Genomic DNA, 56,121 nt, shown 5'->3' with positions numbered 1-56,121 from the left:
TGAAATAATTTCACACAAATGGGCGTTTTGTGACCTTCTATAGACACTGTTAAAAATATTTTTTTTTTGTTATAAACATGGCTGCCGGGGGTAGTACTTTTTTCATATTTGTAATATTGGAAACTTTAAAAATTTTCTGGTCAGTAACAGCACATTCTCGCATAGCAGAGGTCTACCGTAGTTCCCCGGATGAACCCGCGATTTTGACAAACCTCTGATGGATGAGAATGGAAACAGCAAGGCTAATTTTCAAACAATTGTACACACATTTTCCTAGGTGTATTTTACTTGTGATATATAAATGTTTAACGGTCTACCATAAATTTTCAACTTATATCTTCCGGTTCAAAAATGGCCATGCCATGTGTGTCATAACTTAATTGATCTTGTGTTCAATTAATATTAACTAGAAATAGTATATTCCAAATGGCGATTTTTTTTTTCATTAAATAAAATTGTTGTCTTGATTTCAGATATTCCCGCCACAGTAACAAACCTATATTATCAACATATATAAATGCATATTTCAGATTGGTACTTGAAAGTCAATGGTTGATTGATCATGATGATCACCATTTATTTAATGGAAAAAAGAAATCAATATTTTTAACTGGACAGGCTTCCACCACAGTTAAATGATTCAGATAAGGCTGGCCATTTTTACACATCTATATGAACATGGTGAACGGTTCTTTATACCAGTATTTGTAATTTATACTATATAAGTTATAAATCTCATAGACAAACCACTAGACCGTTAATATTTATTTATGTTGTTGGCTTTAACGTCGCACAAATACAGTTGAAGATCATATGGCGACTTTCCAGCTTTTATAGTGGGGGAGGACCCCAGGTGCCCCTCCGTGCATTATTTCAACACGAGCGTGCACCTGGATAGAACCACCGACCTGCCATAAGCCAGCTGGATGGCTTTCTCACACGTAGAATTTAACGCCCCGAGTGAGGCTCGAACCCATGTTGATGACAGGCAACTGATTTGAAGTCAGCGACCTTAACCACTCGGCCACAGGGGCCTCAAGACTTATAATAAAGAATTTGTCAAAAAATTTCAAACTTTGTCATTTTTCTTACTTTGATGTAATAGTGTCAGATGCCAGTCTAATTTAGTGATTTTTTATCACAGGATGTAGACTAGCTATATTCACGTTTAGAAATAAAGATTTAAAAAATATATGTCATAATCTAGGAGCTAGTCTACATATATCACTGTGTTTATGGGCAAACATGCCATTAATGCATCATACAGACATAATATTGTAGAGTCAGTATTACAGACATTTTGAAAGGTAAAGTGTGACAGTAGAATTTGGAAAAACCTTTGCCCATATTCATCAAAGTTCTTGGCCTTTAAAATCATTCTTATGTTAAGATTAAGAAAGTAAAATACTAAAACTTTGTAAAGCAGTTAAAGTATTTTCTTAATATTTTGTACGTATACAGCCCTAGTTGACAAAAATATTTTTGATATTGCTAAATTTCTCTTGTATTGAAATCTGGAGAACTTTTATGAATATTGAAACCTTTGTCTTTGAGTACTTACCAAGATTGTAGGTAATGTGTCTGTAGAAACTGAGTCCATTATTTGCTTTTATAATATGCTGTTGCTGTTTCTTTCCGCTATAGATTTTTCTCGTAAATGTAATCTAAAAATAAACTTCCAGTTAAGACAATGAAATAGAAGAACTTCATGCTTACACTTGCATCAGTGGAAGAACTTCATATTGGATAGCGAACCTTGCAAGGTCAGTGATATTTGTAATGTTTTATATTAATATTTTGTTTTATCCTTTTTAGCTCATCTTAATGGAGCTGTGAGCTGTATAGGTAGGTAATCCAGCATACACAATGTTTAGCTCGACTACTAACCCTGGCGTAAGCATTGGTTAATTTTTCTTTCTTAAGTTAAATATCGTTTAACTATCAAAGATATTCAACTGAAACTCAGAATACTTGCATATAGTGACAGTATGCATATGTTTGACAAGGGACATTACACTGTCAGCAATATTTTTACACCTTATTATTTAGAAATTTGATTAACATTATCCATACTGATAAGTATCTCTGCAATGCATTGCAGTAAAGGCCAATAGACAAAGCTGGACTTTTGATAGACTAGCTTCTGTTTTATCATAATAAGCTACTATAAAGCTACTGTGCAGTACATAGATTGCATGTCATAGTTTTCATCTTTATAGCAAACCAGTTCTCAACTTTATAATACGTTTCGAAAGCCTGATTAAACTAGGGCCGAATATACAGTGATAAGATACAACAGTATTTTCATTTTATGATAAATCACCTTTATTACACTGATATTTAATTAAAATGCAATTAACGCTTCATTAATTTCTAATAAAATCCAGCAGTGATACTTTTTTCTGGTTTTATTTTGTTACTTAGATAAATCATAATAATTGAATAAAAATACTAGCCACTTCTCTTATTCTGTTTTAAATTCATTTTATTTTTTTTATTAGATAAAGGTAAGGTTTTTCTATAAGGATGAGAATTGCATTGCTGTAAGAGTTAAATTTTAATTGGTCAGGACATTACTCAACATGACTGAGAATAATAATAAGTATATCATCAACTAAAAAATGTGTATATTCTGAGAAAAAAGCTGTATTTCAATCAATAAAATGCAAAACATAGGAAATAACCAATTACATGTACATATCACTAAAATTTATGGTCCTCTGACATGGACTACATGTCAAGTCCAAGGTGTTTATGGACCCTTATTAAATTGGACCGGACAGGATCCTGGTTTTCTGGGATTATAAATATATAGAACGTATAGGAAATACGATTTACGCTAGTTGACCTTTTTTAGTTTGTTTGCGGTTTAACGCCGTTTTTTAACAATAGTTCAGTCATGTAACGGCGGACAGATAACATAACTAGTGTTCCTGGATTCTGCACCAGTACAAACCTGTTCTCCGCAAGTAACTGCCAAGTTCCCCACATGAATTATCAGAGGTGGAGGACGAATGATTTAAGACACAATGTATTTTATCAAATCGTCACGGAGAACATACGCCCCACCCGGGGATCGAACTCGCGACCCCGCGATCCGTAGACCAACGCTCTCCCTACTGAGCTAAGCGGGCGGACACGCTAGTTGAGCTAAATGGTGTGTTAAGTAAATATGTTCCAATGGATGTTTTTCTTTTTTATTTATTATATACTTGTCCAGGAGTCACTTTTAATATTTTCTAATATATATATATGTTTTATATACAAAGAATCGAATTTATCCGGACATTATAATATTTCATTCAATTTTCTAAAACTGATATGCGTTCCTGTTTGAATGTTTATATTACAGCGGCACTTGTCTCCTCATTTAAAAACCTTTGAAACCTATGGTGAAAATAGGAACGAACTTCTTGCACACCCTTTATAAGAAAATGTAGGCTCAATTTGTCCCGATATTGATAAAAATGAGCTAGTTTGATCAGATTTTGGTAGAAAATGAGCATTTGTTTAAGACCTAGTCATCAAACCTACCGAAAACCAAGTTAGGTAACTATCAGTTGAAATTATCTTGAATTATGGTCCTTTTTGACAAGATTGAGCACAATAACTAACATTATCATGAGTTATATCATGAGTTATATCAAAATTATCTCCTTTTTCATACTAATTTTTTCTTCGGTTTAAAACAAGGCTTGAGGCACTAATCACATTCTGGGATAGTTCAAGTTACATTTCAGCCATTCATCCTTCTGTATTTTTGTCAGTCAGAAATAGCTGAAAATGTCCTTTCTTTTGTTAAAGATCTATATAATTGATAAATATGCAGACCATTATTATGGTTTTATTTATTTATTATTTTTTTTTTATTATTATTTTTTTTTTTTTTTGCTATATTAAAATGTTGAATGTCATAGCAGTAAAAACCCCAAGCAGTGGAGTTTTATTTCTCTACATTTGATATTGCAATTTAGTGACATCATTATAAAATATCTTTCTAACTATTCTAGGTCAGACATAAGCTTTTGAAGTTGTTTTCTTGGCACATCACGCTGTCCATTGGAGTTCATACCATCTGCCAGGCCTTTATACGTCGTGAAAGAAGATCAATTTGTCAGTCAATGATGCCTAGTCAATTACATATAATCGATAACAAATACATGTGTAATAAGCATATTTAGTTTTTCTCGTTTATGGTAGAATGAGCCACCCCACATTTTTTACGGACTGTTGTAAAATTTTCACAGATACTTCCGTGTTCTTTTCTCAATTTCTTTGCTGTATATCGTCAGAAATAATGTATTTATTTATGATCCTGATATTTTCAAACAAGACCACTAACGTCATCTTTTCAAGACTGCGCAAAATATCATGCCTGATTTAAATTAATTCAAATTTAGTTGTTTTCTATTGCTGAATGTAATGAAATGATAAAAAGAATTAAGGTTTAGCAGTATATCACAAAACAACAGATTTTTTTAGTAAATGAACAGCATCTTGACAAACAACTTATCTGTCCAATACATGTTTTACTGTTCTGTCCCACAGAGTTTAATACTTAAAATATTCTTAATGAGTTGTCCCCCTTTAAATAAGAATGCCATTTGTAAAGAAATAAATGTAAACATTTGTCAAAAACGATGTTTTACCAGTTATTTATTGCATGACTGCGGCATTTTCCTTTGAAGTTTTCTGTTTTCTAAATTCTGGTATCGCCACGGTTAGCCGTGCTCTAAATTCCGTTGCACACGGGTATCGCTCACAGTTTTCTCTGTCTGGGATGTAGAACAATACACAAATTAGCAAGCGTTGCTGTGATAAGGTATTGGAAATGATAAGCTATTTAAAATAATTGATTACTGTATGTCTGTAGTTTAGTTCTCTACATCTTGATTTAAAACTTGATTTTTTAAGTAACATAAAAAATATAACTGCAAAAATGATTATGATATTCTATTCACTTTAAAAATATGCTCTAGGTGTTAATTCCATTGATACATTAAAACCTTCTGCTCATCAGGTTTGTTGATAAAATTAGCCACGTGGGAATTGTTTGCAAACTTTATTTCACAACTTTTTGTTTAAAAAAATAATTACAACAATCAATAAAGAATGTTTCAATGTGTATTTCACTCTTTTATAACTTTTTTTTCAGTAATTTATTTAAAATTTTGAAAAAGGGATCTCTGATGTGAAGCATGCATAATTTATATATAAACCTGCCCAGCGCCATCTTCTGGCTTTTATAAGTCAGTTGGAGGTTTATCATGAAATGTTTCTAAGGGAGGCTCAAGAGGGGAAATATTTTTAAATATTTTAAATGTGTTAAGTTTACTCTTTTTAATCATGCAATAAATCAGTTAGACAATGCATACTCGTGTGTTACCGGCGAGTATCATCATGCTTGGGAGAATCTCAGGGAACGTAATTTGATAGCAAACTCGCCTCTATGAGGCTCGTTTGATACCCAAATTACGTTCCCTGAGATTCCCCCGCGCATGATGATAGTAGCCGGTAACACACTTTTATCTATTATCTAACTTATACGTAAAGTTTAAACACTCGCACGATGTTGCAAATGCATCAAAACGAAGACATGTAACAGCTTTTAAAAATGGTGAGTTTTTGAAGCCGCTGAACTGCCCAGAAGCGTGGCCCCTTCATGCAGTCCCTTTCCGGAATTCAATACATATATCAGTAAATTGACAATGGTTTTGTAGAATAATATAAATGTTTTATACGCTGTTAAATTTTCTGTAAAACAATGCTTTCTTTCTATGATTTGATGACATTCGAACTTTTTTCTCCGAAACATGGACCTATACCTTAAGTTGCTATTCCATAGCATTCTTTCATTATACAGATGTTTCCGATATAGGCTCTCCTATACGTGTCATACGCACAATTGCAGTATATGCGCGTGCGCACTGTCCAACACAAATACAGGAGGCCGTCGTGGCCGAGTGATTAAGGTCACTGACTTCGAATCACTTTCCATACACAGATGTAGGTTCGAGCCTCACTCAGAGCGGTTAGTTCTTTATGTTAGCAAGCTTAACATCTTTATCCTTTATCTAGACTGGGTGTGTTCTAAACCGTAATTAGTGTACTTTATATTGTTAAAGGGGCCTTAATTCAAAACCCGGGTGTTAGTTTTAGAACATGTCTGCTTATTGGTTGTGGTATAATTGATTTGTTTTTGCAATGTTTTAAGTGTTGGTATCCGATCAAATTCTGTTTGACAACACTGCTTAATCTATATTTTTTAAATGCTGCCGTTTTTTAGTAATTAAAGATTTATCTGTTCTGTTTTTGATATCTTCTGAAAGTCTGAATTTTGTGCCCGTAGTATTTCACATTTATTAATGATAAAAACGAAATAGCTATTTACGAACACGCCGTATGAAATATTACAGGTAATTTTATATTAAAAAAATCGGTTGTTTCTATATATTGTTGCATAACATTCTGCTATTAGCATATCAAAATTCCTATAGAATTCGAGATATGTTAATTTTCTAGCGGTGCTGAAAGTTTCAGGTTGTAATATTAGATGATGAATACACTACTGTTTTTGTGAACGTAATGGCTAAATTTCGCGGTGTTTTGATTATCTATTTCGTTGTATTTTATTTACCTCCTTCCTGCCATCATCTGGTCTTGTTATGTACATCATTACTACTGGACTTTTTTACGGTAGCCTCTTTTATATACCTGCTGTCCTGGACATAGCGCTATAGGTCACTAACACATGCATCAAAAATGCTGGCCTAACTTTAAAAATTTATTTTGTAACGTTCTTGAATGTGTCCTTTATAAAATTATTTTGAGGCTTGATTTTTACCAAACTGGCACACAACTTGTATCACCATAAGACCTTGGTTCCTTTATTGAACTGGCCAGATTCCAATATGGGTTCCAGAGTTATGGCCCCTGAAAGGGCCAGAATTAGCTATTTTGACCTTGTCTGCACAATAGCAGCTTCATTTATGATTTGAATTTAATCAAACTTGCACAAAAAATTGTGTCACTATAAGATCTCGGTTCCTTTTTTAAACCGGCCAGATTCCTTAATGGGTTCCAGAGTTATGGCCCCTGAAAGTGCCAAAATTAGCTATTTTGACCTTGTCTGCACAATAGCAGCTTCATTTATGATTTGATTTTAACCAAACTTGCATACAACTTGTATTACTACAAGATCTTGTTTCCTTTCTTGAACTGGCCAGATTCCATCATGGGTTCCAGAGTTATGGTCCCTTAAAGGTCCAAAATTGGCTATTTTGGCTTTTGCAGCCATATAGATACTTCATTTATGGTTTTATTTGATACAAACTTCCAAAATATCTTCAACAAAAATAAATCTTGGTTTTCATGAAAAATCAGATCCAATCGTAGGTTCCAGAGTTATTTTATATCTGATTACCTCCCCTTATTGTAATCAAAATGGATTTATATCAGTAAGTACTTATAAGACTTATCTGAAATTTCATTATTGTCATTAGTTGGACTGAGCCAATCAGGGTAGATAACTATGGACTGATTTTATGTCAAATTACCTCCCTTTATTTCAAATTAAAACGGGTATATCTCCGTAACTAATGAAGATACTGATCTGAAATTTCATTTATGTCAACAGATTTATTTGGCAGATCCTTCTTTTGTTTACTTACAATAATTTTTAGCTCGACTTTTCGAAGAATAGTCTAGCTATTCTACTCACACTGGCGTCGGCGTCACACCTCATACAGCTATCATTTACAGGCATATAGCTTTTAAACTTATTTTTTCTTTTTCTAGATCAATTACCAACCTCACTGGGTCAAGTTCCATAACTCTAACATGTATTTTGAGCAAATTATGCCCCTTTTTGGAATTCTAGTTAAAGTTTTACATGCAAGTTACTATCTCCAAAACTAATGCAGATATTGAATTGAAACTTCACATGTGTCTTCGGGGTTATAAAACTAGTTGAAAGCACCAAGTCCCAAAACTCTGACCTTCATTTTGGCCAAATTATGCCCCCTTTTGGACTTAGAAAATTCTGGTTAAAGTTTTGCGTGCAAGTACATACATCTATTACTAAAAGGCATATAGATTTGAAACTTATTTTTTTCTTTTTCTAGATCGATTACCTACCTCACTGAGTCAAGTTTCATAACTCTGACATGTATTTTGGCCAAATTATGCCCCCTTTTGGACTTAGAAAATTCTGGTTAAAGTTTTGCGTGTAAGTACATACAGCTATTACTAAAAGGCATATAGATTTGAAACTTATTTTTTCTTTTTCTAGATCAATTACCTACCTCACTGGGTCAAGTCCCATAACTCTGACATGTATTTTGGGCAAATTATGCCCCCTTTTGGACTTCCTGGTTAAAATTTTACATGCAAGTAACTATCTCCAAAACTACTACAGATATTAAAATGAAACTTCACATGTGTCTTCGGGGTTATAAAACTAGTTGATAGCACCAAGTCCCATAACTCTGATGTATTTTGGGCAAATTATGACCCCTTTTGGATTTACAAAATCCTGGTTAAAGTTTTGCGTGCAAGTACATACAGCTATTACCAAAAGGCATATAGCTTTGAAACTTATTTATTCTTTTTCTAGGTCAATTACCAACCTCACTGGGTCATGTTTCATAACTCTTAACATGTATTTTGAGCAAATTATGCCCCCTTTTGGACTTAAAAAATTCTGGTTAAAGTTTTACATGCAAGTTACTATCCCCAAAACTAATGCAGATATTGAATTGAAACTTAACATGTTTCTTCGGGGTTATAAAACTAGTTGATAACATCAAGTCCCATAACTCTGATATGTATTTTGGTCAAATTATGTCCCCTTTCGAACTTAAAACTCTTTTGATATTTAACATTTTGGGTAATAATTTCCTGCTTCTGTGACAATATTTCAGATAGTCGAGCTTGGCTGTCTTACGGACAGCTCTTGTTTTTTAATTACTTCCCTTTTACGTTACTATAAATAGCTTATTTTTAGTAACTTTTTTTATTATTGGCCGTAGGGAAAAACCGAGACCACTTTTCTGTGGTACAACATGGATGGTACCTCCAATTTTTTGGTGTATTTTGACATATCTGTACCTTGTAAGAATTTTTTTTTCTTTTTGGTTAAGTTTCTTCCCTTTGTTGTTCCTGTCCTTTGGACTTAGATATTTTTTCTGAGGACGTTCTTGTCCTCAAGTGCAATGATAACAGGTGAGCGATATAGGGCCATCATGGCCCTCTTGTTTCTTTTTCTAGGTCAGTTAACAATCTCACAGGGTCAAGTTCCATAACTCTGACATGTATTTTGAGCAAAGTATGCCCCCTTTTGGACTTAGAAAATTCTGGTTAAGTTTTACATGCAAGTTACTATCTCCAAAACTAATGCAGAATTGAAACTGCACATGTGTCTTCGGGGTTATAAAACTAGTTGATAGCACAAAGTCCCATAACTCTGACCTGCATTTTAGCCAAATTATGCCCCCTTTTGGACTTAGAAACCCTGGTTAAAGTTTTGCGTGCAAGTACATACAGCTATTACTTTAAGGCATATAGACTTATTTTTTCTTTTTCTAGATCAATTACCAACCTCACTGGGTCAAGTCTTATAACTCTGACTAGTATTTTTGGCAAATTATGTCCCCTTTTGAACTTAAAACACTTTTGATATTTAACATTTTGGGTAATATTTTCCTGCTTCTGGACAGTATTTCGAATAGTCGAGCTTGGCTGTTTTAAATAAAATTATAAATGAGTAAACTTCTGATTGTGGTTATGTTAAATTTTTAGAGGCACTTCCACCAGATTCCCTGAGATTATAAAAAGACAAAGAAGGAAAAATGGTTTAAAGCTTGTAGAATTTTCTTAAGCTATGCAAAATTGTAGAGAATATCTCATCAAACAAATTCATGCAAAAAATTGGGAGTCTGCATGCTTAATTTTGAGCTCCTTAATGTGGTAATTTAGTTATGTACATGTACATTTTAATATATATATAGATAATTTTTAATTTTTATTAAGGGATATAATTATATTCAGAACAGTTGACTTTCCCATACGTGAGATCCGATATATATAGTAGAGAGAATTTATACGAACTAAATCACCACCTCAATAATTTATATGAACTAAATCACCATCTCAATATACCAGACCAATTACGGCAAAGTGCCTAGCAGTACAAACGAATACGCACATGCCACAGCAAGTCCACTAGCCCAAATAACATTAGTTTCGGTGCTGCTTTATATACGAGCCAGAATTGTACTACACATTAATACTGGTTCAACATTTGCATATATATACTCAAATCTCTGTTTTCATGTCTCATAAATCAGCAGTGACATTTAAGTCTTTTTAACTGATTGGGACCAGAGAAGCTATATTTTCTCTCTCTGAAAGTTAACTGGATCTCAAGGATACATTGAATATATATATATACATAGATATATAGATAGATAGATAATTTGCATTAAGGGATATAATTATATTCAGAACAGTTGACTTTCCCATACGTGAGATCCGCTTGGTTACAAGTTCGCATTATAAATAATAATATAGTAGAGAGAATTTCAATGGGCATTAAATCTTTCATTGGATAAAAAAAATCTCTACATTAGTGGCCACTTTCCCTACTGAACTTGGACTAATTGTTTATATATATAGCGGATGTGCCCTAAAAGGCATATACGTGATCTTTAAATCCACCATATATCTGCACCCCAGAGGATGCTCCCTTGAATGCCTGGACCGTAAAATGTCACGCGATTTTCATGGGAATTGTTAAGTTTGTAGCGGTTTACCTTTGTCCAAAAAAGCGTTGGGATCAATCACGTACTTACATTTATTTCTTTTATTGTACTTTTGTACTGTTTTGTTATACTTTATTTTACTTTTATTATTGTTATACCTTGTAAATAAATGAATAATTGATTGAATGAAATAAATAAATGAATTGTTTAAATTGAAATCTGTTTGTAATTCTTGCTATGGTTGTTCTGATAGTTCTCGTTCCATCTTGGATGTCCTATGGCAATTGTTGTAGTTCAAATGGTGATAGAAAAGGCAAAGATGGTGCCAAAAGTTAGCATGTGGCAAAAATACTTTTTGCTGGAAAGGCAAAGATAATTGATAAATGCTATTATGTGGTAACTGTAAATGATGATGGAAATAAATGTATTTAAGGCAGTGGTAGTGGTCAAGACAAGGATGAAGCAAAATTGTGACCTATCACTGGTTTCACAATGCATGTTCTGAATTTCAACTGACCCAAATAGTGGCCTGTATATGCTTCTATTCAGTTAGGTGGAAGAAATAAATATATCAAACCTAGGCCTTTAAAGCCCTGCTCCCGTCTTACCTTTTAATCTTGTCACTGAAAAAGCATGAAAATCCTGACTATGAACAGTGACGCCTGTCAAAATAGAATCTATTTTATATAGAAATCTATATGAAATACCTGTGGTTTTGCGTGCTAAAGTGTGGCACGTGACCGTTAACTGTTACCTATTGTAATCATGGGTTGCATACACACAAAAGAATTTGAATAACAGCGCAGCAGGGCTTAAAGTGTGCTTTGAACTTTTCCACAATTAACTGTAGTGACTTTACGGTAGGACCTACAAACGACATGCTTGAAGTATGGTTGATGTGACACACGGCAGTATGTAGTAGATACCGTATCAAGATAGGCGAAACAGAACCAAATAATAAGTATAAAAAGGCAATCAATGGGCATTAAATCTTTCATTGGATAAAAAATCTCTACATTAGTGGCCACTTTCCCTACTGAACCCGGACTAATTGTTTAAGGGCTATATTCATAGTCGTTACTCAAACACACTTGATTCAAACTTGGATAAGTATCACTCAAGTGGACCTTGAGTAGACCTTGCGGGAGTGTGAGTGCAGTTCGAAAGTCATATTCATAAATTCCACTCAATCTTAACTTTCGGAAGGACAACTCAGGTAATGGTTTCATTCTACACAATGGAGTTAGAAGATTATAACGGTTTATATGACAATAACATCAATGATATGCAAAAGTGCTGATCATTATTTTTGTAGTTGGAAGTTGTCATCTAATTTTCATCTGTATGTTCATCCGTCAGTCCGTTCGTCTATTTGTTTTATAATACGTCCTTCCGTCCGTTCGTCCGTCCATCAGCCAGTCTATTTATCTGCATTAGTAGAATTTAATTTTTTACTTAGAAATATAGAGTTTATTTTTCGCTAAAATTGAAATTAATTTAAATAACTGAATTTTAACTCTGCCATTAATTGTTGGTGTTTCCCGAATGCCAGACCATGTATACTTTTTTTTAATTTCAATTACTAAAAACATAATTGAGCCGCATCATGAGAAAACCAGCATAGTGCGTTTGCGACCAGCATGGATCCAGACCAACCTGCGTATCGGCACAGTCTGGTCATGTTCCATACTCCTCGCTTAAATGTTTCTCTAATTGCAATAGGCTTTGAAAGCGAACAGCATGGACATTGACCAGACTGCAAATATGTTGGCTTTCCCATGGCTCGGCTCATATCTTTTTATAAAATAAATATTTCCGTTGTCATTTATACAATGAGATTTAATAATGATAGGTTCTTCATGACATTTAATTTGATGTATTATTTATCAGTATGAATTAACCGATATCTAGGCTTGTGAAATGTAAATATTTGTTGCTACGACGTGTGTTTCTGGGAGTGACTGATGAGTCCCGTTAGGCTAGGTTTTGTAGATGTATAATTAAACGGTCTTTTAATTGTTGGGTCTTTTTGCGTTTTCGTCGTCCTCAAAAACATATCTTAAAAGAGAACATTCCTAATATATTTTTTTTCCAAAATACCTTGCACAAATATGAACTTCAGCTTTAACATAACACTGTTATCTTACCTTCAAATTAAATAAATATTATAAATTTATCATCTAAACTTACATTATGAGACCTTGAGAAACACTCAAGAGTCCCCAGTACCTTCCTCAACAGTCACTCACTCTTGGGAGTTGACTCGACTGTCACTCACCTTTACAAATGGAATCTTTCCTGAGTAAAGACGTGACCGTTAGGCAATTTATTTGAGAATACTCAATGAGTGATGTTGGAGTATTGTCTATGAATATAGCCCTACATCAGATCTACGTAAACCCGGTTTTAAATCCGAATCTATAACGGTTTAGGCTAAGCTTCCGTTAACTCTCAGTGCACCAATATGGTCTGGCTTACGTAAATTGAAGAACATTATAATTGAACCTCGGATTAGTAATTATGATCCGGTATATATTATCCAACAGTATTTACCCGGCACTCATAATCCTTCGTTAGGCATTTCTCACGATTTCCGACTTACGGTAAATATTTTAATCATTCTTCGCTGTTTAAAGAATTTACCGTTAGTCAGAAATTTTACGGGTACGAACGGAATATTGATGAGTGCCAGGTAAATACTGTATCACAAAACCAATTGACGACTTGTTGGACTATGGTTAATTGTTGTAATACAGCAACATTTGATAAAAATTATTTTAGATAGCCACTGAATACACAATTTATTATATTTAATACAGTACTGCTTTAATTAATATAATCAAAAATGAAAATGAGGACGAAGCCGACGAACTTTTCTTCTTTAGAAAGAGAAAAGTATCGATTACTACATGTAGCAGTTGAAAAAAAGAAACCTTATAAATATAATAAAAGTAAAAACAATAATTTGTCATTGTATTACATATGTATATTTCTATAATCACTGCGAAAAAAGGGTCAATATACGGGAGTGTACGGTCCCGTATATTTCGAAAATACGGGAGTATACGGGATGTATATTACAAATATACGGACCTAATATACGATCCCGTATTCGGAACATCTAGTATACGGGAAGTCCGTATATTTGTCATGCATATACGGGATCCCGTATACGTCGAATATACATAAATGTATATTTCCCGTATATATGCAATATACGAACTTTTAAAAAAAAATCCCTAGAAATGGTGTTTATTCGTGTCCTGCTTTAACATAATTTTCATTTTCATGTATTCGAAGGGTCTTGAGACTTTTTTCCCGTATACTTTCCGTATTTTAGAATATACGGAACACGTATACGAGCCTGTATATTCCGAATATACGTAGTATACGGATCCCGTATTTTTGTCATATACGGACTGTGATTGCATCTAATATACGGGGCATATACGGACTTGTATTTTCTAATATACGGGCTTCGGATTTTGTCCGTATACGCATGATATACGTAGTATACGGATCCCGTATTTTTGTCATATACGGACTGTGATTGCATCTAATATACGGGGCATATACGGACTTGTATTTTCTAATATACGGGCTTCGGATTTTTTCCGTATACGCATGATATACTAAGTATACGGATCCCGTACTTTTGTCATATACGGGGCATATACGAAACTGTACTTTTTGATATACGGGCTACGGACTAGTCCCGTATATGCATGGTATACGCAATATACGGATCCCGTACTTGTGTCATATACGGGGAATATACGAAACTGTACTTTTTACTATATGGGCTACGGACTAGTCCCGTATATGCATGGTATACGCAATATACGGATCCCGTACTTATACGGAATGTATTTGCATCTGATATACGGGGATATACGAACCTGTAGTTTTTGATATACGGGCCAGGTTTTTCCCCGTTTATGCAAGATATGCAGAGTATACAGATGCCATATGTGTGTCACATTTAGACTGAATTTGGTTTTCGTATTCGGGGATTTCACGGACAAGTATTTTTAAAAGATACATTTACCAGACTTTACCCGTATATGCACTATGTGTAGTATACAAATCCCGTATTTTTATTTTATGTGAAGTAATTTCGTATATGGGCACACACTGAAAGATGACAAAATGAATGTCAGTGATACCTACAGCAGAATACGGTATGTTAGAAAAAAGCAAGACAAAGACAGGGTATGAGAAAAAATTCATACTGTTATTAATTGGAGACATGTCTGATTAAACTAACATTTTATTCGACTTGAATATTTTTTTAAATCAGTTTTTCAAACGATTATGAATCATTTTCATTTCTTGTCCAAATGAAATAAGCAGAATTAAAATGTGAGTAATCAATAACATCAAGCACTTCTTAATATTATTATGTTCATTTCTAATTGAAAAACTAGCAATTCGCACATTTAATTCTGCGCGGTTGACTCAACAAATCAGTTGAGTATCACTTCTTTTACTATTGTCTGTACATGTTTTCGTTATTCCCATGAATGTTGATTACCGCTATAGGCTTTTCGATTTGCCGTCTTCTAAGAAGAGCAGTACACCCCTCCTAATGTCCGAAGATGTATTCAAAACGAGCGCTTTAAAAAGACGCATGTTGCTTCTGTGCTGGAACACGATATGTAAGCAGGTCACAAATGATAAACCACATAGAAATATTCAGTTTCCTGATCTCAATAAGTATAAGCTTTTATCTGTTGTTACGAATGTCACTGAGAACGAATGGCTCATCCGGGCTGTCTGTCTGCATCTGTTGATCAAACTAGTAGAAATTTCACACATAAGCATATTCTATATCGTGAAAATAAATAGTCGTCCCGTTTTCTGATTCCAGTAAACAACTCTTGTGTCAGCCTGAAATAAAAAAAATGCACGCATTAAAAGTTATAAAAAATGGACTCTTGCAATTCATAGATACCGATAACTATATCTATTAAATGTTGTGGACATTATGACGAATAAAATGACATGTGGGCAGGGATGACGACATCATTAAGTGTCAGAACGCACCATACTCATTTCGTCGCGAAAAGAAATTAGATATCATTAAATGTGCCTGTTGATATTTAATACAAGTTATCTACAGTGTTTTATTTGCATTTTATGGTTATATTACGTTAAAATCTATCTCCCAAATTATATTTAATATAAAATGCATGGTGTTCACACGTTGTCCGGTCAATCCTCACCTCATTTTGATGGATTGTCTTCAAACTGGCATACAGTAATAACATAAGTACGGCAGAGACTTTTTTCAAGAGAGATTTTACCTGTCACAAAACTTCAAAAGCACATAAAGTGCGGTAATGGGATCTAGATAACACTTCCCCATTTTATTCCTACCAAAATGTCAAAACTACAGCCACGGTATAATTTAGACCAACGCTAGCGTTAACGTAAACTATGCTAAATTAGTGTTCCTTAACCTGTCTGCCATTACGCAATCCTCCGTGTTAGAACTTATTCAAAATGCACAATAAATCTTTTGTAAAGTTTGGATAAAATATATCAGAGTGACATAACAGAATTCTCGCATACCAGAGGTCTACCGTTGTTCCCCGGGATTTTGACGAACATCTGATGGATGAGAATGCATAGCAGTCGCGTTGTTAAGCTTTTTTTTAATTTAATGTTTCAAACATCTCTTTAACTTTGTGACTGAACAAGTTCGGAACGATATATTTGCCTCTAAACGTTTTAATATTTGGTTAAACAATGTGAAGAGTTTCCAGAATATCCAGTCTCGCGGTCAGTATAATATTCTTAGACAAGTAAAATATTCATCATAAACGTCTCATCTCTTTATGTTCAAATAAATATAATGCATCTGTAAATCTGGATTTAAAATTATCCAAATCTCATAGATTAACCTAACTAAAATATAATAAATAATATCAGGGTATCAATATAACTTACATTATTTCATATTAGAGTGCCGAATATTCGATAATAATTATGTAACAGTGTATACATGTCTAATCTGTGGTAAAATGAAAGAAATGGTACTAGTTTGATTGAATGTTTGAAGATTGAATTTACAGGCATACTCGATTTCATTCCTAACAAATGACCACTTTGTTTTCAGAATGATTGGTTTTGCACGAGCGCATGTCTATTCGTGCACGTGAACAGGCCTGACTAGCGTAACAGAAAAACGGTAGACATGCAGAGATAGACCTTCCCGCGAGATGTTTATTGTTCTCACAGTTTTTGTTGTTGTTTTTTTTCGAAACATATAGACCCTAGGCAAACAGGCTTTAATATTCTTTAATCAATATTCCTTAAATGCACAGGATATGCTTGACGATAAAATTCTACAAAAGACATCTACGGAGTAAAATATTGAAAGGAGGTTCGATTAAAAAGCAGAATTATCAGTTCATCAAGGATACCTTTTAAGCTGAAGTTGTCACATTATGAAACTTAAAATAGGAATTTTCGTTTCTATAAACTATTAAAAAATGTCGTATATAGAAAAAAAGATGGTCGCGCCGGGAAACGAACCCTGACCGCAGCGGCAATAAAGAAGTTTTCCACTGTCGTTACCAATAACGCATGGGAGGGTTTAGTGTTTGATGCGCGTTAAATATACAATTTTTATCGTAAAAATTAGTTAAAACATCTAATTCTTATGTGTTTCCGCAACATTATAGTCTGTCAGTATACGTAGCATGATTATAAATCATTAATTTCCATATATCTAAAAAAATATAATGCCGTGCCATGAGAAAAACCAACATAGTAGGTTTACGACCAGCCTGGATCGAGACCAGCCTGCACATCCGTGCAGTCTGGTCAGGATCCATGCTGTTCGCTTTCAAAGCCTATTGGAATTAGAAAAACTGTTAGCGAACAGCATGGATCCTGAGCAGACTGCGCGGATGCGCAGGTTGGTCTCGATCCATGCTGGTCGAAAACCCTTACTATGTTGGTTTTCTCATGGCACGGCTCAATTATATAAAAAAAAATCTGTTCTTGTCGGACGATCTGGAGGCCAGTGCCTTTTTTAGTATTCGTTTAAAAAATGCTTTATTTCTGTAATTTATTTTAACCCCAAGATTGCATACAGTTAAATTAAAAATAAAATAATTTAAATGTGTCAAATGTTTAATCACCCTTTAAATTTCATTGTGTATTACAATATTGCCTGGGGATAAGAAATATCCGGTCAGTGTTGTTTCAAGCTGGGACATAAAAATATGTTAACCCACTTACTACAAGTGATAGGTACTTTTCATGGTTTTATGCTTTTTGCGTTGTAATATACATATCACTTTCCTTCTTCAGTCTTTATATCGTCTTTTTTCTTTCTCTCGGGGATTTAGCTTTCATGATTTTTGCACTCATGTCATAAATCTTATGTCAGACGGAGGAATCACTACAAACTATTACCCAGCCTTAGAATTAACAGTAATAAGTTATAGTAATGGACATGTTAATAGAGTTGCATATACTGAGTGAATATTGAACAGTAAAGATCCTGGCCCAAATTTCACGAAAACACTTAAGGTATCATTATTTTTACTGGGGTAGGGGAAGCGCAATGGTAAATAGATCGAGTTCTTAAATGGTGACCACCCCCATCATTTTTCTCCTTTTTTATTTTTGGAATCGATAGTGAATGAAATCATGTACCCTTTTTCAAAATTGTTAAGAAAACAATCGGGCAGTTTCAATAAATACGGGCGTCTTTACGCAAAATTTTGGGTGAAACTCGACGTCAGTGTTTTGCGTTCAAAATCGTTTGCCTCCAATACGACGTCTAATTAAATTAACAAATTATATATCATCGGCGAGATAATTTTAACACAACCAATTTTTGCCGTAATTTTTGTTGTATATAGAAACGCTACTTAGAAAACCTGTTAAGTACATTATTTTGCGCCCTGCTGAAAAAAAAAGACGTTTGTGGTCATATCTGAAGATTTACAGCTGTAAAATGGAGTAAAACAGAGAACTGAAAAAGTACCAGTCAAACGGAAATATCGTCAACTTTAATTTGTTAAAATGTCAAAATGGGCCGTTGAAAATCGATTTAAAATAACAGACTAAGCTGAGCAATTACTTATTGTTTGTACATGTCTGGTCCGGAAAGTAAATGTTTGTTTTAGATGTATAATATGTAACGATTTTAAATATGTTAGATACCATATTCATATTACTAAATATTACTTTTATTTGACAATAAATAAAGTATTATATACATATTCGACTTGTTCCGCATTTCACTTTAATATTAATTTAAACTTCATTCAAGTACATCGTTAGTAAACCGTTTGCCTGTAAATGCATAAGATAAAAAATTATAATGACCAAAGCTTTTAGTTATCGATTCACCCCACCCCCACCCCCGTGTTACTACAACAACAACACTTAGTACGGAAATCGAAAAATTGGATTATTTGTTCTTAGGTAAAGCTCTCCCGCTTTATCGGTTTTAACCCTTAGCCTGCTAAATTTCTAAAATGGACTGGTCCATCTTTCAATTTGGACAATACCATTAACAGTAAAAAGGGGTGTTTACCAAAAAGATACTGACTGAATGGCGAACAGTGTAGACCATGATCAGACTGCACGGATGTGCAGGCTGATCTTGGTCTGCACTGGTCGCAAATGCAGAATCACTTGCCGCCAGCAGGCTAAGGGTTAATGTTACTAAAAGTTGGTAATGCAAAAGATCTATAGTATGTATGTATTTTAGGTCACTATAAAATTCTTAAAACTTTCAGATTAATAATCAAATTCTACATAATATAATTTTTATTATTACCAACCTTTTTTATATAATACTTTGAAAAAATAATACGCATCACAACCGTTTACATAGACTTACAAAGTCTGTAGAGATAAAATAATCTGTAATAGTATTAATTTCTTCATACTGACACTGATATTTTCGCAGAAAAATAAACCTTTTCTCTCTAGACAGAGGCAAGAGATGTTGTAATTTTTTGCAAAAGTGCCATCTAGAAAAGAAAAACGTTATTTTGTCAGATTACCGGTACCCATTTTCTAAAAATAAAAGATTGTAATTATTAACTTCATTAATGCTTTTCCGAGATTCTAGTTTTGATCGAATGAATGAATGTGCGTGCCGCCTTATTCATTCTTAAAGCTAGCCTCGGCTACCTAGCTTCTACGAAATAAAACTTCTATCAGGAGTTGTTTTTGTCCTTTCAACTTTAATCTCGTTTAACCCCAATGGTATTCATCAAATGATTTTTGCACGATATTTTTTTTTATTTCAAACACTTGCAACATCAACTTTTGGTGACTGACATCCTTGTAGACTATTGGATGAAAGAATGAATGAAATAATAGTTAAATGATGAGTTGTGAAGAAATGATCAATCGAATGAATGAATGAATGAATGAATGAATGAATGAATGAACTATTTAACGGCTATTCTGAATTTATTTTTTATATTAAGATTAACGGCATCTCATTTCTGCAGATATTTGATTAATGTATTAAACGATGGCACAACATCGTAAAAATTAACAAATTACGCTACCACAACAAAATTAAACTGACCTTTTTGACGCTTCTGAATTTGTTAAAGCAATAAAAAGCAACCCGTGTTTCCGATTAACTGAAATATAATTCATGGTCTGGTTTGTCACAAAAAAATCAGTTTATTAAAAATTAAAACATATTAAATCAAATAAGTACTTACTCGTGACTTCCTTTCCCTCTGAAATATGCAATATACAGACGTGTGCGGTCACTTGAGCCAGATGTTATCGCTTTGGGATATGAACGCGCGAAGCGCGACGCCCAATGATTGGATACCTAATATCAATGCATTAAAGATCCAACATAATTTGCGCTAATTTGTGTTAATTGGCATTTATCGAGTTTCTGATATTGTCAATTTGCAGGTAGAAAAATGTTAGAAATTGTCAGACTGGATTACCAGGTTTAGGGTACCTGGGCTATCTATCTCATTTAGTAAATATGCATACAATTATTATCAATTAATGTTGCAGTAAAACTGTTCGGCAGAAATTATATGTACTGTTTATTTTCGTGGAGATGGGTAAATCAGTGTAAATGCTTATATAATCTGATTTAATGAAAGGCACTCATTAGTCTTTGCCAATAGTTTTCGAGCGTTTTCGTTAATTTTAAGCAATATTTGTATTTTATACAGTTAATCAGTGTCACGCCATCCACGTTACCACGGTTATCATTTCTTTAAAGTAAAGTAATGTGATGTTATCGCTACCTGTTTTATCTTTACAAATTTTTTTCTCTTAAAGTATTTATTTTCTAGTACGCTTGTGACAGGTAATGTGACTTTTTGTCTAGAATATTTTAAATAATTGACTTTTTTTACAACGGGTGAATATGATAACTTTTAATAAATGGACCATAAATATCACGGTGCGTTTGACAAATAAGTGGAAAGTTTGCAAATAAAATTTAGGGGAAAGGTATGGCCAAAACTCGAACCCACTACCCTGATATTGGCAGCTAAACGCTTTGCCGCTCAGCTACCTGCACATGCGACAGTATAATATCAACTAATATTAAAGATGTAATATTTGTATCGCTATTTATGTTTGGACATTGAAAATGAATTTACGGAAATATACGAAATATTCACATGTGCTAGGTCAATACTAAAGGACCCTTCATCCACGAGAAATAAAAGAGTCTGCCGCAGTGTATACTACGGTGGTATAGAGGGGACATAGGAAACATTTTATTTATCACGTGCACACGTGTTAGCACCACATTCGCACATGTTAGATTAACACGTGCGCACGTAATAACTATCTTAGCTAACACGTTCGCATGTGATAGCTATCACGTTCGCAGTTGTTAGCTGACACGTGCGAACGTGAAAAATTACCAACGGAACTAATCGAGATAACAGCCTATTTTTCAAAAACAAGAAACACTTACTTCGTAAATACCACATACGCACGTGGTAGCTAACACGTGCGCACAGAAAAAATATAATATTTCCTATGTCCTCGCTATGCCACCGTACTATACGTAGAACATCTGCAGAATTACTTCGAAACAAAAGTCAACGGATATGAAAATATTTTCCGCTCTATGATTTATAATCAAGTAACAGCTGAAAGTGAACATTGAACAAAAAGGTATAAAATACATATTTTATAGCTGTTTGAATTATATTAAACTGAATGACTTTGATAGATTATGTGCTTTCTTTATTACCAAAATGCTATGTTATCTACATGTTGGTTTAAAGGTTCGACCTACCCGGAGTGGGTCTCCGTGGTCGAGTGGTTTAGATCGATGACTTCAAACCAGTTGCCCATCACCGGTGCGGGTTCAAGCCTCACTCAGAGTGTTAAAATTCTCCATGTGAGGAAGACATTAAGCAGGTGCTCGCTCGTCACGATGAAATAATGCACGTTAGGGCACCTGGGGTATTCCTCCACCAAGAAAACAGGAAAGTCGCTAAAGGACCTATAAGTGTGTCAGCGCAACGTTCATCCCAACAAAAACGATACTGCATTAAATCGAACGAAAGGCGTTTGTTCAAATCTTTGGACGCAGACACATTATATCGATTACTTTGCGTCTGTAAAAATATTAGAATTGATTTCATAAGTAAAATATCAATACATGTCTTATATACTTTTTCAGTACAAAATATAAATGGATTAGTTCCTCTTTTTTTCTATAAATATTTGCATTGTATGCACAAGCGTTGGAAATGTGCAGAAAAAGAGTTAATTTATGCTTGCATTAGATTTTTACAATGGCGATGATCCACGGATGTATTTATCACTACAAATAAATAGGGATTAATTGATTAATCTTTTTCTTTTCTCAATCGGCTATTTAGATTAAATGTTAAAATAAATCGGGAACGCGCTAGATGAAATGATGGATTCATTCATGTTTGATTTTAAATTTATACCTGTTTTTGGTCCGTGAATGCTTTTTTCAGTTCATGTCATATTTGTATAAAACATTTCTTTCTTTCAATATTGGCATTCATTCTATATACACGTACAAGTTCGAAAACATGCAAAACGTTTGACCTTTGAAATGGCCGGAGAAAATAATTTTCACTACACATATTGATTGCATCCCGTATTTTTGAAATATATAAATTATTTAAACCCCGTATTTCCGGCATATACGGGAAATATACGGAGTTGTATACCAAGCATATACGGACATATACGTCCCGTATTTACGAAATATACAAACTATACATACCCCGTATATTCAGAATATACGGGAAATATACGGAGTTGTATACAAAGAATATACGGGAAATATAAGTCCCGTATTTTCAAAATATACAAATTATTTAAATCCCGTATTTCTGGCATATACGGGAAATATACGGAGCTGTACACCAAGCATATACGGGACACATACGTCCCGTATTTTCGAAATATACAAATTATTTAAATCCCGTATTTCCGACATATACGTGAAATATACGGAGTTGTATACGAAGAATATACGGGAAATTTAATCCCTGTATTTTCGAAATATACAAACTATACATATCCCGTATATCCAGAATATACGGGAAATATACGGGGTTGTATATGAAACATATACGGGACATATACGTCCCGTATTTTTGAAATATACAAATTATTTAAATCCCGTATTTCCGGCATATACGGGAAATATACGGAGTTGTATACAAAGAATATACGGGAAATTTAATCCCTGTATTTTCGAAATATACAAACTATACATATCCCGTATATCCAGAATATACGGGAAATATACGGGGTTGTATATAAAACATATACGGGAAATATACATCCCGTATTTTCGTAATATACGGATTTATGTATTCCCGTGCACCAGACATATACGGGAATATACGGTGTTGTATACGATCAGAATAACCCTTTTTAGAATGTCCCGTATTTCAATAATATACGGGGTATCGTATACTAAGAATTCCGTATTTCATATTATACGGAAACCCGTATTTTATTAGTATACGGACTTTTAAATATACAAGCCCCGTACACGCCCGTATTTTAGTTTTCCCGTATTTCTTCCCGTATACGGGTAATATACGGAATCCCGTACACTCCCGTATATTAACTCTTTTTTCGCAGTGAATACTATCTACATACTGTTAGGCTCCAATCCAGAATGAATAAACTTTAAAATGTTTCAACTTTTTTAGAGAGTGATTAATGTTAACAAGAAGCAGGTAGCATGGGGTTGTGGCAGATGATCGGCCATCCCCCGGCCCCCCTCACTTTATGAAAAGATACGAGCTAAATTTAAAATTTTACATTGTCGCATACATGTGTTTTATCTAATGTGTTCGTCGTACCGCATTTGTTTTGCGCGGATTATTTATTTTGCTGATATATAAGAAACAAACTTAAGGGACATCTTTATTATTTCTCGATTCTTGATTAAAATGTATGTGGAAAATACATTTCGCTGCATGTCCAGTAGTTAAACGCTACTAAAACGCCCGTAGTTATGGCTACGTAATGCTCTATGCGCTCTACGCATTCTAGAGGAGTGCGTATCATATTCATTCGAATTTTTACACAATCCAATATTTGTAAATAAATAGCGTATTTTTTTTTATTTATTTTTTTTGCTGGATGCAAACTACCAGATACAATATTAGTCGACACGTGTTTCGAATGACAGATTTCCTTTAATATATTTAAATAATATATATGTGCGCGAGTTACGTATAACTCTGATTCGGCATTAAGATGCAGTCTGGTGTTGTAGAACTGGCCTGTCGTAAATACTACCGGTATTTTGATGTTTGAAAGTATCTTCACCTTTTCAAAAATATATACGCAAATCCAAGAATTCCTCATCAATGTAGAAAATTAAAGGATTGTTTTGATCCCTAATTAGTTCTTTTCGATGTCTTGTAATTGTTCTGTAATTATAACAACGGTATATATCGCAGATAAATATTTTAAACCATCCCATACCCTGGTCTAAATTAAATTGCACGTAATGGTATTGTAAGCTCGATCTACGTAAGTTTTTGTCAATGGGAAAGTGAAGGTGGAATTAAGCCCGCATTCTGACGGGATAAAAAGGTAATGTCAGTATTTTTCAAAATCCGCCTTCAGGAAAGTCCGATATAAACCCGATGTCCTTATTTGTTTAATGCTAAAAATAATATCATTTATTAATTTTAGATCTAACTTTCATTCAAACAATGTCGTCCATATTTTCTTGCTAGATGGTAAAAATAAAAAAAAAAAAACAACTGAAATACAGCAGAGAAGTTATTTTAAGACTTGAAAACCCTGAAGGCCATATTTTGTATCTTGGAACTAGTTGGTAGCATTTCACTGAAACTTTGTCATCATGAACATATTAGAAATTAAAATGTTTCACTGGAGGGATTCATGATATTGCATAAATTCGGAGAGATAACCGGTTTCTTAGTTAACATTAAAGTCTATGGAAAATATTTAACTTCTAAGATTGTGAGAAAAGTATGGGCGTATTTGAGAAAATACATGGTAGAATGCTGCAGTTTGTGCTTTTGTATCTAATTCCATGCAAGAACAACATTTTACCGCAGGAAAATTGAGAAAATTTTAAGCGGAGATAATTCATGAAAAAAAAACTCAAGGGGAGGTGATCTTCAAGCCTTTGTTCACTAAATATGTTATCAATTTGTTACCCCAGTTTCCACTGCATGGCACTTTTAGGCTTAAATGGTGAACTTTTGTGTATACACTTTGCTAGAATTTGTGGCCTTCGGGGTTTTTATAGTATGGTGAATCGTCAGTGGATAAAAAGTGAAAAGTGACTTGAATCACTTAAAAACCGGTAGAAATGTTAGATTGATTTCGAGATACAAGAAATATGCAGGCATAATTTATTTTGCTAGCATAGATGACCTAGCGTCACCAGTCTGTATATTGTCTATATTCCTTTATGTCAGGTAGTGTATACAAAGAATTTTGGTCATTATAGATCAACATTTTTTGAATGCACCAATCCTTTGTAACCAGGGTACTCCTTAGCCTTCATTATCCGACTCAGAATTATTGTTACTGTCTTTTATTTTAATATTAGTCTTGAAACCGACCAATGCATTCTTTACTCAACCTTATAAGTATATAGAATACCGTAGAAACCGATTTTGGGCATGATAAAACTAAAGTCATTTTTACGAAATATGGAAAAGGAATATCCAAATTCGTTTCGGCATATAAGTAGTTTATATGTGCTACATAGCCAAAATATCATTTTGTAAAGATATTGGCCGTTGTGGCGAAACAAAGACGTCATATATCCTCATCCACCCTATGACACCCTTAGCTTAGCCTCGCACAGGACCTGTGTTTTTTTTTTTTTTTAGAAACACTGTCGTTTTTTTCAAGTTGCCACTGATCTGCACTCTGCATTTCTTGGACAATACAGAGTCATTGTTTGTTAAGTCTGATGGCCTTGATCGGACCTATGTATTTTTTTTATAACATCATAGTTGGGGACTTACGACATGGATTTTACCTTTCAATAGTTTTCGGCTTTACCAGAGGTTTAAAAGATCTCCGCCATTCCCAAGGCCACAGTGTGCGGTTACACACGGGGTAAGTCATCCTTGCACCGATCAGTGATTCGGTTTAATCAGTCGTAGAGTTTTCATTCGATAGTGCATTTTGTTTGGTACCTTATATTTGTTCTTAGATATCGCCTTTACACTTCCGTGTTTTGAGAAATATATGTCAATGTATTGAACTTAAAAATTTCGAAGTATCAGTGTCAATGAATGATGCATTTAAAACTACACTGGAAAGTCGCCATATGACCTATCATGTCTCGGTGCGACGTTAAATCAAAAATCAAAAAAACAAAACAAAGATAAATAAACATGTAGGTAAAGTTGAACAATGTACAAAATGTTCTTAATTTTGGCTTGTTTTTAACATTTATAAGAAAACCTTTAGCTTTGGAGGAAACGTTAGTTAGCATACTTACAGAATGACATTTTCTCTATCCCGATCCTTCATTTCACGCTTGGAACTTTGCTTTCCACAGAGCTGCATAGAATTTAAAGGGACTAGTAAAATGAAAAAGTGTCCCCGAACCAATCAGTCCTTAAAATATTTTTCACCGGGTACCAATCAGTTCAATTTCTTTCCCCGGATATCAAATTTTAATCAGTACAGTAATTCTTTTGTGCTAGTTTCAAAGCTTTCTATCGGTATAATTTACTGAAATTAGCATACATTTGGTCCATATTATTATACACTTTCACAGCCCGCCCGCTTAGCTCAGTAGGTAAGAGCGTTGGTCTACGGATCGCGGGGTCGCGAGTTCGATCCTCGGGCGGGGCGTATGTTCTCCGTGACTATTTGATAAACGACATTGTGTCTGAAATCATTAGTCCTCCACCTCTGATAATTCATGTGGGGAAGTTGGCAGTTACTTGCGGAGAACAGGTTTGTACTGGTACAGAACCCAGGAACACTGGTTAGGTTAACTGCCCGCCGTTACATGACTGAAATACTGTTGAAAAACGGCGTTAAACCCAAAACAAACAAACAAATACACTTTCACAATCATATTATACACTTTCACAATCATATACGTCCAGTAAGCGTGTTTCCTGGTATCGAATGGTAGTATATGCTGTCCTGAACATTTCCCGAGGGGATTTCCCTTTTCACTTTCCTAATCGAGAAATATTGATTGAAAAATTTCCCGATCGGGAAAAAAAACACCCACATTTATTTACCTTTCCGCATGGGCTCCGGGATGAACAAAACACGTTGGATTTACATACTATTTGCTTGAATCCATTCTTAAAACATTTATCTAAAATTCTACCGAGGGCAAAGTTTTAAAACATTATTGTTTCTGACATATTCAAGCTCAAAGTTAACGCTTTCAGCACTTTCCCTATTTGGATAAAAAGTTTCCCGAAACAGGAAAGAACTGGCAATTTCTATTTCCTTATCAGGGAAGTTTTGAAATGCAATCTTCACTCTGACATTTTAGCACCTACAACTTGTACTTAAAATTAGTTTTCAAATTATACACAAATAATCACGGTATCGTTCCAAAAAGTTCAAGAACAATGTATTTGATAGCCATACAACTTGATTACCAACCTTTAACATGGAAAGGTAATTTTCATTGATAAATGTTGTTTACTTTGTCTATTTGGTCTGTTTTGGTATTATTTTGAATAACGAGAGCAAAGTTTTAAAACGTTATTGCTATTGAGATATTCAATAAAATCTGGAAATTAGATCCCTCGGAAGCATCGAGAACAAGAAGAACAGTGAAAATTGCAGACTCGGTTTTTGAGTCTGTTCATGGGCAGTAATAGAAAATGCAACACTGCCCACGCCCCCTAGCACCAGCAGTATTCAATCTTCAAATCTAAACGAGTTGAAATCAATGATCCCGAAGGACCAAAAAATATAACAACACTGAGATGAAGTCGGAGCTCACAGTTAAAGCTTTCAGCACTTTCCCGTTTTGGATAAAAAGATTCCTAAACAGGAAACAATTGGCAATTTCTTTAATTTCCCGGTTGACATAAAACTTTCCTGATTTGGAAAATAATATACTGAACAGGAAAGCTTTGATTTCAATCTGAATAGCTGTCAGTGATATATTCTGTAACACATTCACAGTTTTAGAAGTCTAGGTAAGTTTCTGTCATATTTATGATTTACCATTAGGAGAATTTCACCAACGAATCATAGTCCACAGTGCTGTAGTTAATTTTTAGGCCTGCCAGTAAATACTGGTAGATCGAAAAAATCACTGCAAATATACAGGCTGTCAAAATTTCTTGCCAGTAAAATGTAATATGAATCACACTTTTTTCCATCTCCAATTAGAATTACTACTTTAATAACACTAATAATTTTTGTAACATAAAAATTACATTTATTAGGTCTCTGAAAGTCAAACATTGTCCTAAAGAGATAAAACGTTTTAAAATAATACCAAAACAGACCAAATAGACAAAGTAAACAACATTTATCAATGAAAATTACCTTTCCATGTTAAAGGTTGGTAATCAAGTTGTATGGCTATCAAATACATTGTTCTTGAACTTTTTGGAACGATACCGTGATAATAAAGCGCGGAGAGTAGTTTCCCTTACAAAAATGGCGAAAATTGTAAACAAACTTGCATCTGCAGACAAGAGAACATAATTCTGTCAACTATTTTGCCTGAGTTATGGCCCTTTCTGTACTTTGAAATTGGTTAAGTTTTTCATAATCATTGCCATTTAGTGCAAGACTTAATCAAAATCCACAAATACAGGATCATTGTTTGTTTAATCTATTTTTTTTTCTTTAGTCTGAATATTTGTGGTAATATTTTGACCCCGTTCTTCAGTTAATTCTTCGAATAGTCGAGCCTGCTGTCATCCGACAGCTCTTGTAAATTACCCCAGGTCTGCTCACCCAGGGGGTTGAACTCTGCATGTTATTTAGCCATTCACATGGCTTATAAATGGAAGGTCCATGGTTCTACCAAGGTGCCTGCTTGTGATGAACTAATGCACGGAGGGGCACCTTGGGTCTTCCTCCACCATCAAAGCTTGAAAGTTTTCATATATGACCTTACTGGTGTTGGCGCAACGTTAAACAATATGTGTGCAAGGCTGTAGCAAATTTCATGTGTTTGTTACATCAGTAGTTAACAGGTGTGGGACATTATTTTATGCTGTGAACTGAAATTTTTAGCTATGTTTAATTTGTAATGGAAAACGGCATACTTGTCATATATGTTCTACAGAGAATTCTCACAAAGGTCATTGTTTTCTGATGTTTCTTATGTCTCTTTATATCCATTCCAAAATGAATGTTTTCTATAGTGCCTATAATGTGTGTGCAAGGTTGCAGTAACTTTCATGTGTGTATAATATCAGTAGTGGCTAACAGGTGTGTGACATTATTTTATGCTGTGAACTGAAATGTTTATCTATGTTTAATTTGTAATGGAAAATGGCACACTCGTCAAATATGTTCTACTGTGAATTCTCACAAAGGTCCCTGTTTTCAGATGTTTCTTATATCTGCTTATAGCCATTCAAAAATGAATGTTTTCTGTAGTGCCTATACTGTGTGCAAGGTTGTAGTAACTTTCATGTGTGTATTATATCAGTAGTGGTTAACAGGTGTGTGACATTATTTTATGCTGTGAACTGAAATTTTAAGCTAAGTTTAATTTGTAATGGAAAATGACACACTCGTCATATATGTTCTACTGTGAATTCTCACAAAGGTCATTGTTTTCTAATGTTTCTAATATATGTTTATATCCATTCAAAAATGAATGTTTAATGTAGTGCCTATAATGTGTGTGCAAGTCTGTAGTAACTCTCATGTGTGTGTTACATCATTCTGTAGTGGTTAACAGGTGTGTGACATTATTTCATGCTGGAATTTTTAGTAATTTTTAATTTGTGACGGAAAATGGTAAACGTCATATCATGTTGTACTGTGAATTCTGATAAACATGACAAAGGTCATTGTTTTTATAATGATTCTGATGTCATTTTATATCCATTTTGGAATGAACTTTTAGAGAGGTTTATTTTGGCTGGATGTTTTTGTTTTGAATAGTTCTGTCGAGTGCAGGTATTTTAGGGGATTTGAAGTGCATGCAAAATTGTGCCTATAGAACATTTCACTAAAAATAACTGTGGTCTTAGGCCTTTATGGACAGATAGCTCGAGGTCAATTATCTATTTTTGTTATATTTCATTCTACATGGATGTTATTTGAACAGTGAATGGCTTGTAAACAGTGAAATCTGGAAAACATTTGGTTTATTCATGACATTTGTTGAAATTGCTTCAGTCTCGGTAAAATGTATGTAGCCACTTGAAAAATGTTGAAAATTCTACTTATTTTCAGTTTACATATTTCTGGAAAGTTTCTAAATTTGCAGGTTTTTATTCATGAAATGCATTTTTATCAGTTTTATGTTTGAAACCGGTAGGCAGAGAAAAAAATGGTGCAGTATGATATTTTTTTAATATTTTTTTAGAAATTTAAGTTGCACCGAAGAACTCTGACCTTAGAGTCAGATATGTGTATTTTTTTTTCTTGTTTACATGAAATTACTCTCTTTATTACTTGAATTTACAAGTACTCACAGTCTGAACAGAGGAATATATATTATCATAATTTGTGCAAAATAAAAAAGTTCAAGGATTTGAAAACTGAACAGATTGGGCCTTAAATTGATATATTTTTTATTGATTTTGAAGGAAAACAGGCAGATGGTCAAACACTATTCTTGAATTTCGACTGCCTTATAAAATAATTGAGTATAATCATCATATCTGAGGTCCTGAATTGTACAATTACTTATTCTGTTGAATTTCTTACATTTGTAGTAACAAAAAGCCTGAAATGAGAGCGCTTAAGAACAATGAGAAGTTTGATGCATAGATGGGAATTGGCCACTTTTGTATATATAAGTCTACATCGTCCCAGATTCGACCAAAGACATTTATTTGCTGCTATGAATGGTAAATAATGCTTTGTAGATGTTTTAAATAATAACTAGGTACTATTCTGTGATATTGTAAAACTTAATATATATGTTAAATTGCAATTGCAAGCAAAAAAAGCTAGGAAGTAGAATTATAGTAGAATAACATTATTTCAGCTATTTTTGCCATAATGACTACCTGAAGAAAGTGTGGATTGTGTGTGTGTGTGTTCAGGTTTAACAATTTTTCAGTCATATAAATGGCGGTGTCTACTTGAAGCAGTGAGCACTTAGTAATAGTACACTAAGCTGTATTGACCCGTGAGAAGATTCAGTTCAGATTGTAGTTAATTTTACCTGAAAACAGTAAACATTTCTTGAGATCTAGAAGCCAGTAAGGCAAGGAATAATGAAAAGGCTGCTTCGTGATTGATAGTTTTAGTATTTAAACTGTTTGTTATGGCAGAGTCTTACATATACTTGGTTTTGAGGTTTTAAATTACATTATAATAGTTTCAGTGAGGGGAAAGAAGATTTTGATATAAATGTTCAGAGAAAAATTGTTGTGAGTGGCACTTTTTTACAATTTCACATTTTCTTTGCAGTCAGATTGAGACATATATTTTGCTCATACATGCAATTGAATTTTAAACTGTTAAAGTATTTAATCTGAGATATTATGACAAGTTTGAATCAATTTTTCAGACGTTCAGCTGCAGGCCTTTAAGTCTCACACAAGATGCTGGTTCAGTCGCACGAATGGTCACTGGAATTCACAAGAGTCACTGGAAAAATTAGGAGAACCAGTTGAAGTTGCTCAGGTTGATATATTTACAGACATTTATCCAGTTTGGAACATTCAGCAGACAGTGATGTACATTTAAATCATTATAAATATTAGAGAGGGGCTGTTTTTGCCAGAGAGCTTGGCTGTGATACACAACTTAAGATTTTGTACAGTGTAAATTGTAAGGGTGTTCAAGATGCATGTACAGTGTGCACTGAATGTCATTAAACTGTAAGATTTGAGTTATAAGCTTTTTATTAAGCTCACATAATTATAGACTTCTCAGAGCTGGCTTATTTTTACCTACGGTAGCTATATATGAGTGATCACTGAAAAGTACATGACACATTTAAGTACAAAAGTTATTATCCCCCGACGGAGGAATATAGTCTTGGCGTTGTCCGTCCTTCAGTCCGTCTTTCCGTCCGTCCGTCCGGAGCCATATCTAGAAAATGGTTGGGAATATTTATTTAAAACTTCATATACATGTTAACCATTATGCGTTCTTGCGGCCCATTAAGTTTCAGTCAGATTGCCCTAGTAACATCAGAGTTATGGCTCTTAGAAATTTCTAGTGTTAACTATATAGAGTACTATAAATATGGCAATTTCTGCATCATAACTTTTGATATATTTGACCTATAACTATGAAACTTAAACAGAATTTAGATCACCATAATGTGGTTGTGTACACACAGTTTAGTTTGGATGTATGTGTAAATTAAGAGTTATTGCCCTTTAATTGTATAAAAATCCATATATTTGTACATAACAAACTTACCATTTGGTAGAATTTCATTAAATTTCTTTCATTCTTTTCCATGAACATATATTGTAAACATGTGAAGTTGTGTACCCGCACCTGGTCACCCCCTTACCTTGATCACACCCTTCCCCTCCCGATCCCCCGGCACGCCCCCGCCCCCCCCCCCCCCCACCCCCCCAAAAAAATCATTCCTTATTTTAGATATTTTTCAAAAAAAACTTAATATACATGTTCACCACAATGAGGTTATGAGGCCCATCAAGTTTTAGAAAGATTGCCCAAGTAACACCAGAGTTATGGCCCTAAGAAGTTTCTAGTGTTAACTATATAGGGTACTATAGATATGGCAATTTCTGCATCATAACTTTTGATATATTTGACCTTGAACTATGAAACTTTAACAGAATTTAGAGCTCTATAATGTGGTTGTGCGCACACAATTTCGTACGAATTTCTTTTGTAACTTCAGAGTTATTGCCCTTTAATTGTCTAAAAATCCACATATTTGTACATAACAAACTTCCCATTTGGCAGAATTTCATTAAATTTCTTTCATTCTTTTTTGTGAACATTTCTTATAACATGTGAAGTTGCGCACCCACACCTGGTCACCCACTTGCCTTGGTCACACACCCCCCCCCCCCCCCCCCCCCCCCCAAAAAAAAAAAAAATAAAATAAATAAACAATTTTTTTTTTCATTTCTTAGTTTAGATTTTTTTCAAACCTTCCATGATTATTTATCAACATGCAAGTTGTACCATTCCCCCACCTCACTCCTCCACCCAATCATGTCCATCACTGATCATGCATCACAATCTAATTTGAAATTACCACATACCGATTTTAGGCCCAATATAAACAAATACATTTTATCTAAATGGCAATTGTCATGGAACAATGCTTCATTCAATAAACTTCATGATATCAAACCTGCTCTAGGGGAATTGCACCAAGGGAACAGATCTGTTCGCAGGGAGGAAGTTGTTCTTTCTCGCTGTCGAATAGGTCATACCCGTTTGACTCATTCTTATCTTTGGAATAAAGAAGATCAACCCGAATGTGTACCATGTCAAACACCGCTAACTATTAAACAAATTTTAATCGACTGTGTGGACTTTGCTACACAACGCAGTACATATTATGACGTTCAATCTTTGAAAGTGTTATTTGAAACCGTTTCAGTCGGAAATATTTTATCGTTTTTAAAGCAGATAGGAATATATCAAAAAATCTAACATTTGATACCTTTATTTACATCTTGCAATATTATAATGTTTGCAGCTGATATTTTAACACACACGTATATACATTTTTACATAACTGATTTTAGATATCCTTTACTTTTTTACCTGGATGTTTTCTAGATATGTTTTACATTATTCATAGTGTTCGTTACATTTTAACATGGATTTTTTTAGGAATGCTTTACATTTTTACATCAATGTTTATGCTTTACAGTTGGTGTCTGCAATATGACATTTTTCTCGGCGATATATTACCATTTTGTGTCGATTCGCCGTAAAACCCAACTCACAAACTCACGGTAGTAAAAATTCTATTAAACAATACTTTAAGTTATTAAACTGGGAGTATTGAAACCACCCAAGCCGAAATGTTCAATGTGGAAAAATTAAACAGTATACTAACACAACATTAATATCGTGCTGATCATCTGAAGAGACCGAAATATAATAGTAATATAATAATAATAATTGAATGAAGGTACGAGGAGATATCTTACGGCCGTCACACGGTACAAACAACGCTACTGTGATAATAAAACTGTAAACGTGGAAAACCACAAGTCGCCCATCACGACATAAACGAAAATGTTACAGGCTCGGTATGGTTGAGCCTGTCGATGGACTGTAGTGGAAATGCAAGGTACCGGCCACGTCCTCTAGCCCTCGGTTGAGCAGAACTCAACATTTACACATGATAAACGTACCTAGATATAATATGTTGACATCCGCAGATGTATTCATACGGCGGTGTACATGGAACTTTCAATGCGTTATAGATAGTTTGTGACGAAAGTCTAGTTTGAATACGTTTGAATATATAAGTTATTTGACACGGTGATTAAGCAGCCAAATTATGGAAATCAGAAAATAATATGACGCAAGTTATTGCAGAAATATACCTATCATTTTCTACATTTCCTTATGACAATTATTTGTAATGTTTTTTTTATTTAAATGTGGCATATTTTATCAGATCTCACCTTAATCAAATGTCAAGTTAAAATCATTACACCTGAAATTATTTCCATGCACTAGCTATTTCTACTGTTCTTATGATTATTTGCAGTGTGCAGTGTCTTTTTCATAAGTTTTTTTTTCATTCAACATAAATTATAAAGGGTAAGTTATTGACAGCTTGGCAGGTTTAAGATTATTACATCCTTGGTTGGTAAACGTTTGAAGTAGGAAATATCACTGTTTTAAATTACTCCGGGACTAAATGCTGACGTTTAATAAAGAATAAGCCTTTACAATTGGTCCCATAGACTACTTTTAGCCCGTTCATTTAGCTGAATAGGAAGAGCGCAGATCTATGGATCGCGAGGTCGTGAGTTCAATCCCCGGGTGAAGCGCATTTCTCCGTGATGATTTAATAAAAGCTTGTTTCTGAAATCATTCTTCCTCTTTCTCTGATTCATGTGGGGAAGCTGTCAGTTACTTGCGGAGAACAGGTGTGTACAGGTACAGAATCAAGGAACACTGGTTATGTTAACTGCCCTCCGTTATATAACTGAAATAGTGTTGACACACAGCGTTAATCGCAAAGTAAACAAACAAAAACAATATACATTATTAATATAATTAATAAGTATTAAACACTGACAGAGCAAGTTTGATTTGATCATATTTGAGCCTTTATTCCTAGTGATTCAACAAATTAAAAATGCATTTTTAACATATCCCCACCTACACCCCCGCCCCCAACCCGACACAATCCTACCTGCTCAATGATGACCAAAAGGGATAAAATCTCCTCTTAGCATTTTTACATTTATATCACAATTTTCAATTCTTTCCGTTTAAAAATGTATATCTGTGTTTTTCAAAAAAGGCATTCTGGTAAATTCACATTAGTGATAAATAAGCATGTTTAGAAAAAGTTTATACTCACAAAGATAACCCCCTATCTACTGAGGTATCCGGGAAATTTGGAGGAAATCACACGTCTACTAGGGTATCCGGTGAATTGGAAATGAAGCCCGAACTGCTGGCCTATCCAGTGAAATGGAAACCCACATCAGTGAGACACAAAGGTGTCTAGTTAAGATGTGTAAAAGGCCTTAAGAAAGACAAAATGTGAAGATATGTTCAACAGCATACTGCCAATGTTGAAATATGTATTTGTTGATTAAATTACATAAGCCGGTATGAATGATTTTATAAAAAAATGGAAAACATAGTAAATTCACATGCTGATGTTTATAAACGAGAAGGCAATAAATTACGTATGAGCGTAGTATGACTTAGAACCAGTAGTATCGGTTCCGCTTACATAGGTCCACTTCGCTAAATTTACATGCAGTGTCGCACCATTACGTAAATTACCGGATTGCCTATTAAAGGAAAGACTATGTCTCTGTTTTAAAGACCAGATTGAAAACGAAGCACGTGTACTTGAAATGGGAATCATATAGTGATATCCGATATAATTTATTAAGAAAAGCTAGATACACAGATACACAAATGAGAACTGTATGAATATGTCTGAAAATGAACATATAATAAGAGGAGAAATACTAGTATCTTATAAACAAAGCCTGCCATTTTGTTCTGAAAAAAAAAAAGAAATAAGGCAACTTATAAAACTGTCCTGTGTATTATATGTAGTGTTATATTTTAGATGTGAGAAATTGTCTTGCATAATAATTCAAAAAGCAATGCTAGCTAGGTCTCCCAAAATTTGAAACCTGATGATAAACATTTCAATGCAAGATTTTCACGATTGGAACTGTTGTAACTAGTGACTTAACATATAACTGAATGTTGTAGTGAACGTATCGGAAATGTATATTGTTTCTTCTTATTGGTCATTATAAGAAAAAAATATTTCATCAAAACGTCTATAAAAGTACATTCATCAGTAAATGAATGTAATATAAGACGAAATTAAGGTATATTCATCAGCTTTTAGACATAAAATAGTTCCATATACTGTGTACATTTACTGCTTAAAAAGAACTAGTTTATTGTTACATCAAACGGCATCTTTTTCATAATTAACCTTTCAATTAATATTTTAAGCAATTATGAAAAGAATCAGAGAAGGAAATCCTAAATATGATTTGGTAAAAGAGTGAAAAGAAATATATGTATGTTCCCTAATATATAGTTTCAACTGAGCCATAAGGCGCAATAAAGATATTAACTATTGCTAATTGTCATTTTGGACAAACATGTGTCCGTCAGCCCTAAATTGGCGCTGTGGCATTTGTGGAAGTACATATATGTGTTTCTTTTGTCAGACATAAAGTCGCATCGACACAAGTATAGGTGACTATCCAGCTTTGATGATGGAGGAAGACATCTGATGCTCCTCCATGCATTATTTCAACGAGCGGGCACATTGGTAGAACCTTCCGTAAGCCAGATGGATGGTCTACTCACATCCAACATGAAGAATTCAACGCTCAGAGTGAATCCCAAACCCACATCGGTCAAGGGCAAGTAATTCTAAGTCAGCTACATTAACCACTCGAGCGCGGATGCCCCTTGTTAAATTACAATTGTTAAACTCGCTTTCATAATTGTAATTATATAGAATTGTAATTATATATAATTATAACTATATATAATCACCTTGTTTATTTTATATATTAACATAATGTTATACATTTATACGGCAATGAAAGAATAATTATCACGAGTCATTCAAATAACGCATTATTTTCTTTACATTTCGATGGCCGATGACCCCATGTCTTCTTGGTATCATTTGAAAGAGCTGTGTCAGCTGAACAAGAATCAGTAAATAAGATGACCATAAATTATATGTAGTCATGTGTTACTGTTAAGTCATAAATCTTGTACTCAATTTCTGTTGAAGTATCATTGAAAACTATCAAGTAAAAATAACAAGTTGTATAACATATTTTTGTCATGTAATTAATATTTTCTTTTTCAGTGGGCAATACACTTTCAGATGGTACATGAGCTCAACGGGCATCAATATTTAATATATTCTAATAACACTGCTGTATCGAACTTACTTATTTTGTGGACCGGATGCCTTAATATTTCAAATATAGCACTTTTTAACATAAAACTAATTATTACATACGTTACAATAAATAGTAACAAAAAGCCGTTTAATAGGGTCATTGCGGCCTCTATTGAAGAATCCATAATGACACAGTGCGCCTCACGCGCCGCAATAATAATAGTATGGGTAACCGGAACGTCAGCGCGTTCTGACGTTGACGTTATGTATAGAGGACATAAACCTGATATGTAGGTTTAAGGTCAAGGTTACAAATTGAGCTAGAACTTCCATAATATTTAGTGTCCGGAACATAACTTAGTAACCATTCAAGGTATTAACTACAAACTTGGGATGCAGGTAGATGGAGATGATGTGCAGAGTGCATTAATCATGGTAGTAGTTTATAAGTCAAGGTCACAGCAAGATCAACTCTGCCATCATATTTCGTGTTCTGAGCGTAACTTAAAATATATTTTTAATTTGGAAGATCCCTTTTTCGTTGACTTACACATTTGTTTTGAGAATTACTTACCTTTGTTGTAACTATAAATAGTTTTTTTGTAACCTCTTTAGTATTGGCCGTAGGGGAAAACCGATACCACTTTTTTGTGGCACAGCGTGAGTGGTACCTCATAATTTTAGGTTTATTTTGACATATCTGTATCTGGTAAGGATATTTTGTACAACAAATGTACATCCACGTAGTCTCGATTTTAAGATTGACCGTGGCGACAATTGCATTGTCATATATCTTTGAAAACGACCTCTTGTTGAGTTGTATTCCTAATGTTGAACCTTAGCCCGCAATACTTCATAGCATACGACATGCTTATTCCATTTGTCTATGAGTAAGCGTTATCAGAGTGAGATCAACAAATTAAACAATGTAAAAAGATTAATTGTAAAACTAAAATCCAGAATTCATCTGTAAACTATTTTAGTTGCACAGCAAAGATAAAGATATAAATTTCAAGAGGAAGAAAAAAAAATCAGAGCAATGAAATTTTAAATTGATTTCAGATTCCTATAATAACCAAACATTAGTTTACATAATTTTCTTGTGATACCTTTGTTTTATATCTAAAATAGTTTTAGAAAAATTAATTGATATGATGGCAGGTAATTGTTCAGCAAGCACTTTTCAAGTATTAGTTCGTTTACAGTGCTAAGGTAGTCAAAACTTAGACCAACGGAATTTTGTTTTTCAGATTTAATTAGTTTGTTTACAAAACTAAGATAAAGTACTAGATGCTTGCCTGCGTTTTATGCTTTGGAAAGAATCTTCTTATAGATTTTGTTTTAAGGTATCAAATCTACGCAAATACAAATTGTGTATAACACTGCTATTAAAATTAATCAAATATTGATGCCTGGTAAGCTCATAAAATGTTGGTATCATTTGAAAGTGTATTGTCTACTGTAAAAGAAAATATAATTTACATGAAGAAATTATGTTAATAGAATTCTTTTTTTTTTTACGTTATAATTTTCAGTGATACTTTATCAGAAATCCAGTACTTACAGAGTAAGATTTGTCATTTCGCATTCAAAATTATGACTGTAGTGATTCAGGCACAATGCACATATTTGTAGCCATCTGATTTACTAATTCTTGTTCAGCAGACACAACTCATTCAAATGATATCACAAGACATAAGGTCACAAGCATAGAAATGTTACCTGTTTGTGGATCGGATACCATAGACATGAACTTGTTATTTGAAAGGGGAATTTGTTGCCGAATGTTTAAAGTTTCTGACTTCAAATACCTTTCACCTTGATGTAATCACCAATGTGTGTTAAAAGTTATCAATTCTAAGTTCAAATGTGCATTTCACCGGCAGGTTCACTGATTTACAGTAGCTATATTGTACTAAGGAACTTTGTCAGTTGTTACAAAACTTTGTCAATTTGTTACACTATTGGATAGAAGCCTTACAGTATTAATCAAAACAAAGCCTAGCTATGCATATCATCAGCATGTTATGGTTTGATTTTTATCAGCAGAGTTATAGCCCATGATTTGTCAGAATTCCATAAAACTTTGAGTTATTATGTGAAGCTTACGAGGGCTCTTCAAAAATAACGTAGACTTTTTCTATAGCTTTTATATACTTTAATGAAGCAAAACATTAAATATATCATATTCATTTGCTATCTTTCTACTAACTGCACTGCAAATTTGACTTGATTTTGACCATGCATTCAGGAGTTAGGCCTCCTCGAAAACAGTCACTTACATGGACCCGGCGCACGACAATATATTTCAACGACGTTAACCGCCCTCGTAGTTACAAATATCGCTGGTATAGCAGCAGCACCCTTAATTTATAATATTCTTCAGTATCTTTGCTACTTCTGTTGTACTAATGGTTGGAATTCCACTTAACTTAACATGACTGATCACTGCCAAGAATATATGCTATAGCATTAGGTCATTATTGTTCACACAGCCTTCATTTACCTTGTAGTTATGGCCATTCAATTGTGTCATTGTACAATTTCTTTGTGATAAATCTTGGGAAATAAGACAAGAGCTGTCCGTAAGACAGCCAATGCTCGACTATTCGAATTGTTGTCCCAGAAGCAGTAATATTACTCTAAATGTAAAAATATATATGGAGTTTAAATTAGTTTTGTAGATTGTAACTTCTACGCAAAACTTTAATCAGGATTTTCTAAGTCCAAAAAGAGGCAGAATTTAGCTTAAATGCAAGTCAGAGTTATGGGACTTGATGCCATCACCTTGATTTATAACCCCGAAGACACATGTAAAGTTTGAATTCAATTTCTGCATTAGTATAAGAGACAGAAACTTGCAAATCTTTAACCAGGATAAATTCTAGGTCCAAAAGGGGGCATAATATGGCCAAAAACAAGTCAGAGTTACGGGACTTTGACCCAAATGAGGTTGTAAATTGACCTAGGAAAAGAAGAAATAAGTCTCAAAGCTAGATGCCTTTTAGTGACAGCTATATATACTTGCACGAAAAACTGGTAGCTTAATTTGGCCAAAATATATGTTTCAAAGCTACATGCCCTTAATGATAGCCATATGTGCTTGCACACAGAACTTAAAACAAGGTGTGATGCCGAAGCCGACGCCAGGGTGAGTATAATAGCTAAGATATTCTTTGAATAGTTGTGCTTAAAATCTATGCTTACTATTAGAAATCCTAATTAGAAATAGTGTCTTGTTATACAGTCCCTTATCATCGTCCATCTTCTGATCCTGCATACTGTGTTGTTGGTTGTTATGGGTCTATCTGCAGATCATCATCTGGGAAGTCATGCTCTCCAAGTAAAATAGCAATGTTGTGCAGTACAACACATGCAATTATCACTCTACTGGCTTTTTCTGGATTGAGTCTTACCTTAAAGAAAATATTTTTAGCGTTGGTCTACGGATCGCAGGGTCGTGAGTTCGATCCTCGGGCGGGGCATATGTTCACCGTGACTATTTGATGAACGACATTCTGTCTGAAATCATTAGTATTCCACCTCTGATTCATGTGGGGAAGTTGGCAGTTACTTGCAGGGAACTGGTTTGCACTGGTAAAGAATCCAGAAACACTGGTTAGGTTAACTCTTCGCCGTTACATGACGGAAATACTGTTGAAAAACGGCGTTAAACCTAAAACAAACAAAGATTTAATTGTAATGCTTAAATAAATAGAACTGTCAGAAATATAACAGCATACACAAAATCACCATTTTATTAATACGCTTTTCATCATTAATAGGCTTTAACACTAAAAGAGATATCCTCACATGACTCATGGATCAAATGTAACACTGAGTAGTCACTTCATATCTGGTGCAAACAGTTCTCCGGTTGAAGATGATCTGCTTTTAATACATACAGAAAGTAATATGATATACAGCAATTCTTACTCATTTTTCCAGAAAATTGCATATCATATTAGTCAATACAGTCAAGCCTGTATTAAGCAGTCAGTGTATTTCATGAGTGGCCTTTTAAGACAGATTGTTGCTAAATACAGGATAATCAGCTATAACATTACCGAAAGTAGAAATAGCAATTGTGGATGCATATGAGTGGCTGTCACTGACAAAGGTTTGACTGAACCTCTTTATCATTTCAGTTCTTCTGCTGAGGAAAAAATGTAAACAACAAGGGGAAGTTCAAGTCAATAACAACATTTATTCTACACTTATTCAAATATATTCATGCGATGACTGACCATTCGATTGATTGTGTTTGAAATATTGAATAAAAATGCGTTGGTGTTGTTATTGTGTTGTTTTTAGTTTGTAAATCAAGTATCATATTGAAATAATGATACCTCTCCATGTGCCAAATTTCTTTTTTCACCTTCCAATGGCCATTTCCATAGCTACTCAAGTCTTGTAGTGTGCTTTATTGTATCCTTCTTTAGCTGGTGTATCAGGATTCCTGTTTGGTGTCATCAGATACTTTGAACATGCATACCTACAAATACTTATGCACTTTTATTTGTATTTCAAGACCACATGCTACAGGCTATGAAGTAATTTCAGCTGTATGGACTTTCTGGAACTCAAATATTTCTTTTTGAATGAAGATGCAATTTTTAGGTAATCAGCTGATATTTACTGACATTTGATAAATATATGTGATTTAAATTTATTGATGAAAAATAAAATGTGAATGAAATATTGTCTACTGTTGTTGCACCAACAATACCAGAAAAAAAGAGAAATATTCGCAGCTATAGTTTCTACAACCAAACCCTTACACAAATCAAGAAACAAGTGCGAATTTTGGTGAGATTATACAAAAGATAAGAGGTAAGGGTAGATTTCTCGGAAGCACAGAACACAAAAAAAGCAGCCAAAGAGCCACGCATTTGCATAGTAGGTCTACAACAATAAGAAGCTGTGATGGAAAAATATTTCAGACGGGTTGCTTCCCACATCCAACAAGTACATATTAATTTAGATGTCGGAGAAGGAAATTGTAAGGGACAAAATTGTGCCACGGGGAGGAACACGAAGGGGAAAGTTGAACAAGGACGAATATACAAAGGGAATGCCACGTTCCTTAATAACAATCACACTACAACGTACACCACGATAGCGCAGACACTCGTGTACCAAAGATAAACATACAACCACGACTAACCAATTAACATAGAAAAACGAACAAGCAACACATCGTCATGTGAGCGCAAAAACTGGATAACTGACATTTTCATAATTTTTCAGGAGAGCCAAAACACTAATAAATCCTACTTTAATTTGAGCTCATTTTATATGTGTATAATTTTCCAACAGTGGAAAATACATGAATTTATATCTTAGATGTATTTTCTATAAAATTATTATTGTAAAAGAGTTTTTTGTTAAATATGCATATAGCTTGATTTTGTTCCGAAATTGGTTTGTGCAAAAACAGGTTAAATGCTCATAACTGGCTTTTGCATCATTTTTGTGTGTGCAAAAAGTACCTATGTGTACTTCCCTAATGCATATTTGCTCAACCAAACTCAAAATAAAGCTTTGTATATGCTTGGATAATAAGAAAAATAGAAAGTTGACTCACACCCATGACTAGTATGTTTAGAGAGCATCTGCATGATTAAAGATACTATGTTGTATAGCGGGATATGTTTTACTTTACTACATTCAGTTACCATTGGTGTTAATTATTATAATCATTTATGTTAATGACTTGAAAATGTGGAAACCTAGTGCAAGCCAGTGACTGAAATTGATAACTTAATAATCTCAATAATCTTAATTAAGTGCGTCTAACATTTTTATTCATAGCCACGCATGATTGTCGCAGTCCCTTTTTCATCTGTCATGATTTGAATTCAATCGCTTATGCTCGCACTAATAATACACATAATACACATGTTTGCAAAAGTACAGCAACACGTCAGGGCAACATGCACCTAGAGTATAGCGTCATTCCGACTTTGGAGGCGGAGGAAAACAACGTTTAAACTAAGTGAGTATTACTGCTTATAATGCATGTAATGTTGTCATCGACTCACATCGATACTAAGACAGTTGCTTAGTTTTATAGAAATTTTGGCGCACAGAAACTGAAACTCATAAACTAATGAAGCAGACACCACAACGATGTTCAATCATCTGTGTCTTTATCTTCAAGTGGTACAAACGTTCCTCAAATGGTTAAGAATTTCTTAAAGCCAGTGAAGATGGAGGGCAAAAATGGAAAAAAAAACTGCGAATGAACGTTAATGCTAATGTTTGATGCCGTAGATAAAGACCAAGTCCTCACGTTGAGTACCCTGTCCAAGATGCGTGTCAAACGTGTTCATACATTGTAAGTATTCTAAACAAAAAACTTGTTACGACTTACGTATAGCTCATGAAAATTAATAAAATAAATTTACAAATATAAATGAATGCAAGCTTAATGAAAGCATCACAATGTAGGCACGACGTCGTTAACGTTGTTGAAATATGATCGCTGTGCACCGGGTCCTTGTAAGTAACATTTTTCGAGGAGGTGTAACTCCTGAATGCATGGTCATAATCATGTCATGTTTGCAGTGCAGTTAGTAGAAAGATTGCAGATCATGATGTTATATTTCTTGTTTTGCTTCATTAAAGAATGTAAAAGCTAGAGAAGAAGTCTACGTTATTTTTGAAGAGCCTTCGTAGCACAAATACACTCTCCAACAGAAAAGTTGTTAAATAGAGGTAATTGTCATTTCCTAAATAATTCAGAATCAACATCTAAATGTTTTATTTTACCTGTCAGGACTACAGTAATGTGGTCGCTAGTTGTTTAATAAAAATGCCGTTTAATGGAATGTATTTATATACTGAAAACGTTTGTGAGGAATTTTAACCGGTCATTTAATAAAATAAATTGCTCAATAGAGGTGGTCGCAAGTACGATGCCTACTGTAACGCTCCTAGTCAGATTTTTTTTTTTAAAAAAAGTTTGTTTTTACTCCGAAAGCCATTTCCTTTGTTTCGAAACTACCCCCTTAGATTTAATATTTTATAATCACATTAAAAGGTTAGTATAATTATTATATCATTTATAGCATAACACTTTTTCTTGGCAGCATTTCATTTAAATATTAGACACTGCTGAAGATAAGTTTGATTCTGTGTAGTGTAATTTTGACTGTAATATGTTGTACTGATAATTTCAGTATATGAACAGAACTCTATACTGCAAACCTAAGCATATGTGCAGGGAGGCATGGGGGAGGGGAATACCATTTTTGGAGTATTATAAATATTGGTGTATTTTCTTCTTATTTATAAGACCAAACTGATAATTATGATTATCCTAGAGACTCACTAGAATTCAGCAGTTGGCTGTTGAAAAATATTCAGAACCATCTGCAGCAATACTTCCAAAAAAGATCTTGTACCCTAATAAAGATTTCTACTTAAAATACATGTTTCCAAGTTTTTATGACAATATGTAACTTAAACAAAAGTAATGGACTATCATAATCAGTGTTGAAATCGCCTTAAAATTCAGGATTTAGCACGCACAAATTGCAAAATTTTACGACCCCGTGTACAGAAATAACACAACATTTTCTCAAAATAAAATGTAACATAAGATGTAATATGTCTTATGCAAGTACATATAGCTATTATTTAAAGGTATATAGATTTGAAACTTATTTTTTCCTATTTGTATGTTGAAATATCAACCCCACAGTATCAACTCCCATAACTCTGACATGCATTTTGCCAATTATGCCCCCTTTTGGACTTTGAAAATAAATCCTGGTTACTGTTATAAAATTTGGGTACAAGTTACTATCTTCAAAACTGATGCATATATTAACTTGAAACTTCACTTGTCTTCAGGGTTATTAAACTAGGTAATAGCATCAAGACCTGTAAGCCTGACTTGCATTTTGACCAAACTATGCCCCCTTCTGGACTTAAAAAACTTGGTTGAAATTTTGCATGCAAGTTCCTTTCTCCAAAACTAATGTAGATACTGAATCGAAACCTCACTTGTGGCTTCAGGGTTATAAAACTAGGTGATAGCACAAGTTCTATAACTCTCACATGCATTTTTGTCAAATTATGCCCCCTTTTGGACATAGAGAAAATCCTGGTTAAAGTTTTGCATTCATGTTAACTAATGCAGATACTGGATTGAATCTCTATAGATATTTTAACTTTTATCGTAATATTCCTGCTTCTTGGACAACAATTCAAAAAGTCGAGCTTTTGCAAGGACTTTTTTTAAGAATAGCTCTCAAACACACAGACAAAATAATGTGAATAACAATATTTATAATTTCAACTCTTTACAATACACAGAATTCATCACAGACTGTGATGAACTGATTATAAACTCTGTGTAAAATTTCATTTGCTTTAAAACTGTAAATTATGAACTATGGCATCTGTCATTTGTTGTCGCTGGAAATAAATTGAAAAATAATCTTCTGATTTTTTTGTCATCAAGAACTGGCCATAGCTGAAGACATCTCACTGTCGAACAAAACAACTCTAGACGTTAAGGTATTAGACCCATAATGTTAATGTTTAAAGAATGGTATTTGCTTGGCATATTCTTAAAGTTGACCCTGTTTCGCACTGTGTTGCAAATTTTTAAGAACTTTCACCGTGCCATTTTTTTTTTTAAATTTTGTGTAATTCATGATATTTCCTCAAGCTCAAATAGAGACAAATTTCAAAGAGATGGCCACTATCCAAAATATTCACAGATAATTCATTTTACCATTAATTTTGATAAAAGAAACATCAAACTATTGGTAAAGAATTATAAAACACAAAATAAAACTGTCAATATAATTTTTTCTGGGGTGCCTTAAGTAGACAGAAGTCTAACTCCAACACTGAAAAATTAAGATCGAATCCTGCGGGTCTGTTTTGAATTTTGCTCACTTCATTCAAAAATAACTTTGGGGCAGAAGTTAAACATACCTACATTTCTTCCACAATATGAAATCTAAAGAGTGAATGCAAAATAGAGAACTTCTACCGCATGTACCTAACTCGGTATTTTTAAAGATAGCAGTCAAACTCTATTGAGATATCAATTATAATTTTATAATTAATGTACATGTATAATGAAAAATGAAAACCAATTTTTTACCATTTTTGCTCAGAGAAGTTTATTACTATGCTTTATTCAAGGAGACTTGCATTTAGCTATTTCATTTGTACTTAGGCAAATTACTTAATATACAGGTTGTACGTCTTTATCGTGCTTGTTAGCTTTGAATAATGAAGTATAACAAAAATATTTTGAGCTATAAAAGCAAATTCAGATCAGTAAGCAGTACAGAGTGGTGTTCAAACTCACTTAATGTTAAAATTATAATAAATGCAAATTAACTATAATTTTGTTTGCCTATCTGTCATATTGCCTTTTAACAAATCATTGCTGCAAAGACAAGTTAAGTGCACTTAGCTTGTTTTTGCGTTTAAAATTTATGCAATTATATGATATTCTATGAGTGCAAAAACAAGCCAAGTGCACTTGTCATGTTTTTGCACTTATTGAAAATTGGTTTGCAGATAGCAGGGTTTTGCAAACTTCTTAAAAAAAAGTTTTTTAAATAAAAACTTGAAAAAATAAGTGATGGGTATATGTATGACATCATTTTGGACTAAAATATGCAAAAAAGTAATTTTCGAAAAAAAAGTCAGTTATCCAGTTTTTGCGCTCATATGACGAGATAAGGAAACAGTAGGGCACCATTATAGACTCACAAGTATACAAACGCACCCAAACAAATAAAAAAAGAACAATCATGTACCGTCTTAGAATTCCGGCTTCCAAAATAAAGGGGAGCCACGAAATCTTACTCAAAGTAAAAAGGGAAAAACAGGCAGAGTCAAACCCAAGACAAAGACAGCTTGTGAAGTGAGCAACCATTCGTTACCTTTATATGAAAACCTATCATCTTCAGTTTATTTTAACCTTTGAATAAACAGCTCCTTCACATAATACTACATTACAGTTTCACAAGAATGGCTTTTATGTGCAAGTTTGACTGTATCTTCATAAGGAATATAAACTCAAACATCTGAACATTTCTCAAACTTGAATTTTTCTATGATAATCATTAATCAAATGCCTTTATTATTGACATTATTCAAAACGACAAATCACTTTTTAAATATTTTAATGGTTTTGAAGAAATGGATACATTAATTACATTTTATCCGGGGGAAAATCATTTAAACAGACCATAACTCAGTTTATTTAAATGAAGACAATATAATATGAGTGATGCTCAAAATGTTCAAGTTTACGTTAATTCACATTCTCATTCCAACCTAATTAACCCATATTTCCTCACCCACTAGCTCCAAGAAGTAATCCATATCCAGGCCGCATGGCATTGTTCTGTAGATGATGGCATAAAGAAGGTGACCGGAATACAAAAATGTCATGTGCAGAACCCGGCCACTTTGCATTCATAAAGTGGGGGTCCCAGTTAGGTGTCTGCGCAAAATGTTTTTCGATTTTATTTATACTTTGTGGTAATATACCTACATGTATTAAGTTTCATTAACAAGTGTTACTGTTACCAGTTTTGACTTGCTTTTATAGATATTCACATTAAAAGTGGGTGGGGTAATCTGACATGTGACCAGCCAGGAACACAATTTCTGTTATTTTTTCAAAATATGGTTCTAACTTTTTACCTGAAACTTTCATGATAAAATAACTAAGCAATGGACATTCAAACAACATGTTGCATTTTAAATTGTACTGAATACATTTTTCATCACAGAGCCACAAAGTGGTCTAATCAAATTTACTGATTTTCAATGGACGAACTTTACCCAAAAGCTAAAACATTTTTTATTAGTTGAGATATTAATGTGTTATTTTCAGCAGATATTGTAAACTAAATAAACATAAAAAAGACAGTATATCAGTATAGTCTGATTAATATTGGAAGAGTGGTGAACTCTCAAACTGGGTAAAAATAGGGTGGGGTAAATAGATATTCGAAGCAACACTACAAAAATTGTGCAGTTGTTAAGAAATGGCCTCAGATTGTCTATTACTATCTTAATTTTATTAAAAACAGACTTGGTTGATAAATTTTAACAAACAATTTTCCTCTTTATGCATGTGTGCCATGGATAGACCTTGAACATGACATGTAGACAAACAAATTAACCCTGAAAGCTCAAAGTATTTAACAAGAGGTTTTGCCTGAGGCAGCATACTTTTAGGAATGCTATTGTTTAAATTAACAATAAATTTTCTGCATTCCCAATTTAAATTTAGTTTAGAATATACATGAATATAGGTCTTCTAACTGGTAACTTTGACAGTCTCGTTCAGGTAGCCTCAGTGCATATAGTTTTAGTATTCTATCTGCTTTGTCAATACCTGCATAAAATATGCAGTACAGGCACTGTTAGTTCAAAATAGGAACATATTCATATTTCAACGGAACAGTTTTTATCTGTTCCTACCGGGAACTAACAAAAAATATACAGTTCAGGCACTGCAGTCAGTGGTCATTTACCTTCATGTACATAACAGGCAGGAACATACAGCAATCTAGGTATTGTTCGTTCCAGGTAGGAACATATACCAGTTGCACTCAATAAGCCACTATAAGTTCCAGGAAGGAACAGACACTGTAAGTTTCCAGAGAGAACGGACAGATTATTCAAAACAGGCACAAAAGTTACATCACACTTATAGCTAGTCTTGTTAGTTCCAAAAAGAAACATATTCATATTTCAACGGAACAGTTTTTATCTGTTCCTACCGGGAACTAACAAAACAAATATACAGTTCAGGCACTGTGCAGTCAGTGGTCATTTACCTGCATGTACATAACTGGCAGGAACATACAGCAATCTAGGTATTGTTCGTTCCAGGTAGGAACATATACCAGTTGCACTTAATAAGCCACTATAAGTTCCAGGAAGGAACAGGCACTGTGAGTTTCCAGAGAGAACGGACAGATTATTCAAAACAAGCACAAAAGTTACATCACACATATAACTAGTCCTGTTAGTTCCAAATAGGAACATACTCATATTTCAACGGAACAATTTTTATCTGTTCCTACCGGGTACTAACAGTATTTACTATATACAGGATAAAAGTATGTGTTCCTGTATGAGATTTTAAATTATAGAAAACATTCATTTTGGAATGGATATAAAGAGACATAAGAAACATTAGAAAACAATGACCTTTGTGAGAATTCTCTGTAGAACATATATGACAAGTATGCCGTTTTCCATTACAAATTAAACATAGCTAAAAATTTCAGTTCACAGCATAAAATAATGTCCCACACCTGTTAACTACTGATGTAACAAACACATGAAATTTGCTACAGCCTTGCACACATATTGTTTAACGTTGCGCCAACATCAGTAAGGTCATATATGAAAACTTTCAAGCTTTGATGGTGGAGGAAGACCCAAGGTGCCCCTCCGTGCATTAGTTCATCACAAGCAGGCACCTTGGTAGAACCATGGACCTTCCATTTATAAACCATGTGAATGGCTAAATAACATGCAGAGTTCAACCCCCTGGGTGAGCAGACCTGGGGTAATTTACAAGAGCTGTCGGATGACAGCAGGCTCGACTATTCGAAGAATTAACTGAAGAACGGGGTCAAAATATTACCACAAATATTCAGACTAAAGAAAAAAAATAGATTAAACAAACAATGATCCTGTATTTGTGGATTTTGATTAAGTCTTGCACTAAATGGCAATGATTATGAAAAACTTAACCAATTTCAAAGTACAGAAAGGGCCATAACTCAGGCAAAATAGTTGACAGATTTTATGTTCTCTTGTCTGCAGATGAAAATCATGATGATAAACAAGTGTTTAAAGTTTAAAAGCCACATGTCAAATAGTTTTGACAAAACGTGGACTTGTACAAAAACAAAAACAGAACCAATTTCGAGAGCGGAAAGGGCCATAATAGATGACAGAGTTATTTACTCTTGCCTACAGATAGAGACTATTATACTGAACAAGTGATAAAAGTTTGTAAAACACTTAACACAAAATATGAACTGGTACGAAAAACTTACCCAAGATTTCTAAGTCAGAAGGGGCCATAATTCAGACAAAGTCCTTGATGGAATTATGTACTCTTGTCTATAACTGGACATGGTGATGGTTAACAAGTGTTGAAAGTTTCAAAGCTTTATCTCAAAAAACTTTCTCAAAACATGAACGGTACGAAAAACTTAACCATGATTTCTAAGTCAAAAGGGGCCATAATTCAGCCAAAATCCTTGATGGAGTTATGTGCTTTTGCCTATAACTGGATATGGTGATGGTAAACAAGTGTTGAAAGTTTCAAAGCTTTATCTCAAAAGACTTTGTCAAAATTTGGACTGGTACGAAAAACTTAACCAAGGTGTGACTAGTCGAATAGTCGAGCTAAAATGCAATTGTAATAAATTGCAATTAAATTACATTTCTTAAATAACTGAAAAATATATGACATGACCTTTGACCTCTAAGTGTGACCTTAATCTTTCAGATAGGAGCATGGGGCTTGTGCAAAACATTCCGTCTCATTAAAGTTAACATTTATGCAAAATATAACCAAGAGTGATCCATGCATATCAAGGTAATGGTCCGGACAAACAAGTTCAGATGGATGGATGCACTAATGTACATTAACCAAACTGCCATTTGGACGACTATGTCTTCGCTTTTGCTAGCAGGCTCGACAAATTACTATCCACCCAAAAATTGTAGAACAATAACTTTTAAATGAATGTTAAATGTACTTCAACCTGTCTTTTTTTATTTTCCTTGATGTATTCTTCTGGTATTTACTGCCACTTTAGTTGATTTTTTTGTAACTAGTGCAGTGTAGATCAATTTCTGTTAATTAATATATTAATTCTTATTTTCAAGTTGTTTAAATGAGCCAGTTTCAGGGTATGTCTTTCTTATAGGTGGCCTACAACAGAAGGATTGTAACAATGGCATAGATGTAAGCACACACACAAAAAATATAAATCTAGTGTCCAGCAAACAGTGATTCCCTGCTTCAATGTAAATTCTGTTCAAAGCATCAAGCTTTATCAGAGATGGAGAAATAGGGATGTGTTAAACCTACGAAGATAACTTTAGATAAGTGAACACATCTTGTTGATAAGAGACCTCTCTCCTCTGCCCTCAGGTCAACTTCACAGGATTTTCTTCTTTAGGACGTTTTCGTTATTCTGCAAGATATGTGCAAACAATTGTAACAAATTCTCCAGCATATGTACACATATCAAATATATATTGCAGAGTTATAGTAAGTTATTACACATTAAATTGCACTGGACGGTACAGATCATTATAAAGGCAACAAACATGACAATGTGAGTAAATGCACCAAATCTACTTGGTTGAAATATTATTGATCAGAAGTTCCTTTTTGATTTTTAAGTAGAGCCAGTTTAGATTTTAATGAACAGGGTTTTTTCTAGCTAATTTTGGAACATAGCCTATACCCCCAAAATTGGGAAGTTTGATGCGTAAATGTTCCAAATTGGGAAATATTTAGTCCCATAGGATATAGTAAGGATGTGTTCAAGCACTTTCTCATACACTTGTTTCACATTGTGCAACCTCTTTAACATACTTCCATTACAAAATTGTCTATAATTTGGTCAATGTTTGTGCAATTTTGATGGATTTTTTTTCTCAGAAAAATACATACTTTTTGGCATTGGGATTATAACCGAATAACGGCTATAAAAACAGCCGAAAAAACCCTGATGAAGTCTTATCAACAAAACTGAACACCATTTATGAATATAAACTAATACAGTCTAACCTGTCTTAAGCAGCCAGCCAGGGAAACAGACAATCTGGCCGCTTAAGCAAGGTGACCGCTGATCGGAGGTGCATCAAGTATATGTATATTTTAGACTTCTGACCAGTTCAGCCTTCAGGCCCATTTTTTTTTTTTTCTATTAAAATTTTACCAGGATACATTGACGTGCATTTGCCTTCGCAATACGAATGATCTTCTTAGCAATCTTAACTCCGGCGTGTTTTTTTTTACAACAAAAATTGTTACAGACAATTTTGCAACTTAAAAACAAGTTCGTTTACAATTTTCGCCATTTTTGTAAGGGAAACTACTCTCCGCACTTACTGTCTACGTTAAAATCTAAGATTGCCTTTACGTTCCGTAAAAGATCGAGTGGTAAAAATATATTTCTTTAAAACAGAATAAATTTCGTATATATTTAATAGTCTTTTGATGAAAGAAATATAAAAAAAATCACAAATAGTATGCTACTAATTAGATATCGAGTATTATTTTTAACCGAGATCAAACTGTAAACAACAAAATTGACACGAGGTGACACGTAATTGCCGATAATTACTGGCCATTTGATCTAACAAAAGGAGTATCACACCTTTGGTTATCACTTTTAAATGAGAAGCTCATGTCATTTTGTCATTCTTTTGGTGAAGTCAAGCGAAACTTAACAATCACGTGTTTCTCAAAAATCGGGTATCTTCGGCGATTATCGCCTAAAAATAATCCGTTTTGAAAGAAACACGGCCGCTGAAAGGGGTCAAATATGGCGGTCGGGAGGCAATTTCGGTGGCCGCTAAATAAAGTGATGAAATAGAGGAAAATCCGTCGGGGGCATCATAAAATGACCGCTGAACGGAGGTGACCGTTAGTACAGGTTAGACTGTATACATCTCCACTTTTGTATTTAGTGGACAACAATGCGAGCTGTCCGTAAGACAGCTAATGATGAGTGAGTGAGTGAGTTGGGTTTTACGACGAATCAATACAGAATGGTCATATATTGCCAATGATGAACTATTAGAATTGTCCCAGAAGTAGGAATATTACCATAAATGTTAAAATATATATGAAGTTTCAAACAAGTGTCTGCATTGCGTTTGGAGATAGTATCTTACATGTACATGCAAAATTAGAACCAGGATTTTCTAAGTCCAATGGGGGCATAATTTAGCCGCAATTCATGTCAGAGTTATGGGACTTGATCCTGTGAGGTTAGTTATTGATCAAGTCGCCTAGACTTAAGGTCTGAGTAGCCGGCTCTATATATATATTTAAGGCTAAAAAAAATATTAAGTTTGTTTAACCTTTACCTACCGACCCGATAAAATTGCCCCGACTCAAATAATTTTATTGCATTCCAGAGAAAACAATTATTTTTATTTTCTTATCAGAGGGAAAAAATTTATTTTGGTGCTTGAAACTGGCGATTGTTTTATTTAACAAATGTATAAATAATTATATGGCAAATGAGAAAGCGGTCAGCTAGTAGAAAATCGATAAAGCGGACTGTTTATTATCTCGTGTATTCCGAACACGTGTCAACTATGCCGATAACGTATCAGTCAGGGGTGTAACTGTTTTAAGTTATGTAACCTATTTCAGTTACTTTTTCAAGCATTTTATAACCTTTTTTTAGTTATGAAATATATGTTCACTCATGTACGTTATTCAAAAAAGTATTTTTGCTGTTCTCACAAAGTGAAATAAGTAGCAATCTGTGTTTAATCAAATTCTCTTTTAGTCTGATCATGACCTGATCAATAAGCATAATGGGATGCTAAGAGTTTTATAGCTTTAAACCTTTTGCGTAAAAATTTATCAGCCTTACGTAAAAAAAAATACTGCATAGCTGGACAGATAAGAGTTCAAGGATTCAGGAAATAATTTCATTAGCCACATTCAAAATGAGGAATTGTCACAGGAGGGCTTTGTAATATTTTATGATAACTGAAACAAGTTATGAAGATATAAGCAATAACTCAAATAGGTTATAAACTGCGATAACTTGAAAGAGTTATTTTATTTTAAATATTACAATATTTTTAGCACCTCTTAAGAAGTAATATAGTTTGAATTCTATAACGATTTATATAAGAAATCGACAGGAATGTAGGCAAAATTCTATAAAACGGTCAATTTTAAATTTAGTTCTTTGTAAAATTTCAAACAGTGCGAATTTTGGATTTTTTTTCTGGTAGCCCAGCATTTTTTTGTAGTTGCCCAGAAAATTAAACCCCGAACATATAAACTTGCTCAATCCGAACCAGACTTACTGAGATGTGAGAATCAAAGGGCCACATGTATGATTATTGCATCAATTACTTTATATCACAGAATAAAGTGGTAAATGATATCTTCCTAAAACCATTACCAGAGTTTACAAAGGATTTTTTCATTACATTATATTTTTGTCAAAGCATTCAAGCCTTTTGCTTAAAAATGTCACCAAGGATGTCAACTTATTCATATAAATATGAAATTTTGGAGGGCCTTTTAGTTTTAAACCAGGATCATGCAAGCACATAATAAAAATGTATGTTTCAGGTCACATTGTACACAAATATTTATCAAAACCCATGTTATATTGATTAGGTCTTTCATAAACAGGAACGTGCTAAAACAGTCTGTAAATATATATATCCAAAATATACTATCCGGGTACTTGTACACTTTCGGAATGTTGTGTTAAAGTGGTTTTTGCTCAGATTACTTGACTCACTAAGGTAAACCAGAGATAGTTCCTCAAATTTTGATGTTAAATATCATAAAACAATACACTGATTGCTTTTTAGAAGGAATTAATTTGGAAAATTTGCATATATCTTGATCTTGATTCGAAGCCTTCCGGCCGCAATAACACATCGCTGTCGTCTCCAACCTCAGTAAAAAGTCACATATTTGAATGTAAAAGTCTCTCAGGTAGTGTTTTGTATTAAACTTGCATCGGGCGTTTTAAGAATCGTGAACGGACATTCTAAACTCATCTTAGCTTTCGAAATTAATTAAAAAATGTGGATTTTCTAGTTGAAATTACGGTAGGATCAGACTGCTTAGTTATATACATATTATAGTAAACAAAGGGGTAATTTAAAGGTTGCATGAAGAAATCTTACAGGGCACTTTTCACGTGCTCACTGATCAGCTGGCCGCTAACGGATAATTCATTAATTGGCGAGTTTTTGTCGTGGTTTTCCACTTTTTTATGGATCAAATACCCTGTATCAATTAATATAAACACCTCAATGATTCTCGTTACCTATGCCCTCGCCGTGACGTAATTTGTTGATAAAAATAGGCGAGAAGGCGGAGAATGTTTTTGCAGCTAC

General features: G+C 33.9%; 1 long non-coding RNA gene across 1 annotated transcript; it reads left to right on the top strand.

Annotated features, from left to right (window-relative positions):
• The first annotated feature begins 1,562 nt into the window (after window positions 1–1,562).
• Window positions 1,563–33,426, top strand: LOC123545267 (uncharacterized). Its single transcript, XR_006685298.2, has 3 exons — window positions 1,563–1,763; window positions 31,142–31,276; window positions 31,945–33,426. It is a non-coding gene; the product is annotated as an uncharacterized LOC123545267 (long non-coding RNA).
• The last annotated feature ends 22,695 nt before the right edge of the window (window positions 33,427–56,121 follow it).

The sequence above is a fragment of the Mercenaria mercenaria genome, chromosome 1, assembly GCF_021730395.1.
Source record: "Mercenaria mercenaria strain notata chromosome 1, MADL_Memer_1, whole genome shotgun sequence".
In the NCBI taxonomy this organism is placed as follows: Eukaryota; Metazoa; Mollusca; class Bivalvia; order Venerida; family Veneridae; genus Mercenaria; species Mercenaria mercenaria.
The sequence above is the reverse complement of the archived record's forward strand: the minus strand, read 5'-3'. Positions and strand labels throughout refer to the sequence as shown.